Source organism: Calonectris borealis, chromosome 1 (genome assembly GCF_964195595.1).
Source record: "Calonectris borealis chromosome 1, bCalBor7.hap1.2, whole genome shotgun sequence".
Lineage (NCBI taxonomy): Eukaryota > Metazoa > Chordata > Aves > Procellariiformes > Procellariidae > Calonectris > Calonectris borealis.
In genome coordinates this window covers 110,924,500-110,996,588 of record NC_134312.1, presented here as the reverse complement: position 1 = coordinate 110,996,588, position 72,089 = coordinate 110,924,500, and positions in this window count along the sequence as shown.

The window sequence follows — 72,089 nt, the reverse complement described above, 5'->3', positions numbered from 1 at the left end:
ACGCCCAGTAAAAAAACAGAGGGTGTTAGGAGATACTATACACCTATTCAAATGGATTTACAATAATTTAAAGATTATATTTGAGCCTTGGAATTTCATATTTTCAAAATGAAGGAAGAATAATCTGTCGTGAAGGATTTCATTGGGTATAATCTTTTAGTTCAGACAGGAAAATAGAGTAATAGGAAATTGAATAGGAAGTGAACAATTAGATGTTGTTTTCTTTTTTGAACAGAGTGTAAAAACACCAATACACATCTGTGTTTTCTCACCTTTCTCCTTCTCTTTGCCCTTCTTGTGGTGGGATATTTGTTTCTTGTTATGTTTTACTCGTTTAAATTTCTCTCTCTTCAGTGTATGTGTCTTGCTGATAGATTCTTACTCACCTACATTGCTAAATAGATATATTGTTAAATCCTGAAGTAATAAAAAATATAAGGTTGATGTTTTCATTTCTAAGTACAGGGCAATGTAATTTAGCCCCAGAAATCAGAAACTGGATATATGCAAGTCATGACTTACGGCTTTCAAGACATACTGGGAAGTTGTTTATGGTATATAGGCCTCCTGGATTATTTTCAGGCATTTCAGCATTTTTTGTGCCATCCTGCACCATCAGACTGTTGTGCATACAGCAGCATATCTCTCCTCTACACAGCTGTGTTTATGTTCGTTCCTCAGAATGGCAATGAAAGGGACCCTAGAGAAATGTCAATTCCTTAACCAGCAATTGGGATTTCTTGGATTGGCATACATGACATCATGTCTAACAATTTCCTGATGAAATCAACACGATTGTGGTCCAAGTTTTGTCGCATATAACTATATGATATTGTATCATTTAAGCAATCTCATTAAACTTTAAATGATAATGATATTACTATTTAATTATTTTTTGGTGGTGAAAGGGGACAAAGAAGGTTAACGAGAAGTCCTCCAGTCTATTTATAACCCAAATGTTTCGTCCTAAAGGAAGTATGTTAGACAAATTAGGCATATTGTTTTTTAGCATAAAAAAGATAGGCTATTTCTTGAATCTTGGCTTTTTAAAAGTGATTGGTAATAACAGTCTTTGCCAGCAAAGATCTTAAATAATAAACATTTTACTATTATAGATTTTTTTTTCAGTTTACATTTGACTGTTTAGTGAGCCATCTGGAAGCAACAAGGTGGGTGCACATTGTCTAAAGTTGGGAATAGATATTCTCTAGATATACTCAAGATGTTCTTTGATATGAATTCTTTTTTTTTTCTTTTTTTCAAATAGGCACTGCTCTAAAGAAGAAATGAAGAAAATAACTTTGGTGGAGGTTTTTTTAATAAAGAGTTTGTGAAAGAGATCACTCTAGGTTGCAAATTAAAATTGTGCTTTTTTAATAAAAATATGCAAGCTTCATGCTGCATAAGATAAAAATATTTTCACTTCTCTAGCCATGGTCCTACGCAGAGTTTCTAGAGACATCATCACAAGTTGTACATACAGGGCCCCCAAAATATTGTTTTATCCTTATACTGCAGCACAGCCTGTTGTTATTTGGAAGTATTTTTCATTTCACCACAACTGACTAGAGGCAAGGTAGACATGAATTGGTCTTTCAGGTTTTTTTACTACCCTCTTCGCTCCAGTAGCACAACAAAAAAAGTTCCAATGTTGGGAATGGTCCATGTGAGTCAAGGTGATCTGTGCAGTCAGGGGTGTGAGGGTCTGGGAGGAAGAAAGAGAATTATAAATAGGGAAAATGAAAACATTCTCAGTAGAAGAGTGTGGAGGGAGACTTAATGCTTGCACAGAACTGAGTGGGAGATTAATTGGGATATAACAATTCACTATTAAATTGATTGGGGTATAACACTGATTTGTATTGTAGTATTTGACGTGACAGTTTGAGATTGTATTCTCAAATAACGGTGCAACATAATTATTCCAATGGACTGTGGGCTATGACCACAGATATTGTCAGGAAAGCACACTCTGATTATAGCAGAGTGGTTTTGCTATGCCAGTCAGGAAAGTAGTAGTTGTCAAGCTTTGCAAACATAAAATATTCAGCCTCAGACAATTAACAGAGATGGCTTAAATTATGCCAAATTATGAGTCAACTTTTGCCAAATTAGAGCACTATAGAAGACTAATGAAAACATACACGATAACATATAAGAGATATGTGTTTGGTTGCATATATATGTGTGCAGAATATGGATGACTGCACACATTCTCCTATGTGCAGTCAGCCCTACTTACTCGACACCCACCTCTGCAAGCTTGGGAATAAAAAGCAATAACCCCACTGAGGGCTAGTGTGCAAGAACTGTATTCCTATGTACTTCTTGTGTACTGTTGAACTACTGTGCTACTACTGTACCGCTGTGTACTACTTGTTCCCTTATGCTGAGGTGGTGGGTTTGTGCACTGTACACATATAGTACAAGAAGAATATAACACACAGAGAAACTTTTTGAGGGATATAAAGTTCTGAATGGATCCCACTGGGCCAACATAAAAGCCACTGCTACTCCCTGATCAAATTAAACACTACTTGATAAGTCACATGTACATATTAAATATATAAGGAAAATCAAATTAACATTGTATATTTCTGTACAAATGCCATTAAGTTATTTTCTTGTACTCTTTTTCACCCAATAAGACTCTACAGAAAGTAACAAGTATAGATGGGGAGCCACACAATGTTCATTCTCTTGCCTATTGAACAAATATTACTTGTATTTTTAAGTAATGTTATGTTTTACAGCATGAAATACTTGAAGAATTAAATTATGGCTTCAAGTCTGACATTACAAAGCACTTGGTATTTGTATCAGAACACAAATTTGTGTAAAAAGTCTAGATGTACCACATTTTATCAGCACTGTATAAAGCTGAATGTATTTTAGCATTACAATCTGTTAAAAAGGGTTATCTTTTCTCCTATCACAGCTACTGAGCAAGGGTAGAAGAGAAATTCTGACGCTGACTGGCTGTCTGCTGAGCTGAGAAACAGATCTATACACTCCTCAACTTCTGACTCCTATACTGCAATCAGTTAAGATGGGCAACAGGCCTTCAACTTTATATGTTGATTTCTACCTTCCATGTTCTCTTCACTGCCTTGCTTATGAGCTGTATCATCCCTCATGTATCTGAAAGGTCCTTTGATACCCCAGCTACCAAGACTTCTGTAGTACCTAGCTAAATCATTTTTTTTCCCACTGACTGTAAGTTATCTCCATGTTTATGCTAACTCAGAATATTCTTTAATTGTGTTCTTTTGAAAACACAAAATATTTAAATAAGTTTGATTCCTTTGAGATTTGATGCAGTACTCACCTAACTTGCCATTTTAGCAACTTGGGCACATCAGCGTCTGAGAAAACACAAAGACAATAATGACCTTCATCTTCACTGTATGTTAGAAAAAATAGTTTATTCTCCTTTTGTGCTTGCATATACCTATTGTCAGCAGAGGTCCAATAAGTGCACAACTAGCCTTTTTAATATACAGAGCATATGAAGAAGGCTCATCATTGATTGTTCAGCGAATTAGTATATAATATGTAATTCTCTGATCAACAAGGTTTTCTTTATACAATACATGACTAAGAACATGAAAAGTATTCACCTTGGTTCTGTTAAATCATCCTACTTTGTGAGTGGGTATAGTAAGGTTCAGATATTAATTATATGTTGCCATGCAGCAGTAATATTGATGTGAGCCTGAGTTCTGCTGACCTACTAAGATCATCTTTTTAAAGGTCCCAGTAGATTCAGGTTAGTACTATTGTGAAGGAGTCGGGGCCATTCTATCAAAGAGAATTGCTTAATATCATCTTGTGCAAACCACTGCAATAAAATAAAATATAATAATAAAACTGCAAGAGGCTTTTTAGATTTTATAGTTTAGACTTGTTCCCAATGGTGTCTCAGATTAGCTACTTTTTGGGTGAGATAATGAAGAATGCCACTCAGTATTTTCCCATGGAACAAATGACCTCAATTATTTTTGGTTGAGAACTGCTTCCTTTCTCTGCTCAGGTTTCTTTCTACCTTTCTTGGATTAAAAAAAAATTCACAGGCTTTCAAAGTCAATTTATATTTAATAAACCACGAAGAAAAACCTTTATAAATAAAGTTGTTACGAAGAGAAGGACCTTGATTTCAGCAGGTGGGTATTACCATTTCCCAAACTGTAAAAGTGATCATAACCAAAAGGGATTGGGATCTTTCCTGTTTACTAAACTTAAGACCCAAAGAATATCTTTATTTGGAATATACTTCAAGTAATATAGAGAGGTACAGTAGCTGTGTCCAACAATACAGTTAAGTACCTTTTATGTTTTCCTTTAATTTCTGTCATTGAATAAAACAACATGTATTATCAGCCAGGCAAAGAACATGGTTGAGCTCAGAAATTTGCTTGATGTGTATTTTGTAGCATAGTAGTAAGCGTAATTTGTTCTGTGGACTGATTCAGAAAGTGCATACCTAATGTGACTGGAAGAAAAAATAAAGATGAAGGACAAATAGTATGCGCTACAGCTACAGAAACAATGTAGCGAGCTGTCATAGTTTCACGTAAGGTAAAAACATATAGATGGATATTATCACTTGCCACTGATGAATGCTTAATGAGAGAACCAATGCTGAAAGATCTTGCACTTTTTGTCCTCTAATAACGATTCTGTTCCTGCAGTGGGTTCCCAGTGATAGTATGTTTTGGGTTTTTTGCTTCTGTTTTTGTTTCTTGTTTTAATTATTTCGTCTGGATAAGGTAGTAAAGAATTGAATATAAAGGCTATGTCCGATTGACATATCATATAGTAAAAGTTAATGGTGATTGGAGAGTTTAAGAGGTTTCTGCAATGTAAAGAAGAATTACCTCTTGTTAAAATTTGCACTCAAGCATGAGACTTGCAACAGAGATGATATGTGTAAACAAACTTGCAGAGTCTGGGCCCACTGGGGGTTGCAGATGCTCAGCATTTATCAGGATCAAGTCTTAAGCTGATTTTGGTTTTCTACTACTTTGAACTTTCATTCTCATACTCTAGGTATTTTCTGACCTTTCACATTCTCTCTCTATTTTGGATACTTTTTTTCTGTTTAACAACTTTTCTACTCATCCTTCTTCAGTTTTATTTGAAAGCTCAGTACACCTAAGAGTTGTTTCTTCACACCTTTTGACACACTAAACTGAATTTTCACCCCCACTTATCTCTAGTAAGCTATTCTCTGGTATGCTTTCACTCTGACTCTGGAGATTGACTCCCTCGTTTTCATTCATTTAGTGCTGGTGAAGAAGTCCATTTCTGAGTGCACATTGCCTTAAGCTGTTGTGAAATGGATAGAGCCAGCAAAATAGTCTCCATTTGTTGAAAATCATACCAGGTGATCCATCCTTTTCTTTTTTTCTTTTCTTTTTTTTTTTTTTTTCTTCCCAGGCAGGCAAAAAGTATATTTTTTTCCAAGGAAGAGGAGAGGAAAAGACACTTGATTTTTCTTAGAGTTTATTTTTAAAGTTGGTATGTAATAAAGGCCTGCTAGTCTGTCTTTCATTGTTGTTGAATATATTATTGTTAAATATAAAACCAGCCTTTAGTGCTGCTGTGTTTGTACCCTAGCTTCCCTTTGGCAGCAATAGCTGAATGTACCAGTCTAGCTTTTAGAAATCAAATTTAAAATGTTGTCACCCATTTAGAAGACTTATTTTTTCATCAGACCTTTAAGGCAGGAAAACAAAAACATACTGAATAAAAAAGTAGTACAGAATTCTACAGGAGAATATTGGTAGACCTCAACATCAGCAGAATGGCACTGCTATGCAAATAAATAATAAGAGTTGTAACTTATCAGACTAGGTATGATGAATTTAATTCATTGATATATTATGTCTATTTTGAGCTCTTTTATCAGTGTAAACCAACATAGGTTATACTAGCTGTGAATTACCAAATTAGTGTAAAAATCACAGCTTAATTCTGACTTTGAATGAATGATTTCAAAGCCATTTTACTATCGTGTCTGCTTACTGGCTAACGAGTGACAAAACACATCTTAAGTTTTAAACAATAAGTTAATTTCTATTTACACATCTGTTGTACCATCACCAGTTTTGTTGAGTAAATAACATTATGTCTGATATACTCTATATAAACAGAATTAGGCTCACTGTTTTCCTGTAATTCTATTTATCTACTTGTAGCATATGTAGCTGTAATACCTTTCCTACTAAAGCTTGTTTATAATATGCAGAGGACATTTTGGATTAAAATCTCACCATCATTATGTACTAAATTGTCTGTGTTGAATAAAGCAAATGGTTAGAGAATGTAATGCAAGAAAATAAATAAATGGCGGTTTTTTATTGCTTAGCCCTTCAATGTTCAAATAAACACTGAAAAATGTATAGTAGCATCAAGTTTATTCTCTATTTAAAATGGTTCCTGTATTTAATGCAAAAAAAAAAAAAAAAAAAAAAGTACAATCTTTTTTACTTCTTCCTGGGCTTAAACTCTCTTCCTACTCAACACGAAACAACAAGAGGTTATTCCACTGATGTAGGTGAGAAAAGCCAGAGTAATCTAGTCTGATCATCTGTATGCCACAAACAACAAATGGATTAATTCTTTTATTGTGCCCAATATCTTGTGATTAAATAGGGAGATATCTTTTAGAAAGAGGATAGGTCTTGATGTGAAGGTCTCAATGGAATACATGAGCTTATTCTTGGCTACTGCCTAGATGATATGATATTATTTTCTCTCCTTGATTACCTAAAATGCATTTGGTAGCTTGATAAGAGTTGTTGTTATCTTGTGGTTATTCAAATCTCAGTGACAGAAAAATATTCAAATTGTGCAAATATTTTTGCAGCAAAACTCATTTTTTCATGTGTGTATGTAGTTAGGAGAATCAAACGAGAACCAAATAGGTGATGTGAGATTTTATTACAACATGGCTATTACTCCAAGTAAATTTTCTGTCTTTACTCATTTTTAACAAGTAAGCTTAGCTAAATTCCTCACCATTGTCCTACTGCTCACAGGGTGAAAGAAGTGAAGGTAAAAGTTCGCTTCAGGAAGAAACTTGCTCCTTTTCTCCACCTCTGTGTGCCTTTTCAGATTAGCAGAACAGACTGGTGCTTTGGGTTCCACAAGTATGGGATAGACTCAGACCCTAATGTTTTTTCACTGCCCTCACCTCAAGGCTACCAGCTACTTTGAGGTAAGCTCCCTCCTCTCCTGGTAAAGGTATGCTACCTTTGAAAAACTTTTTTCAGCTAAACTAGTACATTTTCAAGGAAGTTTGGATTTTCTTGAAAATCAGTTCTTTCCACTAAAAAACTCCCACAAAACAAACAAAAACCCTTTTTTTTCTTTCTGTCCTGCTTTGCTGCACAGCCAGTAGCTGCAGCCCCAGTGGTATCTATCCCACAGTTTTAATTCCCACTCAGCAGGCAGTTCTTTGCTTTGTATACCTCCTTGGCTCATTCTCTCACCACTTTAGCCAATGCTGAAGTTGCTGTTTAACTCACTTCATTTATGGAGCATTTTTCAGTTAATTTCCCTGTCAACACTGTGCAGCTGGCATTAGTTCTCCTCATGCTCCCTTCTCATTCAGACCCATATCCTCTTTTGGACACTTACTCAGTGCCTTGTGGTGGTGCATTCCTCCCCCCCCCCCCCCCTTTTCCTCTGGGCTACAATATGATCTCAGAACCTTCTGTTAAGCTTTAGCCATTGTGTACGAGTTGGGCGGTTAAGCGTCCCTTGGCCAAGCACTCTTGCATGGCTAAGGTGGGGAACAACACTGATCGTACCAGGGACATGATCAAAGTAGGGAACAGAAACAAGAAATAATTCATCATCTCTGATGGCTCTGAAGCATTCCCTACCTGGATCGTAGCTCAAGTGGAACAATACCATAATTACTACCCTGGACCACCTTGGATAGCAGCCAAAATGGAAATTTACTGATGACTAAAGCCAATCATCTTGCAAACCTATAAACAGCAGTACCAAGTGAGACCCTTTGAGCTCTCCTGGACCACAGTGGGCTGCAGCCAGAATCTCCCTCTGAGTGGGACGCCTCTCAGAGTCTGCAAACTCCAATTTGCAATACTTGGAGGAACACCGAGATTTGGGCTGAAACACTCCTCGGGGCTCAACTTTTCGTCTGTTGAGAAATGCTAAAGCATTTGATGTGAGTGTTTCACGGGACTCGAGGGCAATTTTTAACAGGTATACCTTTATAAATTAGCTAACTCTAGGCCTTTCATTTAGCTTTGGTACCATATTCATATGCATAATCATATACGTATTGATTGATCTAGATCTTTTTGCGCGCTTATCTGTACAGTTACTAACAAGTATAATCTGTAGTTAAGTTGTTTTAGTATTTGTAGTAACTTGACTAATTCTTTGTATAGCTGCCAAATTGATTAATGCTTGAGTATTGTTGGACTCTAAGTTGCTGCTCAACACCCTTAACCCTTTAGTCATAAACCTTTGCCCAGGTCTGAGACTAAGGGTAGATCCAGCTGCACCTAGGTTCCTCTCTGAGAAGGAGTTTAGAAAGCAAGGGGGTCTACTCTGAACCTCATGACCCAACGGGAGGGCATTTCTTATCCCTTCTTGTGTTAGACACAAACCGTTGTCCAAATCTGAGACTAAGATTGGGTCCAGTCGGATCTTCTCTGAAGCTCGTGACTCAATGGGAGGGTCCCCCTTACCCTTTTATCCTCAATCTCTGTACAAATCATTCCAACACCATTCTGATACAATTTTCCCCTAGGTAGACTTAATTCATGTAATAAGTAATAGAGTGGACCTTGCCATCAAATTCTGTTAAGTCACGTTTTTATAAATTTCTATTAAAATCACCCTTTGCCAATACCTTTGCCAGTGATTCTTTATGCGGCCTTAAAACCACTCATTCATGACAGTGCCTTCACTAATTTCTTACTTCATATTCTCTACTCTCCTTCCTTCCTGTGTGCTAAGAAAGCTAGGATCTCTTTTCTGTCATTAACTATTATCCTCTACAAATACATTATCAGTTGTGTATTGCTTTTATAATCATGGGGATACTATTTTGCCTATAGCCATGTTGCCCATGATGACAGACCAGCTTACATCGACGCACTCTTCTTCACTTACTGCTTTCACAAACAACTAGTTTATATCTCATGCTCATTTCAGATTTGCCTCTCTTAGTCTCCCTGTTAACATTTCCAGAAATATGGAATATTTTGCTCTATTTTCTCGAGTTACGCACCAGTTCTTTCTGCAAAACGTACATCTTTTAACATTTCACCTGTAAACACCCCCTTCTCTAGCAGCCTCTTTGCATCTGTTGTTAAATCTCTCTTCTCCGTTGTCTATTGTACTATCATGCTTTCATATTTTAGCTCTACAGGAAATGTTCTTCTCTCATTCTGTATAAAGAATCATCCACAATAGCTTCTTTTGAGATATGTTTAATCACTGTGTCATATATAAACATATATATGTGTATATTAATTGTTTTGGACTAGTAAGTCTACAGAAAGTACAAATTCTACAGATATTAGATCAACTTTATACATCCAGGATGTAATCAACACATTTTTTCATTCCATCTAACAAGCTGATCACCCTGTATGGAAGCACATAGAAATACTGTTAATTAGTACAAAAATATTTTGCTTCTCTCTAATGTAACTAACCTTCCTCCTTTCTATAAAAGAAATGGCCTTTCTGGTCATTTCTGATTACAATGATCATTAATGAACTGTGTTCCATTAAGTAAAAGATTAATTTTGTTTAAACTCATTTTAATTGAAATATCTTAAAACAAGGATTTAGGGTGGTTTTGGGGTTGTTTTTTTTTGCATTGATTCAGTACAGCATGACCCATGTAAATATTCGGTGCATCTAAATATAATTGGCAGCTACATTAAAAATAGGCTCATAGTTCATGAATAGGAAATTAATCATCCATCTCTGTAAAAATATATATTTTGGTATTGTTCTGGATAAGGCCTGGATGGAATGCCTTTTCATGGTTTGAAAGTCCTCTAGCACTATTTTTGGTTATTCATTTATTGTATCTGGGTTTGCATCATAATGCACTGTTTTTTCATGCACTAAGCTTTCTGTGCCCTGGTGCTGGTACACCAAGCAAATGATTTTAAACCAGAAATATCTAGTCTGAGAAGTTGGCACCGTGCTGAATACAGCTGATGTCTTTGTAAAAAGGGACAGCAATATAAGATGTATTAAGATTGTCAGCTACTGCTTCCCACTATCTATTCTAGTTCATTCTGGTGTAAAAGCCAATGTCTCAGCTCTTACTACATGTAGTTTAAACTTACCTGTTGGACTTTCAACCTCCTGAACAGAGGAGCACTTTCTCAAAGGCCCTCATACCGGTGGAAGTATATCTAGCATAAGTGACTCTCCTCTGCAACGGATGACTTTTTGTGCAAACATTTCTTGCTGTGCTCCAACCATGGTGTAAAGCAACTTGCTTAACCCTCCTGTTCCTCTCCTATTACACTGGGGAGAGGAACGGAGCAGACACCATCTCCTGTGGGGACAATACGATGAGACATGGGCAGATGCATGGGAGTGACAGCGCTGAAAGGGATTTGGATGTGAAGACAAGAAACAAGAAAGATGCAACTGAACAGGAAAGCTAATGAAATGGAACGGGTTCACAATGGTATGGACGGAAATTTGACTTAAAAACTCTGATGCGAATCAACAGAAGAAGGATGTGGGTACAAAATAACTAGGAATCATATTTGCTAGAGCAGGTGATAATAACTTGGCAGAGTTAGAGAAAAAAAGATCTCACAAACATTGAAGGAAAAAAAGCAGTATGATTAATACATAATTTAGATGGCAGACATAGGATAAGAGAAAGGAGTTAAACAGCAACTCTTGATTCTGAACTAGAAACGTGATGTGGAAACTGGTGCTGACACCAACCACGTGCAGTGAGCAAAAGCGTGCTCAAACAGGACAAATTTTGATAATGTTACACCAACTAACTTCACGTGGCAGACTGAGAAGTTATTAAGGTCCTCTTTGCAGACTTATAAGCTCTCATGTATTTTGTCAGAATAGACCTTTGTATTAGGTCTTACTAGAAGACTGATTTACAATGGAAACATCCTTGCTGTTATCTGTTATGTTATCAACATATGTTATTCTTGAGCTTTCCAGTAACAGTGTTTAACTAAATTTCCTAAATCTAATTGCTAGCTTGACGTAATATTTCCTCTGGTGACTTGAAAAATGAATTGTTTCTCATAAAAAACATTATTGGTTTTTTTCTTGTTTATATTAATGGTTATTTAATTGTATTGTATCTTTCATTTGAAAATGATAAGTACATTAAAAACTGAATGACAAAAATAAAACTCTAAGAACGGTGTATAAGAATAGAAGTGATTGATGGTGATGATGATGATAGTGTTTGTGAGACTACAACACTAGCTCATTTGGGTACAATTTAAAAACCATATTCCCCGAATGAGCATAAGATGATAGATTTTCTCAGTTAAGTGTCAGTTTTGTGTCTGAAAAAAATAACCTTTCATTTCATGGATACAATAAAAATAGAATGTGAAGCTAAAATACATTATTCTTTGAAAGGAACTAGTCTTTCTTCTCTGTTTTTGCTTTTGGATTTTTTTGTCTCCAGCAATGCGATTTCATATACTTATAAATTTAGTATTTGAAAATCTAAAGGAAACACTAAAGTTTTCATAACACTGAAAACAAAAGTAGAATCATCACATCCCAAATCTGAGTTGTCTGGACTAACATCTGCACTTGTCAAGCCTACAATGAAGCAAACAAAAGCTAACAAAAATAGCCATAAAAATTGCTTGCTTAGGGAACCACTGTGGATTACTACAGGTAGTGTTTCTGCCGCAGTACTGCACATTTTCATGTCACCAGGGCTCTGAGTAACTTCCTGTCATCTTTTAGAACAGAATTTGAAGTATCATTCTACCATCTTCAAATACAAACTTTTGGAAAGTTAGTTGGAATTTGTTTTTTCTAAATTTCTTATGCTTCTGTTCTTGTGTTACTATAAATTCCATTTTGCCATGTTTTCATCTACTGCTGACATAAAGCCTAAGCTTTTACCACCTCCTTTCTCGACCCGCAATTACACGAGGCCATCAGGTTTCTATTCAGAGCCATATGACTTTGATGGCAATGATTTCAAAGCATATGTTTAAAATAAAGAATGCACTTAAGCCATGTTCTGATTAGTGATGGTTCATAAACTCAGCTTTGGGGTAGTTATCCTCTGCCAGATCTGTGACCCTGTAATTCCCTCTAGGTTAGTTGTCTCTTTCTTTTTATTCTTCATTTTTCAGGCACCAAATCTCCAACTTTCTGGATTATGCCTTTTTTTAAGTTTACTGCATTTCACTTTGCAGACCACCCAGAGGGAAGCAGGCATAGGAATAATATACTGCAGCAAAATGTTGTTGCCTGCTCTGAAGCGATCACCAGTCGCTTTAGAATTACATCTAAAAGAAGTTTTACATGTAATTCTTTATTGGTATTTTCAGATGTATGTATAAGGATGACACGTATTCATACCTTATGAATGCTGCACATATTGTAAACTTTACAGTGTGAACAATACTAAAAACATGTACAAGTTCTTACAGAAAGGTGCATAGTTTGCACCTGTTTGTCAAAATATCTGTGTGTTCATGTATAATCTGGGGGCTTTACAAAAGAATTCTTTTCTATTTGGACAATCTCAAGCAAATTCGTACTGTTCTGCAAAACAGCTGAAACAGGCAATTTTGAATATTCAAATTTAGCTGTGACTTTAAAGTCACTGCAGTCATGATGCTGTCTTACCTCTTTCTGGTTATGAAATTAATTTTTAAGTATTAAGCTGAAACAAATGAGAAATTAATAGTTTTAAAAGTTTTGACTGAAGTCAAATCAATGATGTGAGAAGGGATCTTTCAGGCATAGTATTGCCATTGAACCCAAAATCAATCAGCTCAGTGTTAGTCATGTGATTGACCTTAAAATATCGCACCAACACTCATCCTGAGGAAGGAGATAGGAGATCTATGTAAGACAAATTGTTCTTGTGACACTTCCACTGTGGTCTAAATCAGAGAGTCTTGAAAGTCAAATCATAGTTAAATAGGCATATATTCACCTGAATCAGCCAATCATTATTTAAATTATTCAATCACTAATTTGATACCAACTGAAAGATTTGCATAGACAATAAATAATTTAATAAATAGTAGTTGCTTAATAAGTCAGACCTACAACTGGTAAAAAATATAAGTCCTCAAACTGACTGTTATCTGACCAACTTAACTGTTTTGAAAAAATGATATTCACAAATTTTTCAGAGTGGTTTGGAAGATTAAATTCATTGAATACCATAGAGATAAGTAAAACATCTGAATCAAAACCAGGATTTATTTTCCAAATTAGATAAAGTTATTGAAATACTTGGTCATTAAAGCTTTTAATTTACTCTTGACACCATTTCAGGTTCCATTTTTTTGGTTTAAACGATGACTGTCTTACTGCTGGACATCCTTATACCATTTTTTCCTATGATATTCATATAGATACTTTCCACAGAGATCATTTAAATAATGTACAGGAACTTTACTTCCTAATGCCTTGGAGCTCAGCACATCAATTATTAGCATGCAGCTTTTAACCAGATATTTTACAAATTTGTGTAGCCAAAGAATTATTCTCTATTGATATCTGACTTCTAAACAAATCAGTTAATTTATCCATGATCTTAAAATACATTGGGGATATTGGCAGGTGAGACATATTAGAAGGTCAGCATAGTATTCTTCAGCTAGTGTTAAAATACAAAGCTTCAGTACCGTGGCTCCATATGTTCTGAATCACGGGAACTTATTCTAAATAAATATGTGCAATAAGTACATTAAAGAATTTGACAAAGCATTCTGTGATTTATAATCTTATGTTGATAAGAGTGATGAGCCAATTTTCAGATTAATTTTTCTCAGGTTATTTCAAAGCCCTGTAGCAATGCAAATCTGTTCAGTGCTTCATAATATATTAAGAATATGACATTTTTAATCTTCACTTTAGGGAGTCATCAAAATTTAGGACTTAGTTAATCTGACAGGATTTGTATTGCCATTATGAAAGTATTCAAGACCAAATGTAATTATGCCTCTTCATGATATTTACCAAAGCACATACACACACACACAAACTACTCTCAGCTCTTTTAGCAAAACAAATTGTGTTTTTCTACCAATTGGTACTGTTTTCCACCAGAAGCTGTTGTTCATGTAAGATAATACAAGTAAACAAAACATTTTAAATTATTATTTTGATTTATTTACCGGTGAGAGGGTTATAATAATATTAAAAGAAGAAATATATAATAACGTACTAGAGATGGTTCAAAGTAAATTGAAGTCCAATTAGTATAGGAAATTACTGTTCTACCGGTCTACTCTCTGAAATGGGGTAAACCAATAAAACGGTATAACAATAAAAAAGGTACATTAAGTGCAAACTATTTTCTTTTCCCAAAACTAGACCTATTATTATAAATCAGACAAAAGAACTAACAAATGAAGAAACAACAACTGAAGAAAAATGCATTTCTAGTGCACAATGCAGATTTTGTTTTGATTTCACAAGAATAATTTAAAACACATTTATTTCCTGCACCTTGTTCTGCAGGAGCAAAGTCTTGATTTCATGTACAACCAGGTTTAGCTCCTGCACCTAGAGATTTCCTTCACAGCCCGCTCTGAAGGATCAGAGCTCTCACCAAAGTCTACCAAAGCTTTAAAACTTACGGGGCTCCCTGGGTGCCTTCCACTCAAGTTTTGGCAATGTAATTTGCAGCTCTGATAGATGAGCAGGAGTAGAATAGGATTGGATCAGAGCATTTGCTTCATGCTAAACCAATGTGAAATCTAGTGTCCAAATCATTCATTGCTCCAGGAAGCAATAATATATAAGGGCTCCTAATTAATTTCAACTATTGTATCTAGGAAGCAAAATTAACTAACAGCTACAGTGGTAATAGCTTCTTGGTTGTAAGAGGGAATTTAAGCCCTCCTAACTTGTTCCAAAAAAAGAGTGAAGTGGAAGAGAGGTTTGGAATTTGCTCCTTGAGTTCTTAACTCAGACACAAATATTACAACTGGTTTCCAAAATCTAACCAAAAGGTCCAGACGGAATTCATCAGAACCTCCTCTAGTCAAAATCACAAAAACTGAGGAAGATTAAACGTATCAAGAGAGTGTGCTGGCACTGGGATAGATTACATTTTAACAGCATATTTTAATCTCTCTTCTCATGTGTTTAAATGGTGACTGAATTATTCAGGTCATACAAAATAAAAGCAAATGAAGCGGCTACCTCATATTTTTACAACCAAGCTTCATTAGGTGTCATGTAGAGAATTTTAAACTATTTTACTGGGACTGGGACTGGGACTATTCACTGTTGCAACATGCTGTCTTAGTAAAACTACTCAGTCATTGAAGAGAAAGAATAATCAAAACCAATGTCCAGAGAAGGGCAACGAAGCTGGTGAAGGGCCTGGAGCACAAGTCTTATGAGGAGCAGCTGAGGGAACTGGGGTTGTTTAGCCTGGAGAAGAGGAGGCTGAGGGGAGACCTCATCGCGCTCTACAACTACCTGAAAGGAGGTTGTAGCGAGGTGGGTGTTGGTCTCTTCTCCCAAGAAACTAGCGATAGGACAAGAGGAAATGGCCTCAAGTTGCACCAAGGGAGGTTTAGATTGAACATTAGGAGAAATTTCTTTACTGAAAGAGTGGTCAGGCCTTGGAACAGGCTGCCGAGGGAAGTGGTGGAGTCACCATCCCTGGAGGTATTTAAAAGACGTATAGATGAGGCCCTTAGGGACATGGTGTAGTGGGCATGGTGTGTTGGGTTGACGGTTGTACACGATGATCTTAGAGGTCTTTTCCAACCTGTATGATTCTATGATTCTATGATTCAATAGATTGTAGAAACATCTTCAGAATAAAGGTATCTTAAATTGAAATAGTACATTATTCTGGAGCTAAGACCGAAGCAGCTTTGCCAGACTTTCTTAAGAGATGAAATCTGCTATCCTAAGAAAATAAACTCTGAAGAGCAAATTGTTAAGAACATATAAATCATTTGGAAGCCTCTACTTGTGGACTAAATAACAACAATAAATGAAATCCTAGGAAAGATTTTTTCCAAGAAATATTCTCTTGTTTGGAGCTCAGAAAATGTGAATATCCTGCTTAGCTCAAATTATGTTTTCAATTATTTTTAGCATTTCCATCACTACAATAAACTCAGTAAATTACTTCATCTTCCAAGAGTACTAAATTTGTTGTTTCCTCCTATTGGAGTTATATTTCATTTCATTATGAGCTTTTTTCTCTCATTAAGAAAGAGGCTTTCAGAGTATTGACACCTAAACTGATCTATTTTCCCCCTAAAACTTCTTTAGATCTCCTCCTTTGTACGTAGAACTAGAGTTCTGTAATCTCGGTTGTTCTATAATCTGTGTTGTTATTGTTTCTGAGTATTATGGAAAAGTTAACTTACCTCAAAAGATAGTTTAGGTACTTAATGCTTCAATCATCATTATTATTCATATATCTACAAAGTTTTGTCCTTATCATTTGTATTTACATATTCTTATTTACACAACAGTTGTAATTTATTTGTTACAGGATATTTCTCCTTGTGATAAATATTTCTGGATTTATTTCCTAATGTATAGTAATGATAGTTCACTGCAATCTACTTTAATATAATAAAATATTTATTCGGTATCAGATCTGAAGTAATATTTTTGGAGAAAGGAGGTGAAAGGCTAATTTGGTCATTTTAATGGGATCAAAAAATCATACTTAAAATATTTACTATAAAACTTGAGGTATACTTTTAGTCTCTATTATGATAACAAGGAACTCTGTAGATTTCCATATTTTAATAGTTAATGTTTTATGCATAAGTGAGACACGTTTGTTTATAAAAGGCAGTTTTCATAGGCATTTTATATTAAAGCAGCCAGATGACTAAAAATTTTTTATACTAACAAAAGAGGCAAGGAAGAAATATTGAATTTTGATGTTGATGATGAATGAATAAATGACAACAAATGTTTCATTCAGTGGACTGAATTGCCATTGTAAACATAGTTATTTATCTTTGAAATATTTATTCATGAAAGATTTATTATTAAAAGGATAACTATTTATGAGTTTAGACTGATTTTAGAAACAATTTCAAATGAAATAAAATGAAAAGAAGGAAATGGGATTTTTGTTTTTCTGTGGACTAGTAAACGGCTGTTCAACTGATTAGCAGTGTCGTTTTTCAGTGTAGTTTATTCTCCATTGTTTGCAGTGAAACTGGAAGAAAGATTGTGTGATTTTATTCTGCATTCCAGCCTGGCTATGATTACAATTTAGTGTATCCATTTTCAATCTGAATATTCATATTTTCAGACAATGGCAAGACAGGTGTGTAATGTGCACCCACCCTGACGAAAGACCAGGGGCATTAAGGCCGCAGTGTCCTCACTTTTTGCACCCTTACTTTCGTGCCTTTAGGGTGGCACGTGCAAACCGTCACGTACACACTTTGGTCGCATGTGCACCTTGGCTGAAAAGTGGCGATGTTAAGGCCCTCAGCCAGTCAGAGTTGACCACAGTCAGATTCGACTGGGTATAAATGGAGCCCTGATGGAGGGCAGGCGGAGTCGGTCCTCCTTGGAGCAGTGGATCTGCAGTCGGGAACTCTCCCCTTGGGTCGAGACACCACCCAAGGAAACTCCTTGAGGTTGAGAGCCCTCATCTTATATAGGTGAGTGATTATGCACATTTTGGATCCTCATTTCTAGAGACAGGCATGTAGTATTAATTCCTCGTACACCATCCTGAACCTGTGTTTATTGATGTTGTAGGAGTGTTCAATGATTTTGATGAGCTTCATTTCTAGTTAGTTTTCTGCTAAACAATTTTGGTTTAAATAAAGTTTATTTTTCTATTATCTGCCTATTTGATTTTATGACCCTCCACGACAACAGGATAAAATGTAAATCCATCAGAGGACAGAAGTCAAACTGAAAATTATCCAGGCAAATGGAAAGTCATTCTAGGGAAAAATAGGTTGTAAAGCATATTTATATTTCCTCATTTTAGTAGAAATAATAAATTACAGGAATGACAGACTAATAGCTAATAAAAATAAAGTCATTACAGTGGACACACGTCAGTTATTCCATACGCTCCCCAAATATGCCAAATTCCTTCTGGGACATGTAAATAAGCTTGTCATACAGGAAAAGAAAAAAAAAACCCACAAAAAAACAAACAAACAAAAAAAAACCCAAACTAAAAAACCACTTCATTAGTAGTCTCAGTTGCCTGAGATATCAATAAAATAAAGTTGCTGAAAAATGGTGTAATTTAGTCTAAATATGAGAAGACTTAGGAATCATTAATAACAATGTAATAGTTGCAAGAGGTAATATATATAAGAATATCTAAAGTAATGATAAAAATTATTTTAAGTCTAGAAAAAAAATCATTTTGGCCTAAATAAGACAATCTTTTATAGGATGAAAAAGAGCAGCATTTTCTTTATTAAGCCAGAAGTAATTTATATTAAAAAATAATTAAAATATATGTTCCCACATCACATAAGGTTAGGTTTGAAAGTATTAGATTAATTACTGGAGCTTCTATTGGTATTTGAGGAACTGTTATGACTCTTTGGCGATTTTTTGTTTTGTTTTTTGCAACTAAACAAAATAAATGCTTGCATATTTCTACATGCCTTTTGTTTGAATAGTCAGTTGTCTTTCTCTAGTAAGAGAAAATTTTGAAAACTTGCTTTATACTGTGTATGTGTTCCTACTTTTCATATAAGATTTCGTATTAGTGACAGGTGAATTGAATGAATTTACCACTTAATGATTTAATGCCATTTTCTGTCATGCATCCCTATCTGTTGCTCTTCCTGAAGATTTATTAATTTACTGTTTTCCTTTTTGATGATAGTAGTGCTTTGGTGCTCTGATCACGAACTGTTGTATTAAGTGTAATATAAATCGAGAGCAAAAAATATCTCCTGTCCCAAGGACTCACAGTCTATATATAATTGTAAGACTTTCACACATTATCCACTCCTCTTTTTTATTGTTTTTCATTCTGTCTTTTCTTTTTCACTTATCTATCCCAAATACTGAATGTATTCTTGGGGGGTGGGGTGGGAGAGGGGAAGATTATTATAAGGGTTTTTTTTATTCAGTTTGCACATAAAGTTTTTCTCTTGTTTGATTTATAGAAAGGGAATAAACCAGTCATGAATACTGTGACAACAGACCTTAACATTGTTTAAACACTGGCAGTAAGAGCCAAATAGAAGAGCTTTATTATTTCAAAAACTAAATTCACAGGAAAACTAAGGTAACCCTCAGGACACTAACTAAGCAGTTTTGACTTCTGGTGCAGTAAAGGCTTGGGTTTTCAAACCTGACTTATCTAATAGCTCTATTACCACTAACTAGGACTACTATAATAAGATCACATGCAATGTGGTAAACTCCTCAAATGTCGGGGAACTCATTACAGCTTGACAACACTTAATTTCTTGTTAAATGTTTTCATTGAGTGGATTTTTCTTTGGAAGAAACAGAAGTTGGTCACCATCAGGCATCTAATTGCTTTTAGTATCTGCACAAACAGTTTCACCAGACAGGGTATGTGTATGAACCTAAGCTGTTCCAGCTGATTTGAAAAAAAAACCTGGTACCTCACTATTTTAGCAGAAAGTAAATAAAATAGTTCCTTAAAATAGTTGCAATTTTATCCCAGTGCAATAATTTTCTTATATTTATTTATATTTACTTTCCTCAGGCACAAGAATTATCCTGAGTTTTTTAAAATTCACTGAAGAATAATCAATGTCTAAAATTAATTCCAATTAGCTGCTGGTATTTTGAACTTTTTCTACAGTGATATTAAAAGTACTGTTGTGATCGTCATTTGTAACTGGTACATTTTCAGTTTCTTAATGATGCATTATACTTCCAAGGACACAAAAATTAGAATTTTTGAATTTTTAAGAAGTGTCCACTCCACATTTCCTGTTATTTGTACCAAAGTGAAATGTAATCTAAAAAATAACATAGAAGATAGAAAACAACAAAATATAATGTAATGTTAATTTGTCCTAGTCTTCAGGAACATTTTTAAAATCTGATAGCCATGAAAAAGAGTTTTAAGGAAGTCTGTAGGTGATATTGAAGTATATGACATTAGCAACAGGAAAAGTTTTACTGTTTCATGTCCTAGCTTCAAAAGAAAAAAAAAATTTACTTTTATAAAATAAAAATAAACATTAGTAAAACCAGTGGATTAATCTGAATTCATTTTGTATAAGAGGCTAACAGAAGAGCACAGGAAGTTTTTAAATTGAAATGCAATGAAAACAAAATGAGAGGATGAAATTCCCCACGCTCTTCTATTTGTAAAGTCCAGAAGCAGAGGAAAGACACAGTTCATTCACAGTAATATAAACCTCAAAAAAAAAAAAAAAAGGTTTTCCAAATACTGGAAACATAAGATCATCTTGGAAATAACAATATATTAAAATATAGTAAGGGTTTTCTTCATAACTCTAATGCTTAGAGATCACAGGAGAAAACAACCTTCATACAAAACCTGCCTCTCAGGAAAAAAGTCTTTCTTTAATCTGTTTTAGTTTTCAGCTATATAGTCTATGTCAATGATATTATTCAACTTTAAAGTAAAATTTTTAAACATCTTCCTGCAAAATAGGAATTATCATTCTCTGGATGAATCTCAGCAATTACTATTTATATACTAATTTAATTCCAACTCTTTGAAATGAAATCTTTCACATACTTTAAAGTATTTTTCTACTGAGAATTTTTAGGATGATTAAGATACCGTTCCAGACTAAATCATAACATACATCACAAAATCCCCCCCAGGTATGTCGACTGATGGGCTTTTAATACTACCTTTCTTAACAAGAATAAGACCCTATTTGATAATGCTGGTGACTGCAAAGAACATGGGACCCATTCTGATTGTAAAGACTTTTCTGGGGGAGCTTTAAAGGGATGAAATGATCCTTTGAAAACTGAGTAAATGGATGAATCTTTGACGCTTGCCTACAGGGCTCTTGCTAATTTCTGAGACAAATGAGCGTCCATTTCCGAAGTCAGCCCTGACTGAATAGGATGGGTTAGAAAGAACAGGTGGATCTTAGAAAAAAGTTCAGTACTGCTGAGGGGTGCTTGAGGAGGCTGGGTCAAGAGGAAAAATAATTAGGATGATCATCAGAAAGATAGCACATAGATATGACATAGATACTGGTTGAATTGCCAGTTCTGCGGCAATTTATTTCAATACTTGATAAAAACACCTTCCTAGGCTCACCATCCCATTTCTCCATTTCAGAACAAGGTCAGTAAAGACTTGGTTTCTTTCTCACTGCCCTCATCTTCTGACCTGTAGGCATGATCCAGCATGTTGAGAAGATCTGCATGAAAGAAACCGTTAGAGTTTTTAGTTTCTCTTTCATCTGTTATTAGCTTTGCAAATTCACTTCAATTCAATCCCTAGAGCTCATCCTGTCACCATTTCCTTTTAATTTACACACACGCTTGTCATCCTTATGAAAGCTGAAGGGAATGAGAAACTTGAGTACAAAAATTAAATAATTGTAATAATGCTTATCTGATCTGGAATTTTCTAGTATTCAATGAATATATTTTTTTCCTTTTTTTCATTATAAAATATGTCTTTTACTTCTTACAGTCTTACATTAGCCATTAATGATGATGTAAAAATCCTTTTTCTTCTTCCTCTTCTGGAGTTTTTTCCTGTTCTTAATACCTCAACCATAACATGGTGGTGTTGTATTAATATATACCATATATAATCTAAATTTTATAATCTGGCTCACTGATAGCAAAAGTAGGCCTTCTTTGAAGTATACCTATATTTGGTCTGGAGTGAAATCACATTTTAAATTAAAAGCTTTCAGCATTCATTTTCTAATAATAAATCACACCAGCTGTTGAATATTTTTTAAAGATGATAGCTCAGATTGTTTAAAAAAATCAACATCTACTGCTTCCTTCCAAAATTAATTTGTTTTCCCACAAAGGGTAACAGATGCAAAATAAAACCTTTAATTCACCTGGCAATGATGTATATCAGTATAGGGATGCAGACTTCCAGGTAGAAAGAAGTTTTGTTTTCCACAAAAACAGAATGACTCTAAATGGATGATTACAAATATGTCAGCAATTTCCTCAATTATATCTTCACTTTTAGCCTGCCAGGCACTTTCCCTTTTCTCACTCTACTTTCTGTGTTCCCCATTATCTTGTTGGATTAACTTGTTTAGATACAACATAAGATATGTCTACATTAAAGAATTGCATAGAAGGATTAATTCAGCTTAGATTCCAGACTCCTTAATTACTCCCCGTTCAAGATCTTGAACACCGTCTGTTTCCCAGATCTGTCTCCCTGCCAATTGCAGAGAGAGCCTAGTTGGCTAGTTTAGGCTATATAGTGAAGAATCAAGTGAGAAGCAGACATGCATTTACACGTGCATTACCAACACTGTATTGAAAAGGTCTTCAAGTCTGGCATAAGTTGACAGACAGGATGGTATTCTGGCTGTTCTACAAGGTCATTCTTTCCTGACACTTTCTAGAACTACAAGGATGTCCTGCCTTGTATTAATAACTGATGGTAGAGAAAGTAGAGTAAGATCAAGGAATATTTGCTATTTGTGCAGGAGGAATGCAAGCTACGAACCGATGCATACCATAAAATGCAAGCCTGGTCTCCAAACCTGCCTGTTTTGCAACTGGCAGGAGAACCTCTCTGGATTTGAGAGAAACACCGAGCTCTGCTGCTCCTGAAGAGGGAACTCTGTCTTAAGAGGTAGCTAGCATGTCAGCAAAGATGACATCATGGCACTAGCTACCCTCCAGCTTCCTCAGTTCATGTCAATAATCCTGAAGGACTGAAATATACTCTTTTAAATCTGAGATAGCATGGCCTCTATTTATACGGGTAAATTCTGTTGCTCTGCAAAACAAGGTTGTTACATCTGAACTGTCCATCAGGAACAAGGCTGACCAACGCTGTCTCCCACACCTGCCTTGGCACAGTTTGTGAGACTGTCAGTCTCCGACCGAGGGCTGCGCTATCAGTCCAACAGTAGTCATGAAGCAGTGCTGAAACTTATGTCTTTCCCCACACCCTTGTTTTCTTTTTTCACTCATATAGGTATAGCCAGAGAGGCCAGTAGCCTTCTACTCAGATTCTGCTTCCCATTAGCAATTTTTTTACTTCCCTATCATTTTTTTCCAGTTCACTGTATTAGCAGACAGCTGCAGCCCTGCACTTCAGCTGTTAAAACTGTAGTCTGATACCACCAGGTAAGACTTCTAAAATTGTTCTGATTATAGCACTTGGAAGTGTGAGCGGGATAAAGTTTGTGCTCAATGCATATACATATATGAGCCGGGCAGTGATAAATGCATATCTTTGATAGCGTGCCCAGTTTTGAAGAGTTTCATGAAATGTTACAGAGTAGCTTTTTTCTTGGTTTCTTTCTTTTTACATGAAAAAAAGAAAAAAGCAAACCAAGAGTCTTGGATGCTACAAGTACCTCAGCCATAATAACACATTACAATTAAAATTTAATACTGGACTATTTATTTAACTGCCAAAATAACTAAAGAAAACCAAAACATACAGTATGAGTGTCGTGGTTTAACCTGGCAGGCAGCCAAATACAAATTTTATTTTTCTATTATTTTGCCAAGAAATATAGTTGAAAAGATAGTCCTCTAATTTATTTGCACCTTTCCATTTCACTAAGTCATTGCAGGGCATATGTTGTAAATATATATCAATGATATTCTTTAAACTGCACATCAAGCTTTGGCTCAAGCACATAAAAAAAGGAACAAACACTTCAAATTCTAAATTTTGTGGGTTTCAGTCAAGTTGAATTCTCACAGACTTGAGTGAGAATGTTCTTAATTACAGGCTGCAAAATTTGGGTTCAGAAGAGGGAGAAAGGGATGTTCCACAAATGTTAATACTGAGCAAGGGTTATAAGTACTCAGTCCCTCTTGATACCCTTTCCATTAAATGATAATGAGAGGGATCCTTTGAGAGGGTAAAGAGTTTAGATCTTGCCCCACTAAACCTTAAGAGTTTAAGCCACTGAGATTAGAGATCTGTACTTCTGCTAGTGATGAAAATACCCCCTCAGATCAATATTATTTTAAAATATTCATGCTGAAGCCCACCAAAAGGGAAGTGCTGTAGCATTAACATAAAAAAATTGTACTATAGGATCAGACTTATTCATGGTAAAACCCAGAGAACAGGTTCTGGGGAAAGAATGCTCCAGAAGGGTCTCTCACAAGTTCCTTCCTAACTTCCTGGTGGAAATGAGATGTGGTCAAAGGGAAAGCAGCTCTGAAAGCAGTAACAAGCTGGTGTGCATTTTATTTTGAAATACTTCTTAAAGAACATTCTGACTGTATTTTCTGGTTTGCAACAGAAATACATCCTCTACTGGAGAGAAGCCACATCACTTGTGATCAGCTTGGGTATCAAAGAAGCATTGGCCTCTGATATCTCTTGTCAACCCCAGTTTATAGAGGACAGACATTATAGGTCAGGCGATCTTTGTGGGAAAAGAAGACAAATGTTGTTGCCATTGACACATACATATAAAATACGTTACATATGAGTAAAATATGGTTATTTAATTACAAAAAAAAGCAGAAGTATTATGTTAAGTTTTCCTTATTTGGTTTTTCAATACACTTCAGCCATTTTGTGTTTCTTTTCATAGAGAGTCAACTGCTTTTTAGACTGTGTTTAGTAATTTTCTCATGAATGAAAATCAATTTAACCTTCCCTCAAGGAAATTTCCAAACAAAGCACAATAGAAGCACACGTGGTGTCCTGTGTGACGTACATAAAACATAAAAAGAATTGAAAACTTAAACTGAATTAACTTGAAACATCCCACATTATAAAATAAAAGTCAGAACTCTTGTGTCTTATCTTGGCTTTTCATGCTTTTCTTCTGAAATGATGACAAATGTTGTGTGATGTTTACTTATCATTTATTTTAAAAGACCAGAAAAGTATTTTCTCTGTGAAAACAGAAAATAGAATACAACATCAATAAAACATAAAGCATCAAATCCTGTATCAAGACAGGTATTAAAAAATCTCAACAGTATGATATTTCTTTAGAGTGCCATATTTACATCTTTTTTAATGTCTTTAATAATGAAATTAAATTCAGTCACAGATTTGAAGCTTAAGATTTTTATCCAAAAAGTTTGTAATCTGCTGTCTTGTTATTTAGTTCTCCATTTTTCCTCTTACCAGATTCTGCTGCTTTTCCTTGATGTTGTCCTTTTGTCTCATGAACCAGGATTGGCTGTTCCTCATTCCCAATGGCCTTCTCTCCCCAGGTGTCTCTTGCAAGTTGTTCTATTAACTTCTTCCTTGCTCTGGCACTTCCCCAGTTCAGAGGTGCCCCAGCAAACACTACTGCCCTCAAGGCAGCATAAGATATGGGATTAGAAAAAAAGCAGGCAAGTTCTCTCTTCTTACTTGCTTGCTTGATTTTAATATGGTAGAGATACTTTAAAGTAGCAGAGTTTTACTTCTTATCATATACTAAAATGACTTAAAGATAGGTCAACTATCTAATCCACTAAATACAGATTCTAAAAAAAAATCAGCTGTCACATAGTGTTTCTGTTTATAAACTCTTTGAGCATTCATTGAATAAATCAAGATTCAAAACTAGGCAGCAGGTATTGAGAAATAGTAATTGAACTAGAACAGGCTCAGATAAAGAGAATTCATTTAAATTCCACTCAGTACACATTCCATGATCAAAAATATAATTCAAAGGACAAGTTAAAATATGACACACCATAGACTAGAGAAAATGTTATGAAAATATACAAGCTTGAAAATCTTTACCTCCATGTAATAAAAAAATAAATAAATAATAAACTTTGCAGATAAAATAACCTTATCTGCCATCAAATAAATAGGAACAAGTTTATCTTTGAGTGCTTTTATTATGTGCTGATGAATGTATACTTATGATAAAACAATCTGAAAAATCTTTGCAATAGTTATCTGATTCCCATCTTCTGGTTTCCAAGACCATCAAGCAAGGATTCATCTTTCTTACTTTCATCTAGTTTCACCATCTCTTTTAACTCTTTTTCAAGAGGGGACTCCACAGACTTTAACAGAGACCTAATAGAAAATAGATAATTCATATCAGTCTATGGACTAAACCCAGGTTATACATAAGAAGATGCAGTTGTGCTGATTCATTTAATCTGCCAATTACTGAGTGATGACACTTTGTTGATTTAGTTTAATCCTCCCTTTGATTTTTAGATGGGTAATTTTCCAACTAAATACTCCCTGCTGCACTACTTTAATTTTACAGAATTGTAGATTTCAGGTACCTCATGCTCTAGCATGTATATATTCAGGTTGACCGATCTATTGCTGATCTTTTAATCTTCAATTTTGGCTTTCATCAGAAAAACAATGTTCAAGGAAAACATCCTGAAATTGTTGTTACATAGATTTTTCAATATGTTATAAAGCTAATTTCCTTATAAAAGCTCAAAAAAAATTTTGCTGATGCTGATATTTCATCAAATTCAGAAAAAAAGACTGAAAAAAAACCAAAATGAAACAAACCAAGTAAAGTAAGTTATTTCTTTATAAGGTGTGTGATCTTCTCTAAATTAGAACTGCAATATAGCAAGGCCTTGTTAGTACAAGTACATCAGGGTAATACTTGTGTTATACTGATGCTGTATTACATTCCATAAGCTCCTATCCACAAATAAATACAGCTATGTTTTTTCTCCTTATAGCATTGTGTATGTTATAGTAACATCAAAAAACAACTACAGAAGAACATTAGTTTTCTGTCATGGAGTTGTCTGGGATTCAAATTTTGCCTTAATAATTCTGTGGCTAGAGTATGGATTAGTGTATCCAAACTGGTCCTATCAGGCAAAGACAGAAACTAAAGTGTTGAACCCTGCCTGTTAAATAGTTGACCAGAACATCTATTGCTCCAAATTTGATACTTTCTACATTAAGAGAAAGAAAAAATAATTGATTTGTCCTCTATCAGAGGATTCATAGGGAGATTAATTATATGATTGTATAAAACACGCCAAACACATGCTTTAGTCTTATGTTTGTGTATGGATTTGGGTATATATAAAGCTTGTACCCTTTTTGCTATGTGTGTATGTATATATAGATATACATACATACATATATATGCATACATACATATACATCTTAGCAATACCTTTAGCAATATTTTATGTTCATGTCTCTGAAGAAATTGAAAGGTATTCTTAATTTCTTCTTACTACACCAGAAGTGCAAGGGTCTTTTATGTCACAAGTAAAAATTAATTTAGGCAAGCCATGATAAGAATGCTATTCAAATTATTTTTCTACTTTATCTTCTGTCTCAAAGAATACCTGATAATCTGAATATAACCCAAGAATTAGTTTTATATTTGTGGAAGCATTCCCTAGCTTTTTCCAAAACATTGATTTTAAAATGATCTTTGTGTTTGTTTTTGTAAAGTGCTCAGTGCTATACAGCATACAAAGGAAAATGTGATCTTGTCATAAGCAGTCAAAATAAATGGCACAAATCAGATACAAGCTGCACCAGATGACCTGTAGACCTCTATAAAGAGCCGTATCCTTTTATTCTTTCTCATTTTAATTTAATGGATGAGTGACTATTTTCGATGAATTTTCTAGGAGATTTTTGTAGAGAGTGCAGTTGAGTAGATCAGTTTATTTTGCATAGGACATCAAATACAGTTGGGGTTTCACAGTTCAAAGTATGTCAGTATGACAGAAGTAGGTAGGTTCAGGAAGGGGAGTAGAAGCCTTATGTCGTTGACCGTCTCATGGGACATTGAGCAAAACGATCAAAAACAGATGATCCAGAGAGGATTTTTAAAAACAACATTGAGAAATGAAAGTGTGAACATGAAGCATGTAATACCCTTGAGGTTTTGTATGTGGTTTGAACATATGACTGTTATGTTTCTAAAGCTAATAAATACCCCTTTTAAAGTTGAGGTTATCTCTGTTACTGTAAATAAAATGTCCCAAAACTCTGAGACTATCATCTGTTGTATAATACCGAAAACAAAATAAGGTAGTTCAGGACTCCCTAAATAAGAGGTGTTTGTCTGTTTTTTGATAGCTAGTCGTTGACCAAAGTACTCACCTTTGATCTTTTTTTAATTATTATTGTTTATAGTTGTTTCTAATGAAAATACTGTGATTTTGATTTATTAGGTAGGAGGAACATCCCATGTTTTCAACAACACATACTTTTCCATAAAATAGCTATCTGGAATACATTGATTAGCTTAAAAGAGTGCCGAATACAAGCAATTTTTCATGCTGAGTTTACATCAAAACAGAACCTATACCCATCCCATCCTTTTTTTTCATTATAAGTACAGTAATAATCTGACTGTTTTGGAATATTCTACTTTCTTCAAAAGTTTTCTTACTGTAACTTATGTACTATTTCATATGAAACCTTAAACTGACAAGCATAATATTTCAGCCTAGCCTATCTAACTCCTTTTAGGCTATGGCAATGCTGCCCAGCAAAGGAACCCCAGGGCTCACAGTAGATGCAGCCCCTAGTTGTTCCAGACCAGGGGATACATATTTGAGCACAGGACAGCTCTTTACCTACCTACATAGATGAAAATGACATGACAAGGGCATACACATGTGATGGAGAACTGCATAGCAGACCATGGAGTATACCTGTTTTACAGTATAAACAGTATAATGCTTTCATCATTTTGTTTCTCAGTGCTCATCACCAATTACACATACAAGAGAATAAAAGTCTGTTTCTCATACCAGAAGTTCAAACCCAATCCAAACTAAACTTTTTCAACAAGGTATTTGAATATTTCTTCGCTATAACCTCATTTTTATTCAGGTCTGTATTTTCTCATTTCCAGCAGTATCCTAAACCAGAACTGACAAGCAAATATACAAAAAGTTTTGTATTTCACATCATATTTGATCAGAAGAAAGATATGACACACATAGCATGTTCTCATTCTGTACAAATCTTGTGATGGAGAAATAGCTGTCGATTCTTCGTGTGACAGAGTCTGGCCTTTTGCAAAACCTGCAGAAACAGACAGAAACAGGCCTGAAAATCTCACCTAATTATACAGAGCTACCCTCTATGAAGAGGGTAGTTATGGATGAACAGGTAGATAAATAGCTTGTAAAAGGGGAGAAAATATACTAAGGGTTCTTAACAATTGGGCTGTGCTTTTTATCACTTAAGGGCATGTTAACTTTCTCTTTAAGCAAAACTTTTCCCCTTGGATAACTTCCATTCTGCAAAATGAGAACAATCATATTTGTATATATCTGGGGAGGCATACTATAAATATCAACTATTTAATGAAGCCAATGTCCTTTCAACAAAGTACATACAAAAGTGTTGAAGTAGACCTTTAACATAATATTTATTTGTTTGTTTTAAAAAGTTCCTATTTAAAAAGTGATCTATTTCCTCCCTTTCTGCTGTTATCTGTATTGTTAAACCTAGCCTTACTGTTCTTCACCAGTTTTATTCTATTATCTTCAATACTATACAATGACCTGGAATGTAATCTCCATACTCATATGATATTTTAACTAATAAACCTGTTTTTCAGAGACTTCTTCAAGCTTCAAACTTGTGCTAATGCTGAAGGGTCTATATCTTAAATGATTTCTATAGTGAAGACTGATAATGAGTGTTTAGAAGTCTAACTGAATAGCCTACTGTTCTTATCAGAAAAAATAAGCCAGAAACGCGCGTAGTTCTACCAAAGTCAGTTAAAGTACATGACTTTATAGTAGCTGTGACTGACGGTAAGATTCAAGCATCAGAGTATGAAACAAAGCACTGGAGTCAACCAAGAGGGCGGCTGAAAGATAAGTCTATTTTGAAGTACAAACAAGCTTTAACACTATCAGGCCTCACTTACCCACCCTTCTTACTGTTGTACTTCACCTGAAAAGAGAAACACATGTTTTACTTCTACAGCCTTTATCAAAGATGTGGATCTCATGGATGAAAAAAAAGAGTTAAAAATTAAATTGTTCCTAGCAGGGAGACACATTCATTTGCATGTGTTGCATCTGAATGTATATACATATATGTACCAGGGAATTTGAAATTGCTGTCACGGGAATGTCTTGGAGACTGCCAAAACTGTAAAACTTTATTAAGTTCATTTGTTAACAGCACTTTACTTGCTAGTTGTCAATGCTACATGTTATTAACCATCATCATTATCTGTACAAAATTGTTTGCCTTTAACACTTACATCTTAAATTAGCTGTGTAGACACACCACCATGATGCCATACGGTTAGCACTGATGAGAGGGGTTCTTGGTGGTTCTTAGTTGCCAAGGTCGATTTTTTGGGACAAAACCTAGGTGGGCTTGTCTTCTCGGATTTTCCTTGCTGCTATCTGGTGTTTTATATTATCAAAAGAGGGGATGTCATCTGCTCCCCGCACTGTTTATCTTCTATTCTTCTGTGTTGCCAGTCATTCTTTGCTTTCAGCAGCATGCCCTGCCTATTTGCAGTCCCTTGTGCTTATCTTCTTCTTTATCTTGCAACTTTCAGTTACTTGGATGCCTCATATGTGCCACTACACCCATCTTTCTTTGCCCCCTTGGTGATCACATTGCTCACATGCTTATGCAACACACATTCATAAGCGTTGTCATTCTATGTCTGGCTATGCTATCACAGCGGTAGAAAATGCTTACATATTGTCGTTTGTTATATTTCCTCAGTATATTTATATTTGGGTTCAAAGCAAGCTGTCCTGATGAGTATATTTATAATTTTTAGGTATCATAGGCCTCTGTTTTGGATACATATATGCTGTAAAGAAGTACCCTACATTCAAACACCATACTGAAGAATCTTTTTTGATGTTTTCAGATTTATTTGAAATTACTTTCGGTAACTTTGTCCAATGATTACGGTGATATGAAAGAGGTAAATATTCTAGAAATGTGCTTCACTCTTTCTTCCTCTTGCTCTCACCAACAAAAAGTTTTCAAATGCTTGTACATGCTGATGAACTCCCAGTTTCAGAATTCAGACCACATTCAGTTATAAGGCGCTTTGTATTCAGCCAGTGCTATTAAAGAAGTGTATTTTAAATCACTCGTACCTTATCAAGGCAATTTATATTGCCCTCCTACAAGTGTAGAAATGATTTACAGTAAGTGTCTTTACCTCGTAAAATAGCTAAATGAGTTTTCTGCTTCAAAAGTGCTTAAATCATGCTACTTTCTCCATTTCTGAAACAATTTATGTTTTCAGACACACAAGCATAATGACATCAAAATCTGTTAATTGTGGTATCTCTTTTTACATGCTCTTTATTTATATCCCTGTTTGGTTTAATCTCTTTTTATTGTCTTGCAAAACTCTTCTTCACATTATAGTTGTATTTATTGTAGGGAGTCTTATCTACATCACCATTATTGTTAATTACTTGTGAATTGCATGGTTTGCTATGCCTTTTAAGAGTTTCCTTTCTAACTACTGACCTTTCAGGCAGAAACATTAGTGCAAATTGTGGCATATTTTTAACTAGTGTTTGTAACAGCAGCTTTACTTCTTACATTAAAAAGTGGGTGGCTTTATACTTCTTTACTTGAGTGATAATTAAATTATTGTAGCATTGGTGGGATACAGCCAAGGACACAATCTTCTTGTATTTGTTCAACTGCAAATATTAATTAACAAATATTAATCAGTTTCTACCCCAGAATGCAGACAAGGATGGAAGAAATAAAGTCAATTTCTTTTCTTCCTTCATTCTGAAGGTGGAAAACTAGAGCAGAAACCTACTAAGTGACTTCCCCAAGGTCATGTATTAAGGCTATGACAGCATTGGCTCTGCTGAGTCACACTTTGCTGATTTATCCAGACCACCCTCTGGTTTTGGATGCTTTACCTGTAATATCTGACTTGTTGACTTTACCATGGAAAAACTTGTTATCTCTTCAAACACGAAACGTGTTGTGTGGCTCTAGAATACAAGTCTCAAGCACAGTGCTCTCTAACACTCCTGCCCATTTTTCTGTATGCTTATGCTCAGCATTCCTACATAGAGGCAAGCAGTCTTGTCAAATCAAATGTTTTAAGCCATATGTCTTAATCTATGTCACATATTGAACAATGTTTAGAAACACATTAACTAATAAGGTTTTGCAAGCTTACTGTATATATACAAATATATTATATATATGTAGGCAGCACAAACAACTGTATGAGCTCCATTATCTCAGTGGTAAGGAAAAAGTAAAAATGTTCTCTGCAAGGCACCTATATCAAATGATCCTAGGGCTTATAAAATATTACTTGATAATGTTTATATACTATAATCATAATTTAATTAAGGAGGGTCATAAATTTTGTTGTGGTTTATAGAGTATAAGGTAAATTTTTCTACTTCTGAATAAAGTCATACTTGTCAGTACTCTTTCATGATTTGTAAATGTATGATAAACATTATTACAACAATGTCAGTTAGTCTCAATGTTATTTTAGAATTTTTTATACCTTTTTTCACAGAGGAAAGATTTATATATTTATTTAAAATCACCGACATGACTAAGAACAGATGTGTTTTGTGTGGATTTAAAATAATTTCTCAGATTGGTGGTGTTGGGGCAGAGTTAGTAATTTGTGAATTTTCATACTGGTTTTGGGCATACACTAAGGCAAAGAGGAAAGGAGAAGGTAGCTATTACTAAATCATAATGTATGATACTGCATTTCAAGCAAATGAAATTATGTCAGTACCTTTATATTAACAGTAAATATAAGTTTGATAACAACCAACAGAGAAAATTGACCAGCAATGGATGAAATCAGCTCAACCAAGAACAAGTATACTACATACCAGTCAATACTACCTGAGAGAGCAATTTAAAGAATGGTTAAAAGCACATTCTTGTGCTGCTCATTTTAAAAAAGTAAACATTATTCGCAGATTACTAAACTGCCTTTGCAGTATTCACCTTAATAAGAGAATCCTGGCCTTACAGAAATGGCTTTATTTACCCTTTGAGACTGAAAGAGGATGGACTCAGAACATCTTTGTCCAACGTGCAAAGGTTTGACAGTTTCAGGACACAGTCCTTCAAAACACTTGGGAGTTGTTCTAGAGAACTGGATACTGGATGAAACTTCATTGGCATCAGTGATGTAAGGCCAACTTTTGGTCTATACTGCAAGTAAAAGAGGGAAATGTTGGCACACTGTGCCTAGTAAAAGGAGAGAGGATGTTTTTCCATGGAAACACTAGTGTTTTCCCTTGAATGTTTATTTACAATATGTACATTTACACATACGTGAAATAGCATGCCATTCTGTTTGGAGGACATCTGTTGCTTAGACAGTCCTAATCTAGGGAACGACAGTACCTTTTTACTGACTGATGTTATCAACATTGGGAGGCTATGGAAAAACTTTAAGGACGCGGTAATAGATATCAAAATGTAATACACTTGCAGAAATCGGTACATTAATGCAGATCATCAATGATTTAAAAAATATCTGGAATCTTCTATTTATATATGTTGACTGAAAGTACATTGGGTAACCTTTGCAAATGCAAACCTGTGAGCATTGCAGTTTACAAGCATGCTGAATGCGTAATGCTCCGCTGGCTTTGTCACTTGCTTCGTACAAACCAGACCTGCCTGGGAGTTTTGACAAGTAATATTTTGTACTGGTCCTAGATAAAGAAACTAACAAAAGGTCCACCATTCCAAGAGTTATACAAGGAGACTTAAGTTCCTGCTATTCCTTCCATTCAGGAAAAAAAATTGAGGGGGAAAATGTCATTAATTGTATATATGTTATTTGACCAAATGTACACACCGCTACCACAAGGCAGATCACCTCCTTGTTATACAGTAAGAGCGCATATGTTTCCACTATGCTTGGCAGTCACATATACACATTTTACTATAATGCCTGCATCTGCAGCTACCACATACCTAACACATGCTCTCCTTTCATTGTGTGATGAATGCACAGCCAGTTAAATATTTGGATGTACATGTTTGTGCACATGTGTATGAGTGTTCCTGTCCCTTGGTCAAATATGTGCTCTTCCCATGGCATGGGAGACTGCACTTGCTTGTCTGGTTGTTTTAGACCTTATCAAGATAAACAGGAGGTGTTTGTGTGGGACTTTTCAGGTAGAGATTGGCTAAGTCAATTGCTAGAAAAAGTAATCTGACTTACTACTACTTCTCTAAAAAGCAAAGATGCCTTTTATGAAGAGCACCAGGTAATGCAGCACAGACAGGATGGGTTGTACTGAAGGTCATCTGCGGCCCACAGGGCAGAGGTTTAGCATAGTCACCTTGTTGTTACAAAGAGATGATGTTGCAGGGGTTCAGGTGTAGTGGGTCTCTCTTGTCACTACTCCTAACCTGTAGAACGAGCTCCAACAAGTTTGTAAGAGTACTGGAGAGGCATAACACCCATAACATATCCGACATGCTGGCAGACTTGTGTGAGGATGTTTTCATCACTGCCACTTCTTTCTATAGAGTGTGAAATATACTCTTGAAAGCAACTTCACAGTAGACGGATACTAGAGGAATTCTGCAGGAAGAGATTCAAAAACATTTCATCTTGGAATTTCTGAATGTAAACAAGCATTTCTTCTTTCAGTCCCCCCAGTATGATACGTGTAGGTGTGGGCATTGTTACAGTAGTGACACAACTAGGGGCCAGGGGAGGAGAAGAGGAGGGGGAGACAGAGACCTTAAGCACACTTAATAACTCAATTATTAATGAGTCTAATACACTGAAATCTTGGTATTGTCTCATTACCATGTTGTCACTCTAGATACCTTTCCAGGATGTGAATGACGTTAAGGACTCGTATGCCTGAAAGCAAGATTGGTACCTCACCCTTTGTATTTATGACAGAGATGAAATGGTTAAGTTTTGAGAAACATCATAGCCAAACTTTTCAAAAAGATTTGATGTTTTGTCAATATTGATTCAGGCTTCTCAGTGTCAGCAGAGTAAAAAATAATAAAGTTCTATTGCTGCAGGGACATGAAGAAAAGATGTTTGATTGATTCTTCCATTATCCAATGACAGCTATTATAGAGCAGGGAGTAAAAATGGCAATAATATTCTTGCTTTATAGAGGAAAAAGAAGGAAAAAGAAACTGTTCTAAGATTTACAGAATTGACATATGAGAGCTGAAATATGCCAGATACAGGAACTGTAATGATTGGTCTCACAACCCTATTTCCAGAAGCACAGATATTTAGCCATAATATTTGTATTCAGCAATTAAAACTAATATGAAGTGGTGTTTAGTTATATTGAACAAATAAGTGCATCCAAAACCAGTAGGCACATTAGGAAATGGTATAGTTGTATACCCATTAACGTACAAAGTAGATTTAAAGAGATGAAAAAGCCTGCAGATAGTTTTTTAATGTTTCCTTTTTGCTTAGATTAAATTTAATCACAATAAAATGTTTTCCAAACACTTAAACACAGTATAAGGTACTGCTTATTTTTGTACCTGCAGATAATAGTTGTGCAGACAGTGCTGCTTTTTTGTTTTTTCAGTACTTTCCCTTATTCTCACACCCTTATATTTCAGAGACAGAAAACACATTTGTGCAAAACTTATTTTTCAATCTGAGAGAAAAAAACTGCTCTCGATTTTTTAAACTCTGATATTAATTTTAATAAACATAACACTCATTACATCAGATTGCATTTTATTTTGAGAAAAAAAAGAAATAATTTATGATGTTTGTGGTTTTAGACATAAAAACCACAATAATACATACATCTTTAATTTGGAACAACCCCCCTCTTCCAACTCTGCAATAAAAACAATTAAACAATGTGGTACTTTTTTCTTTTCTTTTTCTTTTTCTTTTTTTTTAAGACAGCCTCCAGATATGCAGTGGAAAATAGAAGTAAGAATATGTTAGATGTTCTTGTTTCTTGAGACAAAGCGAAATTATTTTGTCAAATTGTTCTTTTAATTCTATTAGAACATCACCTACAGCTGCAATTCTACCAAGAAGGTTTGTCTATTTTGGCATTCCAGTGACAGAATTAATTTTTTATTTGCTTGTCTTTGTTTTAGTTGGTCTAATTTTATTTGTATATAAATGCAATGTTGAAAACAATTCCTTAATATAGTTTTGTTGATTACACAATCTATGTCAATAAAAGATAAATTACATAAATTGCTCTTTATTTCTCCAGTGATCTAGCTGAAGACAATAGCAATGTTAAGTATTGCTCAAGCTGAAGGACAAGTTAGAGAAGAAAAACTGCTTGTTATTAGTGACCATTCAATTGACGTCTGTTTTCATAAATCATAGAATCATAGAATCATAGAATCATACAGGTTGGAAAAGACCTCTAAGATCATCGTGTCCAACCGTCAACCCAACACCACCATGCCCACTACACCATGTCCCTAAGGGCCTCATCTACACGTCTTTTAAATACCTCCAGGGATGGTGACTCCACCACTTCCCTGGGCAGCCTGTTCCAAGGCCTGACCACTCTTTCAGTAAAGAAATTTTTCCTAATGTTCAACCTAAACCTCCCTTGGCACAACTTGAGGCCATTTCCTCTTGTCCTATCGCTAGTTACTTGGCAGAAGAGACCAACACCCACCTCGCTACACCCTCCTTTCAGGTAGTTGTAGAGCGCGATGAGGTCTCCCCTCAGCCTCCTCTTCTCCAGGCTAAACAACCCCAGTTCCCTCAGCCGCTCCTCATAAGACTTGTGCTCCAGGCCCTTCACCAGCTTCGTTGCCCTCCTCTGGACACGCTCCAGCACCTCCATGTCCTTCTTGTAGTGAGGGGCCCAAAACTGAACACAGTATTCGAGGTGCGGCCTCACCAGTGCCGAGTACAGGGGCACGATCACCTCCCTATTCCTGCTGGCCACACTATTTCTGATACAGGCCAGGATGCCGTTGGCCTTCTTGGCCACCTGAGCACACTGCCGGCTCATGTTCAGCCGGCTGTCAACCAGTACCCCCAGGTCCTTTTCCTCTGGGCAGCTTTCCAGCCACTCTTCCCCAAGCCTGTAGCGTTGCCTGGGGTTGTTGTGGCCGAAGTGCAGGACCCGGCACTTGGCCTTGTTGAATCTCATACAGTTGGCCTCGGCCCATCGATCCAGCCTGTCCAGGTCCCTCTGCAGAGCCTTCCTACCCTCCAGCAGATCAACACTCCCGCCCAACTTGGTGTTGTCTGCAAACTTACTGAGGGAGCACTCGATCCCCTCGTCCAGATCATTGATGAAGATATTGAACAGGACCGGCCCCAGTACTGAGCCCTGGGGAACACCGCTCGTGACCGGCCGCCAACTGGATTTAACTCCGTTCACCACAACTCTCTGGGCTCGGCCGTCCAGCCAGTTTTTTACCCAGCGAAGAGTGTACCTGTCTAGGCCGTGAGCCGCCAGCTTCTCTAGGAGAATGCTGTGGGAGACAGTGTCAAAGGCCTTACTGAAGTCCAGGTAGACCACATCCACTGCCTTTCCCTCATCCACTAGGCGGGTCACCTGGTCATAGAAGGAGATCAGGTTGGTCAAGCAGGACCTGCCTTCCATGAACCCGTGCTGGCTGGGCCTGATCCCCTGGTTGTCCCGGACATGGCTCGTGAGCACCCTCAAAACCAACCGCTCCATGATCTTCCCCGGCACCGAGGTCAGGCTGACCGGCCTGTAGTTCCCCGGATCCTCCTTCCGGCCCTTCTTGTAGATGGGAGTCACATTGGCGAGCCTCCAGTCGTCCGGGACTTCCCCAGTTAACCAGGACTTCTGGTAAATGATGGAGAGCGGCTCGGCAAGCTCCTCCGCCAGCTCCCTCAGAACCCTCGGGTGGATCCCATCCGGCCCCATAGACTTGTGAACATCCAGGTGGCATAGCAGGTCATGAACTTCATCCTCTTGAATTATGGGGGGTTTATCCTGCTTGTCGTCCCTGTCTTCCAGCTCAGGGGGCTGAGTACCCTGAGGATAACCATTCTGACTACTAAAGACTGAGGCAAAGAAGGCGTTGAGTACCTCAGCCTTTTCCTCATCCTTGGCAGATCATATCTGCCTTTGTGCAACAGTGCAATTTCTACTCTTTTGGGTAGCTCTTTGCTACTTTTCGTAATCTACAATGTCTGCTGTTATAATTTGCATTAAATATTTTCCCAGGTGGATAACAGAAACTCTCTCATCTGGTAAAACCTCACCCTTCCACCATGCTAAAAAAGTTCTCTCAGAATGATTTTTCAGAGTCTTAGATATCTGTCTCTACTTTATTGTCAGCAAATGCTACCCTTCCAGCTTCTCACCAGGCTCACAATTCACCCCCTCCCTTTGGCTCCACTTCTCTTTGCGTGGTGGTTAAGTCACAGATGTATGGTCTATGTCAACTTGACCACATCCGAGTGCGTACATGTTCTGACTGGAAATGCATAGTCAAATGTTATCCCACAGTGTCTCTCGTTGATCTTGCACATAGTACTTCCAAAAGCCAAATTAACATCATAGCACTATCTAAGCCTTTACCTTAATTGCAGAAATGAAATTCCTCTTTAAATGGTAGTTGTCTTTGTTTGTTCTCAGGGAAATATACTTCCCTGAAGAATTTTAGACTTCTTTTTCGTGGTTGAATTGTCTGTTGACCTTCCTCAGACTAGTGATGACTGGTGATGCTGCAGTGGCAGATAGGCACTTAACCTTATTTTCTGGTGAAAGAGCTAAACAATATGCTGCACTGTTTAACTGGAATATTGTAACTAGACTAGGAAGACTTGAGGAAAAAGAGGAAGCACGCTTCTGATTTCTAGCATAAGCAGTCAAAAGGTTTTTATTTCAGACAGCAAATTATAGCAGCTGGCATGTATGCTACACCTTTTACTAGGACCCTATCAACAATCTAACATGATAAATAATTCTGCAGTGTGAACAGTAATTCATTACATTTTATCGAGTTGAATGTGTTATGTCCTATAGCTTCAGAAAAGGAAAATAAAAGTGAAGATAGACATCAGTCAATAATGTAACAATAGAAAAGAGTAAACAACTAGTTCTACAAAATATTCTGTCAAGGAAATGCATAGTAATTGTCATTTTGCAATAGGTAACATAGTCTAATATCTGATCTCTAGCAGTAAACAACACTAAATACTATGAGAAAAATGAGTATGTATGAATGGCACAACAATTTTTGGAATGGGCATTTTTTTCCTAAATTTTCTCAGTGATATCCCCTAGCATATTTCCTTATTTTATCAAAATGGGAAAAATATTTATTTTAGGTCAATTTTTGCCATTATAATTAGAAGCTCCCAACCACCTATAATAAAAACTGAATAAAATTATATTTATTTGAATTCTATATTAGCTAGTAGCTGACCAATCCCCTGTCAAACTTTTAATAATATTTTCTTTATGGGATGGGAGAAATGTAATTATCTTCTAAGGTGATTTTTGCCAGGATCTTGTAATGTCTTTCATTACACAGACAATCCTTTTCGGCGTATGTTAGAACTATTAAAAAGCGTTTTTCTTCTATTCCCTTCTTTTGACCCCAAATTTGAAACATATAAAACTATCTGGTGGGTTTTTTTTGCTTTTCTTGCCCCACTTTTCAGGAATATGAACCTGTAGGGTTTTGGTTTTTTTCATAAAGTACCTGGGACAGAATATACTACAAAGATATGAAATATTTTGAAGCTAAGCTGCTAACAAGAAAAGAAACAAAATCAGGTCCTTTTCAGAACAGAAAATCACTTTTGTTCATTCTTATCTAGTACTGCTTTAAATTATTAATGAGTTATAACTATATGATTACCTTCAATTCATTAGTAGAGTAACTAATTACTTCAACCCCTTGTAAATACTATACTACAGTGTGATAAAATGATGACTCTATCGTCAAAACCAAAAGCCCAGAATGATGGATTGAAACCTCAAAAACCTGGGGTGGTGACTCGTCCCAGAATCACTAGTCACCATGTGTGTAATTTACTGACCACAGCCACCAGAGTCTGTTGGTGAAGGAAGCAAGAACCATGCTTGAAAGCTGTTTTCAATTTGTTTCCGAACAAATTGTTTAACTTGCCCATGCAAATCATGTTCAGTGCACTACTGTGAAAGCATGTTTCACATCTTAATAATTGTATATGTTTTCTGGATCAGGTCCTGAGCCATTTCAATCTCTTTTATAAGTAAGACTTAGGGATTTCCCACTCCATGTATCAAGCCAGGAGACCTGAGAGCAGACATGAACCCTCACATCTGCCTCCAGCTTTCAGGTATTATCTAATGAGAGGAGAAGGAAGGCTCAGTTCAGGAGGGCATTATAGCACGACTGCTGCAGGACTGCTGAAAATCTGAGTGCAGCGCAGCGGTGCGGTCATGTCAGTTTGTCCTGATAGTGAGTATTTGTCAGAGCTCCCAGGAAAGGTGGAGCATGGCTAGTGACTGATAAAGGGATGTAAGAGAAGGAGTTAGGAGTGTTTGCTAGTAAAGACCCCATTTCACATGTAAGCAGGTGATTACTGGGTATGAAAGCATATATGGCGTGAATCTTTGTCTCCCTGGTCTTTACTGTAACACAGGACAGCTACTTGCAAAACGTAGGCAGCAAAAACACTCTCTGAATAAATTCTTACAACACTGTGCTCTGAAAAGGCTCCGTCCCTCTTGTCGCCATGCAGCTGGTGAAAGACGTCCTCTTTTATCGATGGGAAAAAACTACAAAGAAAGAACAAAGGGGAGTATTACAAGCATTTTTTTTCAGTAGCTAGCTCTTATCCTTTATATATGCCTGCTGAAAAGTTTTCCATGCATTCCCTGGCCACTGTCTATATACAAATTAAATCTACATGCAAATTAGTATTTGCAAGGTATTTTTCATTAATTTTAAAAATGAAAATTGGCTTTTTTAAAATCATAAATATATTAAAGGACTTGAATCTTTCACTAAAAAAACTTTAAATTAAGTAATATAAATAAACTTTCCCCCATTTTTGTAGTGTTTGAATGGATATACCATTTCCTGAGCAAATCTGATAATAGTTCCACTTATTTTTTTTCTAACTAGTTTAGTGGAGAATTTGTCTTCACATGCTCTGTGCAGTAGTGCAATTTTTCTATGAGTTTTGCAAGAAAATGCATGGTCTTCCTTGTTCTCATGCCTGGCGTAGCATCTAAAGTGGTCATATTCCTGAATGTTGTCTCTCTCCTTCTGTGCATTAATGTACCCAGTCCTTGTGGACTGAGCACGTCTCTCAGTGTTTCCACCTGCCAGAATGTGACTGAAGGAATCAGAATGAGTGACAGATGACCAAAATGTGGGACAGCAGTTATTGATATCAGTTTTTGCTATAGCTGATGGGTTTTAATGCTTTAAAACTACAGTATCGCTTTTCAAAATAAACCTTCTCACTGTGCATGTTCAATGAAATCTAAAAATAAAACCTGAAACAAATAGAATCACAATTAAAAGAGACTCTTGCAATACTTACCATCAGGGTCTGATCCTGGATCTATGGCATGAATGTTCAGACATTTCTGTCACTAGAAGTACAGTAGGTGTTATTTATTTCTGTTCGACTGTTGTTAGATGGGGGTGGCATGGCGAGAAGGGGCCAATCTGCTTGATAGAGAGCAATAGCAGATTTCAAATAAGAAGCCATCAATTCTATCGGAGGACATAGGAAAGGTACGTGTCCCGCCGCTACAGGTAAGACAAGCAAACCCACAGTCTTCAATGACCCTTGTGGAATGCAGAGCAACCGCAGGGGGGAAAATTCAGATCACAGAAGATGAAGCAGATCAAGAAGATGAACTTTTTGTGGTTTATGATTGCCACCATCATTGACTGTCTACTTAATTTTAAGCACTTATTTTAAACAAAAATTGTAAAAAAAGTCAGTGTGTTACTAGTATTAGTGAGTGAAAAAATGAGCCTTGGACTCATGGTATGATGTTTTCACCTAAGAGCACTTATCACTATGCAAAAAGCATATTTTGATATGTAATGGGGAAAGCAGCAGGATATATCTTATCTTTGTCTTTTCAGTAAGCAATTTTTAAATAGTATGTTGAAGTAAGATGCCATGACAGCTCGTCTTCAATACAAATAGAAACTTCTGCACTGCAGATAGCAAACTAGCAATAACCATCCTGAACAAAACTCAGATCAGAAAAGGTAATTATTTAATACATTTATAAGTAATTTTAATGGAAAATGTTAGATTACAAACCCAGGACGATTGATATTCCTTTCTTCTGGCACTTTGTAAGATGAAAATTATCATATTCTATGCACTGTTACTTTACTAGTTTCATAGTAATGTTTAGAGTTTCACATTTTAGAGTTCAGCAAAACTATTCAAGAAGAGAAAAATTACTCTAACATTTACATAGAACATGATGTAAAACAACAAAAGCTGCAATCTTTATCTAGTCATCTTTTTTTTCAAAAGCTGTCTACTGCACACTGCTGAAGAAAAATACAAAGGTATAACATTAAGAAAAGAAGCAAACCTGCAATTAGCAGGAAACACTGCCTGATGAGATGAATATATCTGTCTGTTATGAGTTATGCCTATTTTCTTCAGCTGAGGCTCTGACCTCTGAATCTTTACACTGTTGGGTGATTCATCGTAGAAATATCTGTAGGAGCATATTCCTTATTTCCTTATTTTTCCACTAACATCTTCCTAAACACAGTCATTAAGGATAATAAATAAGTGTTTCATATGTTCCAGGAAGATATTTTCATTACAATATATGATTTTATTGCCAACTCTCTGCCAGATCAGTGACAGCATGTTTGCCATCACCTTAATTGATTAGTCATTGTGGAAGGTTATAACTTAAAAAATTTTTTACAAATCTTATGATTCTTTTATTGTTTGCTACATAGAGCCCTTTATGAAGTTTAGTGTTATTAATGTGTGTTAAGAAAGAAACTTAGGAAAATTCTAGTCTAATGCCCATGGCATTACGTGCACGGTCTTATCAAATTTAGAAATGCAAACATGTTCGTGGCTTTGTGATGGTTCTTTTCTATGTGAAAGTTTCAGAAGGAGAAAAATGTCTGGGGGTGTGAAAAAACATGGGGCCATTGTGAGGCTTGTTTTGATATTTTTGTAGGTTGCCTTGTAAGGCAGATGGAACTGGTCCAGTGAATTAATGGAGTCAACAGGACATCTGCAGCGCATAAGGGATGCTCATGTCGTTAGAGCGGCAGAGGGTCATGGAACTGATTGAATGCCACATTGTCACCAGGAGATAGCAATAAGAAGTGCTGAGAGCTGCAGCAATGAATTCAACACAAACATTCATTTCAAGAACATCATAGCTGTAGGTCACACGAGAATATAAAGGTAAGCAATTTGCATAGACTTGCCTATAACTAAAGCTTCACTGGGTTATTAGTTAAAGAATAAGAAAACACAGATTTAAGAGACAAGCTACCTGGCAAAATTTGTCCTTTTTGTTTCAAGTTAGCTAATGACCACTGGGAAGAAACTGACCTTTGCAAGTCATCTAGTGTAGAGGCAGACACAGGTGTTGTTTTTCATGATTGCTGTGCATTAAATGACAGATACAAATCAGCCATAACTGTTGTTGAAAGCACAGGTGTCCTTAAGTTTAGCCTTGGATTAAGCAATATTCCACCGTGCCCAATGTGAGCTGGAACAGACTCAAGAAAGACTCATTGACATTAATCAAGCACTCTTTGGACTAATGAATGCAGAGCGTTGTCCTGCTTGCACCTTTCTCAAGTGCATCATTATTACTGGACCCTCTAGGGAGAACATAAAATCATATTCCTATGGTGAAGTGCTGCTCGAGGTGCCTAGCTTCCCTCAGGGACCCTAGGGAGGTTATCTAAGTGGGTTGGCTTCTTCAAGGCATATCCTTTTCCCTCCTGACCCCTCACACAGAAAGCATTCATTACAGGTGAAATTTAGTTATGTATGAAAGCCCTGCTGGAAAATACCCCTGCACCATTAAATTTCACAGCTGTGTTGGGGAAGGAGCAGCAGAAAGGAAACTGTAAGTGCCTACACATCTCAAACTGTACAAGTTGTCATGGTCCTCTGAGGTGGGAGTGGGCTAGGATGAAGGCTATGTGAATGACTTACATTGGTCTCTGTCTCTACCGTGTTTCTTCTCTTTTTAAAGTCACAACAGAATATTTTGGAAAGGAGGGAAGGCAGGAAAAAAAAATATTTTGTATTAGTATTGAATGATTTCTTTATCTTGTCAAAATGATCATTTAAGAGCCCACATAAAAATATTTCATGCAAAAGAAAACGATCCATTTCATCCTCCATGACATTTTCTTTTTTTACTATTAGTATTTCTTTTACTTCAAATGTCAGTAAAATCTGAAGTAGAATATTTCAACATGAAAGATTCGAAAATTTTATTTTAATGTTTTCCTCACCCTTCAATAAAATTAGTCAGTGAATTTGACAAAAATTTGGAAGTTGCTTGGGCCAGTCCGAAGTTACCCTAATGGTGAGAGAAAAAATAGATTAAGAAGAATTCCATGTCTATATAGCATTTTTCAGTCCTCATTTAGAGACATTTGTCGTACCATTAATGTTTGTAAAGCAGCACATCCCCTCATGCCAGAAGAATCCAATATTGGTGCATTTACCTGTCTAATACACAGAAAAACAAGAAGTGTCACTTTGTTTTTGGAAGATACTACCAAAAGCAATGAAAAATGACAACTTATAAATTGCCTTGTTAGCCTCTTGTACTGAGCCAGGATGGGATCTCACCGCTTGCCAGCAAACAAGCCTTCGTGCCCAGCCGGTCCCCCATGTCCCCAGTTTCCCCTGCGAGAGGTGTGCTGGGGGGCTGCTTGTGCGCACGCTCCTCTGCATGCCCGCTGAGGCATACGGACCTGCACGCCTGCCCTAGCCACTGCCAGCCAGCCCACGGGAGGCATAGCATTTCAGACAGAAGATGAGAGATTGTTTACAATAGAAAGTGCTTTCATTTCTGTTTTATTTCATTGTTGCTGGAATGGGAAAAATACATGGATCTCAAAGACCAGTTCATGTTGTATTTACTTCTGTTACAGGGGCAAAAAGTACTGATAAGCCACAAAGCTATTATTTGTTCTGATCTAATATCCTGCAAACTACAAGAAATAGGATTTTTTTTTTCTACCCTGTGAGGGTGAAATTCTTAGCTTTAAACATTTTTTTTTTATGTCAGAAGGACTTGAGATTAGACCTTAAGATAAGTGTATTATGATTTCTGTCTGGTTTATTACCCTTTCTCTTCTTTCTTGGACATGATTTGGGAATAAGCTGGTTCAAAAAACAACGGTAGAAACCAGTTAGACTTAGAAAACCAGCACAGACTGAAGGTGCATTACCTTGTAAAGTAGAGAAGCCCATTTTAATGCCACAAGTAAGCTTGGAATTTCAGGTTTCAGGTTACATAAAATATTAACCTTTCACTCCAGTGTTCATGAGATATTGGCTGTTAAAATGAATGTGGGAAAAGCTTGTAAGGTGGTTTCGTTTGTAGGCCAGTATAAATGCTTTCAAGATCAATATGCTTTTCCAAATATTGCTCCCAGACTACTGATCAGACAGGGGGAAACAGTGTCCCTGTGTAATAGACCATGTAGCCATAGAAATCTGTGGGGGGTGATTCTTCTTGAGGATCATGCCTTACCTTCTCAGCTTACTTTCTCCAGAAACACACAAATGTGCATGTGCGTGTACACACACACTCACTCTCTTCCAGGATGGAAACTGTCCTCTCCCACCCTTCTTTAGCTGACTGAAGAGCCAAGAGAAAAAGTTCATTGACCCTCTATACAATCCAGCTACATGCTGTGTTTTCCTGATTCCAACCCTTATCTTACCTTTCAGAGAAGGGAACTACATTAATTACACACACACTTTTTCCCGAGACACACAGGAGCTCAGTTATCTTATGATGCCTTTTGCTATGTCTACAACAAACTAAGGTAGCAGAGGAGAGTCAAGTAGATGCTTTCTCAGTCCTTGAAAATCTCTGTGTAATGTAAAGATGATTTTTCAGCTAGCATTCTACGGGGTGCATAATACTGACAATAATTTGACTTTGAATGAGTGATTTTATTTTAACATATTAATTTTAATATTTTTTTAAAATTAAGGAGCATTTGTGTATTTCTGACAATAAAATATTTTTTAATCTACAAATTCTTTTATCTTGAACTAGATATTTTATACATATGCATCATCCATAATGAATTTTTATAGATACGTGATTATGTTTTTTCAGGTCTAGACAGTAAAGAAGTTTTCTTGTGATGTCACTTACCTCTGTAAAAAATGGTTTGAGATGTTTAAGCTGCTTCATATTTATTCACTAGGTTATAGCTATGGTACCAGCTGAGGAAGTAGACAACTTCATAACCTAATGTACTTGTCTCCATGTTCATAAAAATTGAAAAAATTTTATGATTAGAAAACAAAACAAAATGGTATAGACATTTCTGAGATCAATTACCTTTTCCATAAAACTAATTCATAAAACACAACAAAAGAAATTAACCAGAAATTCACAATATATTACCTATCAGCATTGTTTATTATTTCATCTATGGTTGATTTACCTCCTATCTGGGTGCTGACAATGATATAAGTAAAATGAAAAACAGTTTTTAATCTCCTTTTCAAAGAATGAAGAATGTAATTCTTTTAGTAGTCTGTTCCTGCAGATCTTAAGTGATGGTGTTTGATTGCACTTGTGGATAGTACAGCAAATGCAGCCTCTGATTTTGAAGTAGCCATACACTTTTTTTTTGACCTTGCCTGAAATATATTATTCTTTCAGATTTTTTTTTTTTTTTTTTTTGCAAGGCATTCTTGTTCTGAAGTAGCAGCAAGGCAGACCTTAGAAAGTTTCAGAGGCAAAAGAAAACAGAATGAATGGAAAAAAAAATCGAATTAGTTTTGTGTTTAGATATAAAACTATCACAAATAAACTGATGGGTTAGCTTGTGTTAAGGACTGCTGATTTTGGTCACTGTTGACTAAATGGTACATGATTTGGTCAGAAAATTATTTAAAAGCTCTTTAAATATCAAGCAGTTCATTGTAGGATGCAGCCTTTGTCTGGAACTTTAGGTTCTTGAATAGTTTTGTAAAATCTCTGCAAAAGGAATCTATGGTGAATTAGTCTTTGCCTAAAATGTAAGTGAATATTGGAAGCTTGAGTCCTTCTAAACTTCCTTTGTGGAGAGCAGTCTAACAATGCTAGAGAAGGAAAAAGTGAAATGTGCTGTTTCATGTTATGGCTGAATGAAACTACAACTCAAAGCAAACTAATAACCTACTACTGAGGAAAAAGGGAAAGGCTCATTTCCTTTCTCCTCTCTCTTTTTCTCCAGCCATCCTTCCCTTCCCTTCCCTTCCCTTCCCTTCCCTTCCCTTCCCTTCCCTTCCCTTCCCTTCCCTTCCCTTCCCTTCCCTTCCCTTCCCTTCCCTTCCCTTCCCTTCCCTTCCCTTCCCTTCCCTTCCCTTCCCTTCCCTTCCCTTCCCTTCCCTTCCCTTCCCTTCCCTTCCCTTCCCTTTTCCTCTTCCCTTCCCTTCCCTTCCCTTCCCTTCCCTTCCCTTCCCTTCCCTTCCCTTCCCTTCCCTTCCCTTCCCATGTTCCAGGTTTGATGATTATTTGTTTATCATTTAATTCATTTTGCTAACATGGCAACAGATATTTTTTTTTATTTTCTTCCCAACTCAGTTTTCTTGCCATTTAGTAACTGAAAGGAGTTTGCCATCTGATCGCTTGGGTGCTAGAGTCAGCATAAAAGAAATGACTGAAAACACAGAGAAAGGTAAAGGGGAGACCTCTCCCTTTTGATGGCAGCAAGCCGCTGTACCAGCTGAGTCCAGCTGTACCAGCATAATGCCAGAGGTGGTGAGGTGGCATCCTGAGACCATGCTCACAGCTGGAGGACACCACTATGGGGCAGTACCAGGAGGAGGTTCCTGAGTCATCTCTTGCCGTGCAGATGGAAACATGATATTGATTATTTTCGGTTATCAATTATTTTTGGCACAGCACATGTGCCCTGGAGCACATGAACACAGACTGGCCTTGTGGAGGTCAGCACCTTCTAAGAGACTGAGTATAGTGTTACACTTCAGGTGCCCATTTAGCTACAGTGTAGAACCTTTCTTACTATATCATCTTTAAAGCTGTTCCCTTCTGAGCAGCTAGGTAAGGACAAAAGGATAGACAGTTTCTTTGCTCTTAAGCTCAATATCTCAGGGATTCTCCTAAGCAACAGAAACTAGAGTACAACTCTTTGATGCCAGTAAATATAGGCAAATAACTTCACGACAAGAGAGTGGAAGAGACCCATCTCAGAAGAACTATGGGCTGGGCAGTCATGACCACTAGTGAGGGTTCAAGTGCTGAACTGAAACAAGAATAGAAATGGGCTTTCACACAGGTTCTGCTTTTCAGGTGACTGTCTCAACCACAGTTTTGGAAGTGTCCATCTTTCTTGTCCATCTTCATCTTTCAAAAACTAGAGGGTATGAATACAATTTCCAGCTCAATTGTACTCAAGATCTCCAAGCTCTTGAGTTTTTGCTGAGATTCTGCAATGCCTCATCTACTGTCATTTAAATATATATGGGAATCCATTTCTTCATACCTTTCTAAACAGATATGAATTGCTTTATCCTCACCTTAGAAACAAAATTACTAATATTTATGTAAAAAGATAATAAAATATAACAAAGGACTTGAAGCTATCTGTCTGAGGGATAATTTAAACTCCACTTAGTCTTCAATAAAAACAAAATAGCATACCATAACCATTTACTGCATGTACTTTAACACAATTAGCAGTCTGAGTGCTCTGAAGAGCTTCTGGAATGTCTTAACATGGAAGCTGAATTTCATTTTACAGAGGAACAGTGATCTTTCCAATATTTTTGGGGCCACTGCAAGAGATTTAATATTACTTTTTTGTGCATTTATAAAAGTATCGTTTTGGTTATTAGTAAGAGCTAAAATTCTACGCCTCGCTGTTACTTCTTTTTTACATTAAATATGTTGAATTAAATACAGCAATCTTTTAGCTGATGTATATCTATATTTAGGTATATATAAATACATTTATCCAATTAAAATGTGTTTGAGTCAATTATGGAGGACAAAATTTGCACTATGTAAAAATCATATCATGACAATGGGTTTACAGTAAAGCAGAATATATTCAGACTTTATAAATTTACGTACACTTTTGGGTGTTCAGTCTAGAGGTTTTTAATACCTTTTCCTTTAACAGAAAATATGAAATGGTTCAGCTTTATAACACTAGAACAGGTTAGAAAACTGCAAGGCATTCATTCCTTCTTTCTGAGATGAGATCGTAAACCCCTTGTCCAAGCACATATGAGTAATATCAGAGAAAAAGTTAAATAGAAAACTACAATGATGAGGAAGACAAACAGAAGCTAAATACCTTCTTACATCTTGCCTCAGTTCTTTGTACCAAACCCTAGTTGATGAATGGTCTTAAATCACTATTATTAAAAAAAGAAAGTAAAGTCCCATTTATAAAAATACTCCATTTTAAAGACAAAAAAAAGTGTCTTAAGCATCTCTAGTAACATCAGCAATAACATAGTTTATGTTGCTGTTACTTTCAAAGAAGAAAGCTAGCTGCTTCTATTCAAGGACAGAAAATGCTTTAATAAGGTATAAACACATGTGTGTATAAAATTTGATGGACTAATCGCAATAGATATTTATGTGCTTATATTGGGCCAAACTCCTTGCTCGAGGCAATAGGTACAACCCTGATGGCTTCGATAGAATTGTGAATGCTCTACCCATGGACATATCTTTTTTGGGAACAAGGATAATCTTCAAAGATTAATCTTCAAAAAATCGGGTCAAGAGTAGGTGATGAGTGATGCAAATATCCATATCAGTTGCATTCTTCTTCTAGGAAGTTCCCGAAGTGGGGTTCTTTTTGGGGGTGGGGGCTCTTTTCACCTTTACAGAGATAAAGATTGTAGTAATCAGCATATGTTGGCTTAGAATTTATCAACAGCTCTTTTGCAAACATATACAGCATAAAGATATAGTAAAATCATGTATTATAAAGTTAAAAGGAGTTAACAGCTGTCCTTGTTTCTTTTTCATTCTGACATTTTGGAATATTGTTTAAAAAAGTATTATTCCAAGAAAAAATAACATAACTATGTACAGATCCAAATTTGTTTTTTTCCAAAATAATCAATCAATTTATTTTCTGAATCAAGTAATACTACAGCCAGCTTTATTGTGTAAGAAGAATTAAATCTGTGATGGCCAAAAGGCAGATGCTGTGCCAGCCTCGGGGAGGAGGAGGAGGAAGAGAACTCCTTTCTGCATGAGGTTGGGAGAAGCAACCTTCTGGCTTCCAGGAGTCACAGAAAAGTCCTGGGGGCTTGGGGAAATGCTGTGTGGGTGAGTAGGACTGAGGGAATATGATTCTTTTGGGCAGTCTGCCTGAAAGAATTGAGTAGCAGTGAAGTTTGGCCTCTTGCTGTCCCTTCTTCTCCATCCCCAGAGGCCCAGGAGCTGAACAACCTCCCTTTTCTGATGCAACTTCATACGAGAGTAAATAGCCTCTCTATTCCCCCTACTCACATATTCCTTATTAATCCCATTTTATCCTTATTTCTGGCTACTGGGAAAGAGAAGGATGATGAGGAACAGGCCAGGTCTTGGTTCTTAAGCAGCAAGGAGAGGGCTAGGGCGGAGAGAGAAGACCTTCACTGCAGGGAGGGATCAGCTGCTGAAGAGGTGGATGTGTAGGAAAGCAGCAGGAGTTGGGTCAGTCTATTCCCACCTCCTCTGGCATAGGCAAAGGTTTTTCTCTCCTGTGCTTTGGCCAAATTCTACCAAATATCTGTTCTCAGCAATGATGAAAAACTAAGGAGCATAAGTTCTGGTTTTGTAGTTTCTTGGAGGGGAAGAGAGTGATAGAGCTTTTTAATGACTTTAGCCTTCTACATTTGAAAAATTAATTTCTTATGTTTGCTTATCTAGTATTTTCATTGTTTGAAATTTTAAGAAACAAAAGAAAATTACACCTACAAAAGAAAAAAAGTCATTATGCACTTTCTGTTTATAATTTCTTTCCACTTACAAAATATTCTAGTAGATTTATTTCATAGGAAAAAAAGATAACCTTTTTCAATACTTTGCAGAATGGAAAAAAGAAATTAAAATGTGCGATGATTTGCTCAAGGCCACAAAAAGGCCTCTGTCAACTACACGATTAGCAGTGAAAATTATTCATGAAAGCAAAGTGTTCAACACTCGAGAATGTCTGTGGTCTCAATGTGTGCAGATATTTGCAGACATTGACTAGTGAAAAAGAAAACCCTGCCCAACATGGTTATACAATGTGTCACAATTAGAGAACTGTTACTGTAAAACAATAGTACATCAATGGTTTTTGAATAATCACAAAAAAGAGAATTTCAGTTTCCATGTATTAGTAAGACTAGACCTGAAACAGATGTCCAATCACAAGCTACTCCAAGAATTTACAGGTAATTTTTTTTATTTTTTAGAAGTTGTAACCATGGTTACTAATGACTTTTCTACTACAAAGCAGATACTTGTGTAAACAGCATTCTTTTGTAATAAATCGCATATTTAGAAGAGCTCCGTTTTCTGTGGTTTCTGTGAGATAATATATCAAGTTCAGACACATCAATAAAACTGACTAGTACCCAAGAAAAAAAACTGAAACAGCTGCTTGTTTTCAGCTCTTGCCAGTGACTCATAAATAACAATAGAGCCACAGATATGCCATCAGTAAAATTACTGTATTATCTTCTGAATAGTCTTCATATCAGCAAATAAATTACTAGTTTAAATTCTCCTTATTTCATCATTTTTAGAAACTATGGAGGTAAAAACAAATTTTAAAATTGTGTTGCAACTGAAATGTTTGTACTTCTAATGCCATGTAGACTGTGCCTTTCCAAATATTTTTTTAATATTACAATTATAAGAATGTGTGAGTATTCGTTTAATGAAGAGATATTTGCTACAGCTCTGTGACAGAGTAGATGTTAGATTTCTCCTGATGGTCTCTGTCAGTAAAGGTAGCGATCAAGCCCTGAGCATGATGTCCTCCCTCCTTGGGGTTCTTACCCAGCACAATTTCCTCCTCATTCAGCATAGCAGTCAGGACACCACCTTCAAGAAGGAAAACTAAAAAAAAAAAAAAAAAAAAAGGCAATGAGAAACAGCAAAGCAGTACCATCACATTAGTATTTCTTGCGCAGCACTGTCTCCTGAGGAACTTTGGGAGAAATATTCATTAATTTAATGGATAGAAGTAATGAATTTTAATAACTTTGGAGCAATGGCAGAAAAATCGTCTCCCCTAGATACTCTAAGGTAGAGCCAAAGTTTTAGTTTAAGATGAGCGGATGTCTACAGGCAGTACTCCAGGCATTGCTTTGTACTGTGAGAAACAAAACCAGACCTGTATCAAGGTCAGACCACGTGAAAAAGCATCTTGAAAAAAACCTGAGCCCTGAGAAGGTAAAGCTACAAAGTAACTGTTAGCAAAGAAATTGTCAGAAGTGCTTTCCACTGTCACATTTTGCTTCTTCTCATGGCTCACCCATTCTTTACGCATGCTTCGCAGGGAAACAAGAACAAATACTGCTCCTGGGAGATGCAGATTTGCATAAGGTTTGAGAACTACATCAGTTTTAGCATTGACATAGTATGTATTTGAGGACCTAATTCTTCTTGCAGATAAGTTGAATGTTAAGTCTAACATTGCCATAATTAGGCTTCTCAGACTTTTTTCTTGTGAAAGAAAAGCAGAGAACCATGGAAAATATGCTTTTCTTGAAAAGAGATCAAAAAGGAAATTTCAGTATAGGAAAATGAAGGAAAGAAAACAAGGAGAAGCAGTTGAGACAGACTTTAAATTGGGAAGTGTCAGGTAATGGCAAATAGGCGAGGAGTCATTTGAATACATAAAGCATTTAATCATACGATTAGTGGTTGGAAACTAAGGCAAAAAGGAAAAATCAGTGCCAAGTTTGCTGAGATAGCAATGAGTGATGGCAAAACACACAGGAAAGGAGCTATAGCAACAGTAGCAAGATAATTGTTTCCATTCCTTAATAAACAATAATTCCTCCCATTGCCCTCATCTCATTTCTTACAAAGTATGGAGTAGGCATAATTCTCATTCTTACAATAAAAACAAAGTCTGCCTTTGAAGGTGAGGAAATACATGAGGGAAATGTGATGAAATACAAAATCAGGCAATCATATCCCACTTCTTTTTTTCTCAAAAGGCAAATCAGTACTTGGCTGACTTGTACTCACCACTGTCTGGTCAAATGGATCCAGTAGTAGACTTGGTTGTACATGTATTTACTTTGTGATTATTGTACTATGTATAGTCATATATAATCACAATTATCATAATTGTTATTGCAATAACTCTTAATTTTTTATGGGAAAAGCCAGCTGAAGGTAGAGTTCTGATTACTTTTCTGTGTAAGAACTGCACTTGAGAAGGAGGAAACCAGGAGTTTCTATTGCTATTCTTGTCACAAATAATACATAGTCTGACAAAACACAGCTCTAATGTCTAAGTGACCGTGGTTTTGAATTAAATAAGAGATTTGACTCCAGGCTTGTAAGGGCTATACCTGCTACAGCTGTCTTGGAAAATGGATGTTAGAAGCGGTATAGAAGTCGTCTCTTACAAGCTGCTGTAAGAACAAGTACATTGGACCCCCTCCCACACTTTGTGGAACAATCATCATCTGAAAAGCACAGTCAGTTTACTGTGTTTGGCTTTTACAACTCTGTTGTCTCCCAAAGAGATACTGCGTGATAAATTGCATCCTTGACCTTTCCATGGCAAAGCATCCTCCTATGTCATAGGAATATTAAAAGCAAAGCAGATTCTACAGTTGGTACAGGAGAATACATAACTGGGTATTTATGCTCAGTCTTATCGAAGTATTTCATGCGTACTTTCAAAGTTATTCCTGTTTCTTCACTACCTGTGTGTATTTAGAGAGTGGCATGAGCACCTGTATATGTAAACCTTTGCATGTGCGTGTCTATTTATATAAGTTATTGTGTAAATAACTGATCTTTTAAATTATAAATATTTCAGACCTAATTTTAAATTTATTGGATTGCATTTTTTACTGGTTTTGTTCTGTGGCTGTTGGCATTACTACACAACATTACTGACTAAGCAGGTTTTTTTCAAAGTATTTGACACTGTTCAGTATTATTCATACACTCATTGAGTTGATTTGGATCCAGGAGCACTGTATTGCTTACATGTTTTCAGGACCCTTAAGTTACGGTTGCTGTCTGAAGGAAAAGACGAAACTCCTCTCAAACAGGTATTTTAAAGGCTGGATTTTTTTCTTTTTTTTAGTGAGGCTCAAAGAAACTCTATGCAAGAACAATCAAAGAGCATTTTTTAGCTCTCAAAAGCAATTGTTCTGTGTCTATCAGTTAGCACCTTTGAGATTCTTAGACATTTAAGTTTAGTACATTTGTGTCTTCTGAGATTTTTTGTATTTTGGAGGGTCTCAATATTTACAATGGTTTGGGTTTGTGTAGGGCTGTGGTATTGTGGGGGAGAGGGGAGAATGAAGGTGTCTATATATCTGATTACAAAACCCAGGTGTTTAAAATGCAGTATTTCCCCACTTAGGTATGAATAATTTTAGGGAAATGTATTTTTTTCTGATGAGTCAAGAAACTCTCTTGAAAACAGAAACAAAGCAAACCAATGAACAACATATGATGATTTAGACTGTCAATTTCTTACCTTCACTTGTCAACAAATAAATTGACAACCATGTTACCACTGAGTTTACAGTCAACCTCTCACAGTTCTCTCAAAAGTAAAATCAAGTCTTGACATTTTTCTTTCACTGAATGACAAATTTCAGCAGGATATCTTTTTTAATATTGCATCTGAGAACAAATCAAAATTAAAGACTTCTTGTAGGTACAAATCTGCAGGAACTTTCCACATAAATATCAATTCCAAGCAGAATAATTGAGTAATAACTTTTCCTGTATACTGTAGAGTTTGCTTTTATATACATCTAACTCCTTTCTCCTCATTTTGTACTATTAAGCAAAACTATTCTTTAATATGAAATGTCGACCTCTCTTAAAAGTTTCGTTGCCCTTGGTATCGTTCATAACTGAATTGTGTAACTGAAAAGTACAAAGCTCATCTGTGATGCAAAGAAGTTATGTATTAATGCAAATAAATAATTTAGAATATTTACAGGGAGTTTAAAATAACTGCATAAAATGCATCTATCACAACACATCTAAGTGCAGAAAAGAATGAGAAAAAATAATGTTAAAAATATAGAGCTAGAGAATATAGGTCAGAAATCTCTTACACAACAGTAAAATGCAATGCAAATCAAATACTGTCTCAACAAGTGGATTGTATGTGAGCATGAAACCCCACCAGAATTTAAATACGTTCATCTCTATCCTCAGGCTACTTATTTCTATTATCCTTCCTTTCATTTTCTTTCCTTTTGGACTCTTATCTTTCAGTTTCAAGTGTTCTTCATTCTTCTCTCACAACACTTCTTTTTCTCTTTTTATATATAAGTTGGTTTATGAATGTTATCAATAATATTTTGTATAGCTTTATTCTACCATGGAAAATTTAACAAGGCTAACTCATTATTTCACAAATAAAGGCTTGCCAAACTGAGACGATACACATCAGTAGAGCAGAAGATCAAAACATGTGGTCAGAATAGAAGATCCTTTGAGAAAGGAAGTGTTAAAAAATGTATATGCAGGAAGTATAAAGGTCAAGATAATTAGCAGAAACATAAGATGGTGGTGATTCAACAAAGATACATAGACAAAACCAAACAGAAACCTAAAGCCATAACAGCAAAACACAGGAAAAAAATCAGCAAGTAAGACAATTTCATGTAATAATCCTCTTGCTTCTGACTAATATAAAGTTTACTCTAATGAAATAACCAAAGAGAAAACTCTTTTTCTCTTTTCCAGTTCTCTAAAATAAAAGAAAAATTAAAGCTTCTTTTTTGTTGTTTTGAAACTACAGATTCAAGAACAAAACCATATTGTATTAGGAAGTACTGATTGACCTCAAATACACAATGTCACCCCAGTTAGGAAATCATTAAAGTCAACTGACCACCGCCTCAACTCTAGCAGTTAATACATCAATATTTCTAAACAACTTCAGTCATTTAGGAAACTGTATTTGAATACAGATGGGATTCTTATATGATATTGCAAATTTCTGAGATTATTTAAAGTAGTTCATGTTTGCATTTTCAATTTATTTTATGATGTTATCTGACTTCATTTGGATTTACTATGGATTACAGCTAGATACAATTTCTCTTCACTTATAGCCATTTTTAAAGCTCTATTTTACACATGTATGTTTCATTGTAAGGTATTAGGCAATAAAGGACTTCCGTATCTCTTAAGGCTAAAGAAATTTACTGACCCATCAGAGACCATTGGAAAACAGAAGTGCTAGAGTACTATTTTCTTGTAAAACTTCAACTACTTATATTTCCTCAGAAAAAAAATTCTAGTGTGTCAAGCTCTTTGACAACAAGCAAAAGGGCTATTTCCGTGTGTTTTACACCTTGTACAACTGCTAGGGAATTGTACTACCCACTGGTGCCAAAAAAAGATCATAGCCAGGTCACTCCTTGTTTCATGTGCTTGTAATAATGTTGGTATTAAGCATTATAAAATTTATTTTGGATATATTGAAATAAAAGTTGTAAATAATTGCATCAAATCCTGTGATTACTGATCTTTGAGATAATATTGACCAACATACTAAAGCTGCTATATCGTCTGGTAAAAAATGAGAAAATACTTTTTTTCTAGGGGAGCGCTTTAAATGAAACAATAAAAAAGTTTTCTAGAATAAAGCACCTTAAGAATAAAGTTTACAGTTAAGCTTTAGATGTGATTTAATCTTTGGCAAACAGTTTTTAAATGTACTCTGACCAGTGATGCAAAGAGAAGATAGGTGTAGTTATTGCTAGGTAGGAGACGGAGGCCAGGTAGGCCATGTGGACCCTGACTGAGTTGCTTATTAACTGTCAGGAAAGATCCATCCCACAAAAATATCATACCTGTTATATATCATAAATGGTTTTGCCCTTTTGTCTTTGTACAATCCCCTTAGCTTCCTTTGTTTATGTTGCTAGATTTTGCTAGCTCATTAGAAGAAGTCTTAGGCAGAAGGTTAACAGTCATGGAAGAAGCAGAGACAAATACTAACTTTTAGAAGTAATTGCCTGCAGCTGCATCCCCACTGAGATTTCACAAGACAAAGAGGTGCTGTCAGCAGGTGGATATGAATGCTCTGAAGAAAACCTGGTTTAAGGACTTTTGAGCGGAAGACTAACTTCCAGAACTTGTTTTCCTTTTTTTTTTTTTTCATAAGTTACAAAATTTCTTTTAGAACTCCAAATTGTGCAAACATGAAAGTGGCAGGTATTTCTCCAGCATGGGTGAAATGAATCAAGCTGCTGAAAAGAAAATAAATACTCAGAGTCTTCTTCTGACTTAGTTTCAGTCTAATGTAGAAAAATTGTACTACACGAGAATAGTAGTCATATAATTAGTTGTGCTAGGTGCTCAGAAACTAGGTGAAGGAAGGGATGCAAGAATTTTGTAAAGTAGAATGGAGAAAAGAGCTGATTAACAGGAAGAACATGTGATTGAGAATGATAAAGGTTATGAACAGAAGATCATTAGATGAGCATGATTACCACTTTTAAAATGTATTTTGAAAATAATTATGTTAATATACTTTGTATTTAGTATTGCTTGCAGGTAGAGATGATGTTAAGTGCTGGAGGAACGTAAAGGACCAATATGGATTTTGTCTGTACTCCACAAAATGTTGAGACCTTATATTTTTAATGGATAGAGACTGCTTATCATGACACAACTTCACATCACATGTATTACTGTCTCTTAATATTTCTTTCTGTATCTTGTGCTTAACTACCTTTTTTGATAGAATTATACCAAGCCTTCTGAAAATTTATGTAGGAAGGAAATGTTATGACTGGTCTCGGTAAACTCCTACCTAGCTTAGAAATTCATGTCTTGCAGAAAGTTCTGTGATGCTAAAAAAGGAACAATCTCATAGTGCTGTCTTTTGTTCAGTCATGAAATAAAGGGGTTTGTCTGCTCTCTTCAGTAGCCTATTTCCATTAAATTTGTAGGAATGGTATTCTCTGGTCAAATGGTCAAATCTGTGTGACATAGATTAGTAGTAAGTTCAGAAATTAAAAAGGAAGGAAAGACAGAAGCATTTATATGTATATACATAAAATTTATTTCTTCTTAGAGAAATAGACTAAGATGTCTTTCAACTAAAAAATAATAATACCTTTTTTCCCTGCAGAAATTATGTTGTACTTACACCAAATTGAAATCTGAATTTCCTGCATTTCCTAGATTTGCTTTTGTTTAAACTGGGAAAGAAAATTGAAGTATCTAGTACTTTACATTGAGACATCCATAACACTTTGTTTCAGAACTGATTAAATGATTTGCTTCAGAGCTTTTAACCCAAATAACACGAATATGAAATTGTGAATACGGGCATTTCACTGTAGTTTGTTTGATCTACCATGGCTCAAATCACCTGTAAATGGCATTTCCCTCTGGTAGCATATTGGTCCATGCTGTACTTTAGTCAGCTGATGGCCTTTTTTTTTTAATTGTTTGTTTTCCTTCTGATTATATTCTCCAGCTGGACTACTGCATCTGTTATTCACTACATGGTTAGATAGGAAAAGAGATTGTATGGTATATTTTGGTGTCAGTCAGTGGGTTTATGATACATGCCATTGTAAATGTTGTAAAAAAAAATGATTCTTCATTTAGATGAGAAAAAATAACATTAAACATTACAGTTCTCTCAGCTGAAGGTATTAGGTATGCTTTGTGTATATTTATTGCTTTTTGTTGACCAGGGAACAATAGCAAAGAATAATTTTAATATAGCCAGTGCAATTTTCTTAAGGAAGAAAAAAAAGAGATTTCATTTAAGGAACAGTGCTCCTACTGACAAAAAAGAAAACAAGCAAACAATTAACATAGAGAAAGGATTGAAAATGGATATATACTTTAAGTATGCACTGTAATATATTGAAACAGAAAATCTATTTGGTTTTATTTTAATGAACAGAAAAATCTTATACTTTATCAGACTAGTAATTCCCATAATCCAATATCTTCCTGCAATATTTGGGCAGAAACGGATGATTGAGAAGATGACTATTGAAAAGATTTACAGGATAATTTAGGGGAACTGATCCCATAATTCCTGTCTATTGATGACTGACTTCAATATATCCTTTATTTTAGTCTAATTCCTCACCTTTGCTTGGTTTCAGGAATCTTCTTGCCACAAGACATGATGTACACTGAATTCCACAATCTGATATCCAAATAGATGTATTTTCTGATATCAGATTTACAGCCGTTGATTTTCTTTCCTATTATCATTCATAAAATAAAAAAGTATGTTAAAGAACAGAAAGATTTAGAAAACCTTTTTTTATTTTTTCAAGAGCAATTATTAGTAAAATGTAGGAAAGTATTTTGTCTCTCAGTATGGAAATCAGCACCTATTTTTTTAATGTGGCATTTGACAAATAACTAGGATATGTAATTATATGCATTAAAAGCAGAATGTAGCTGTAAAAAGTGATATAAATGTTATTTTTCAAAAACGTAAGGAAGGTTTAGTTACAGGCAATATATAATCTTACTTGGTAATTCAAGTACGATGTTGTTTACCTTGTATTGGAATTTTTTTTTTGCACCTAAATTGACATATCAGAAATTTTGTTTTCCTAATTATATACATAATTTGGGGGAAAAAAACCCAACACATTAATATAGTCTACTTTCTGCAAGCGAATTTGGTCAAGAAAAACTTTTTTATGAGGATAGCATGACTTTTTAATTTTTTTTTTTAATGAAGTTCCTATCATAACACAAAGTGTTCTTGATTTCCTTTTAAATCATTGTTCTAGTCTACTACCAATTAGGCTAGTGTTGAACATTTTCCAGATCCAGATTATGTCTGCCTGAGAACTGTAGGTATTTGATAAAGAGTAAGTCAGAAGGCAATCTGCTGTGGATTCAGATCCCATTCACTTATCTTAAAATCTTGCCATGAGTAGTTTTCCTAATGAACCAAATAAAAGAAAGTTTTGTAATATTGCAGTACTCCATGAAACCCTTTTTTGGAATAACATAGTATGACGCCTACAATTTTAGACCTGTTTACGCATGCAAAATCTTGAGAAAATGAGCTCTGTTCCATTCCAAAAAGCACTTATGAAAATGCTGTAGGTAATATCACAAAATAATGGATTAAAAACTTAGGTTTTCATAGCATATTTTGATTTCATTCCATGCCTCACACCCCACCAGGGCCAGATTGTGAGTGGATTTGCTTGGGTATGATGGGTTGAAAGGTGCTATTAAGCAGGTGCTATTAAGCTATTATCTTATATTGTCTGTCTTTTCTATGGATGTTATCCCCTTGCTCGTTTGGTTTGTAATCTTAGTAATAGCTTGCTACTACTTACGCTACTGCTTCAATAATTGTTTAATTTTCTTTCTTATTGTTGTGAATTAGATAGGATTAATTCACGTGATAATTTGAACAAGACAGGTCTGTGCCTAATAGTTTTCCTGAAGGGTCCCTAATGGTGTGTCTTGTTTTATTTTTCACTTTTTTGTAAGTCAGTTCAGTCAAAACAAAACTTATTGCCACTAATGAAGATGTACTTGAATTTGCAATCTGATTGAATGATGTGTTATGCTCTTAATGATAGCTGAGTGTAAACAGTATAATAGTAGGTCAATTTATCAGGCAAGAGGATGCGAAAAACTGCAGTTACCACTCCATAACCATTTTGAGTCGCAGGTGCTGTCTTTGGCAAAGCCAAAGGGCTGAGACATGCTCCATAGGATCAGCCGTAGTCCAAGGCTGCAGCACATCTAAGAGAGGTTCCTGCTGTTTTTACTTGCCTGGTTCTTTTGAGACCAACTTCATCTCTGACTGCACAGGTGATGTGACTCAACCACCTGCATCCCCTTCCCCTCTGAGCGCCGGGGCTGGTGTGAGGGAAGGGCTGTGGTGCGAGAAGGAAGGAAGAAGAGAGCAGGATCCCTCAGGTGAGCTAGGACAGGTTAGTTTTTGTGTATGACTGTACTAGTTAAATTAGAAAAGCATCTCTTGTCTCAGTGATTTGCTGTCCCTTGATCACTCATTGCTGCTTTCTCCCCGGCAGGGAGAGGTCACACGCACTGAGCCTGTGTTTGAGGCCATACCTTCTTCTCCCTTTGGTGGAGTATGTTAGCTTTTATGGACAGTTCTCTTTTCAAGACTTTCAGGCAATCCAGACAGATTTAATATTTCCCCTGTATTATATCCTTATCCAGAAGACAGCGTGTGGATATTTTTCTTAATTACAGCGACCTTTCAATTTTTCACTTCCGAGATATGCAAATATTTCTTTACAAGATAAGATACCATCACTTGTATTTGCTGGTTAACCCACAATTCATTGTCCAAAAATTCCATTTTCCCCATTGGACTGTATATTTTCTTCTAATCTGCATGTTAACAAATGTACATGACACATCTAAAAGGAACATATGGATGTAGATTATTACTGGCTCTAGATTTTTTAACAGATATGTAAATGTTAATCATTTGTGCTGACTGATTATTACCTAGATCTAGTCTAGATATAGTGTAACACATAGTTCAATTACACATTAAAAATGCCTCTGTGTTCTAGTATTAGCATAATGTGGAAGTTTCTCCGTCCCCTGAAGGATGTATAAAGAATAGGTTGATTTCAAAATTATGCTATTTTAATTTTTTTCCTTTAGAAAAAGGTTATGAAATACTCTGAGATCTTGTGAAAATATGTATGGTCATGAGAAACAGTTTCAAATATTTTTTTTTTTTTTATTTCTGGATATTTTTTGAAAAAGAGATATTCATTTTGGTTTGTTCTTTTTTAATTTTCAGGTTTTGAGTTTTCATCCTTCTCTTTTACTCTGTCACTTGAGTAAAAACATGTTTTATTTATCTTTTTCAAGTTCCTAAATATTTTAAATTGGGATTTCTTTTTTCTTATTTTTGCCTTTTCCTCCTTCACCATTTCAAAACTTGCTTATAGCACAGTAAGTGACAGCTAGACAAAATTGAAGGAAAAAATTGATAAAATTGTGCTAAAGTATTTCAAATAAAAATTAAAGCAGGAAATATTACAACTGCAAAAATATATTTATATTACTGTAGTTATAGATTTGAAAAAGGTATGCAAGTTGTGCTTTTAAGTGTTTCACTGCTTTTGTTAATAGATTTTCTTCTGCAGACATCTGATTCTAAACTTTGGCACAGATTTGCCAAAAATTTGAACTCATGATAATGTTCTTCCACTAAAAGATTAGATTTTTCTTTTAAAATTGTTGCATCATTATCTGACAATAATTTTTATGTATATATATTACCTGCATTATTCACTACTTCTGTCTTCGGAAAAGTGACTTTTTCACTCATCTATATTAATTTTACTGAAGAAAAACAGGATAAATTGATTTAAAAATATTTCATAGCAATGACTATATCTACTATTATTTGTTACATATACTGCTCAAATTCAGTTGGGAGGTTTTGGCATGGTTTTAACCTGGTTTTACTTTTAGGTCCCTTCTCACTCAATACTATATAAGAATACAAGTGACATAAGGTACTTAATAAGATGGTTGTGTGGTAGTTTTCCATAGGCAAGTTGTGCCGATGATTAACTCCTGTGTAATATTTACAGATAAAGTATTCTAGCAGAATTTTAATGTCAATATGTAACTTTATCTGCATATTATTTTTTTTCTCCTCCTCTGAACCACAGTGATCGTTGCAGGTTGTTGATCACCTTTGCTTGTACATCTATCCATTCTTGTTTACTTATTATAATTTCATCCCTTCTCATTTAGCTCTTTACAAATTGGTCTTAAAATTGCATGCTACTTTTCAACAGCAGCACTGAGATCCATCACAGCTAGATCCACTCATAATAAATGTAAGGATTTTTAGAATGGATTCCTACAAATCCTTTGAAATACTACTTTGTTTATGTCACAACACTAATTTTCCTGGTTGTGTAAATTTATACATTTGTATTTCATCCTCAGCCATTATTGCTGAGCTTTAACTCACCATGTTTTGAGCTAGTGAGGTTGTACCATGTTTTTGTCAACTCTCCTACATCATTTTTCTGTGTTAGTCACAGCTTCCAATTTCTCCTTGTTTGTCCTTCATGCTTCTTGTGTTAGCATGCAGGTATTTTATTATATTTGATCTATGCTTGAAGGCTCTCTGGGATTGACGTACCGGCATCCTTGTGAACTATTTGAAGGTTCTTCTTACTTGTCTACTGTTAAAGAGCCTTTCTCTTTTCTCCTCCTTATTGTACTGAAGAATAATATTTACTTAATAAGTGTAATTTATCGCACCACTAAATTAGTGGCCTGAAACAACTAATTGATCTGAACTTATTCTGATCAATTGTCAGCTCTTCTCACTGCTTAGAGACAGCAAAACACAAACGTATACCTCACTTAAGAAAAAAAAAAGAAAGAGTGAAAGAAGAGTAAGAGAGATTGAGAGGGATTTAGGAATCAGAAGAGTAAAAGTGAGAAAACTCGTGGGTTGAGATAAAGACAGTTTAATAGGTAAAGCAAAAGCCGTGCACGCAAGCAAAGCAAAACAAGGAATTCATTCACTGCTTCCCAGGGGCAGGCAGGTGTTCAACCATCTCCAGGAAAGCAGGGCTCCATCACGCGTAAACATTGCTTGGGAAGTCAAACGCCATCACTCCAAATGTCCCCCCTTCCTTCTTCTTTCCCCAGCTTTATATGTTGAGCGTGACGTCATATGGTGTAGAATATCCCTCTGGTCAGTTGGGGTCAGCTCTCCCGGCTGTGTCCCCTCCCAGCTTCTTGTGCTCCCCCAACCTACTCGCGGGTGGGGTGGTGTGAGGAGCAGAAAAGGCCTTGACTCTGTATAAGCACTGCTCAGCAATAACGAAAACATCCCTGAATTATCAATACTGTTTCCAGCACAAATCCAAAACATAGCCCCATTCTAGCTTCTATGAAGAAAATTTCCTCTATCTCAGCCAAAACCAGCACACATACCAAGCCTGTAACTGCTCTACCCTATAACATGAAGTTAAAGATTTGCATGGCTTTGTTAAATGCTTAATTCTTCAAAGAATAACTATATTCGCTTGGCTTCTTGGACCAGAGTTTTTGTTTGCTGTAAACATGCATCACTCCACTAATTCTACTGCAGTTGTGAAGATTCACACAGCCTGTGGGTCTGTTTTGGGAGAAAGAAAATTCTTTGAATGCATGTTAGAAACCCTTGTTTTGTATAGTTCTTTTCTAATTTTTCCTCTTCCTTTCCCTATATTTGCTTTTCTTTATACGCACAGCAAGATTTAATATCAATTTTGATTCTAAAAAAAGTAAGTTGTCTTTTCTCCTTTATTTTGTGACCCTTAATCTACCTGATAATATTTGGTAGATTAGGGAACAGTTAGAATAGTCTGAAGCAGCACCTTTCTACACTGTTCTACAACTTACTGGAAAAAAGGAATTTGTATGATTCTTCTCAAATATCTATCCAATCAGAAGCCAGATAAGTGAGTTCTTGCAAGTGTTTGAGTTATAGCAGAAATTTGATCAAGAAAAAAAAAAAAGGGCAATCCTGTGTATATGTGAAATTAGGAAAATCCAAGTTTCGGAAATTATTGCATTTACTAGGCAGTAAACTTGAATCCCTAATATTTCTGGCAATTGTATTCTAATCCTCCTGTCCTTACCTATAGTTTTCCCAGAGACTCGGTGTTATACTATGGCATATATAAGCAGGTTGTGTTCACCATCCCATCAGTGGGGCAAATGATGTGATATCTCTGCTGAGGCACAAAGAATATGCATGTATTTTATTTTATTTGCTGTAGTTTAGTGAAAGAACTTGTTATCTGCAATTCAGAGAAATTAATGTTTTGCTATTAACAATGTTGATGTTTCTACATTTATCTGACGCTATTTTCACAAAATATATTTATCAAAACTTGGTGAGTAGGTACATTTGGTAAAATAACAACAGAAAAGAAGTAATCACTTTAGTATTTTAATTAATTTGTTATTTTTATTATTTAAGTATTTAAGTACTTCAATTATCTGGTATATTAATTGCTTCAAAAATTCAGATAGACTGGAGCTTTCTGAAACTGTAATCCAAGAGGGAAGACACAAAGTCAAGGAAGAATGAGGGCAACATCTAAAGAAAAAGATAATGAAGGATGGTCAGGATCCTACTGATTAGGAGGCTCAGGTAGGATTCGGAAAAGAGAAAGTCAGGTGAAAGCAGAGAGTTATTTAAAACTCTAGTCACTTCAGGAAGCATGAAAAAAAACCACATTGGTAGGTGATTTCTACAGAATGAAGAAAGCCACATGTTGAATTACTGTAAGAGGCAAAACCATCTTTTTATTCTTAGTTTGCACGGTACCTGACACAACGATGTCCTTGACCTCTGGTAGGAATCAATGACACAGGGGTAACAAATCAAAAATATGGGTCATGAAACCAGGAACTACTGTGCTTGTCGATCTTGTTTCATAGACATAGAAGTGTTAGGCTGCAGTTTGACAACAGATCTGGCTCCAAGGCTCCTTCTTTAAGAACCTGGCAGAACACTCCCTTTCTATATAATCACCTCGCAGCTCGAAGATGTCAATAGTATTTTGATGCCATTCTTTTACCATCAAGCACCATAAAAAAAACCAAAGTCATCTGGTGTTCTATAAGAGGTGTACAACTAGGAAAACAACCCCGGAAATCTAGCCTAAACTCTGAAGTGCACTCTGATGTAATGAGGTTAACTGATAAAAATGGACTTGCATGTCTATGTCCGATTCCAATCGGATCTTTGGTACTGAGAGATCCTAAGGCACATAGACCTGGTACTAATGATGATGGGAGCCATAGCCTGGTTATGGGACAGAAACTGAATTCTGTTTCCAGTTAAGTCTGCACCTTTACACCTCAAAGAGCAACTCAAACTTCAGAAACCTGAACGCAACCTTGACAATGAAAGAACATCTGCTGATTAAAAAAAAATAAAAAGCAACGACATTAACAAAACACCTCTTCTCAACATCTGAAAGCAATATAACCATTCCACCTGTGTTTCAGGTAAAGAACATTTTCAAAGAATACTTGCTTTTTGATTGTGAAGTAGTGCAATGTATATGTGAGTGTGCACGAGTGGATGAGCAGGTGAGTGTGAGAGCACATCTGTGAGAGGAAGAGATAGGGATTATGAAACTCAAATTCTAATACAGTGTCAGAATATTGGACTACTCTATGAATTTTTCAGATTCTGAGGCTTGACAGGAGCCATTTGCGAGGCCATTATGTGGGATAACTATACCTGCAGTTAGCAGGACTTTTCTGGCAATAAAAGATTCTTTTATTTGAATTTTATTTAAAAGGTTTTACTGTAGTATTTTTTCACAATGTTACTAATGACATTCCTTGCTTGAATCCTGATGATTACAGGTTGGGAACTGACTGACAGAAGCAAAACAACTATGAAAAATATTTCAATAAAAGGATATTGTATCATTTTAATCCCAAATGCAAATTCTAAATGCAGCTAAGATACCTCTGTGAAATCAACATCTAAGGCCAAGCTCTGCTCTCAGTTTCGCCCACGAGTCCTCTTTTGTGCTGAATGAGAAAATACGTTAAAAATATGTAAGAGAGATGTATTTTTAAAGTGAGACCAAAAAGAGATAACAGGAGGTTTCTGTGCTTGCATTTTATTTTTACAGTATAACATGTTTATTAAATGGGTGTGGTCATTCTAAATCAGGGAAGTCAAATCAGGAACATATGAGGACTCATTTTTGTGAGAATTAAAAAATATGTATAATCATTTAGAATAATGTAGGTCACTCTGCTTAGTAGTCACCTGTTTTTCTTTCAGGTTCTGAATATTTACTTCCAAGACGAAGTTTTAGCAAAGCATAACCTCACGTGCCGAAATACACAGCAACGTTTCAGTCTCCAGAATTTCACAATCGGGAGTGGTCTTTTGATGCTGTGAACAATATCCAAGGCACCAGAAATGGCTTATACTTTTCACTGGTCACCTGTGAGTGAGTGAGGGTGAGGAACAAGGTTTAGAATTTTTCTTAAGAGGTGTCAGAAATATTCCTACTGGACTGACTCTGAGATATAAAAATTCCTATCAAGTGCTGAGTGTTCTCAGTAGAATAAGAATCAGCTGGCTTCTTCAACTTGGCCAAAAGGAAGAATATCCTTTTAGATATTCTGTTTTTTTATTATAAACTAGTGCTTAATAATTTAGTTAACATAGTTCCAAAGTCGAGCAAAGGTATTACACAAACACTTGGTCTACAAAATGCACTTCAGTCCTTATTACATTCAGCTTTGTAAAATGCATTTTTAGCAAATTTTTGTACCATACTGAAACAGACATCTGTTAACTAGTTAATGAATTAAAACATGTCTAAAACTTCATGGGAGTATATAGGCTTTGTATACAGCCTGTCTCTTGAACCTAAGCTTAATCCTTAGATATCATGACAAATGTTATAGCATGGCTTGCTAAAACTGTACTGAAGTTTTGCACTGAGTGTGTATGCTGACATTAAATGAAACTTCTAAACTGAAACACTGATATATTTTCAAAGCTAATTTAACTGGAGAGTCACATTTTCTCCACCAGCCTTAAAAGTCTTAAAAGTCATATCTGGACATCTGTTTTCGCCACTGTCCTCCTTTTGTATACAATAGTAAGGCACTCTGGGAGCAGTCTGGCTTGCACCTGGATTCACTGTTTCTTTGTTGTCATGTTACAGTTTTCCCTCCTGTTTTCACAGTGCATCAGATGGGCAACATATCCTTTTTAGTGGTTTAGGGAAGAAGAAAAAAGAAAAAAAAAGAATGAACAATGTCTTAAGGCCATCTGATATAAAGTAAGGAAAGAAAAAAGAAAACCCATAGGAATTGGAAACACTTGATTTCATTCATATCAAATGTAGGTTTTTACAATGACACTGATAAAATGATAGGTATAAGAAAACCCTGAAAAAAACCAGCAGTAATTCAATAATACAACAAAAATTTCAAACAGATAAATAATTGTAATTTCTTAAAATATTTATTGTAATTTGCATAATATTAAAGTTACAAGCAATGCTGACTTAAAAGAGTTGAGTCTGAATCATTAAATACACATTTCTTTTTTAATCAAACACCAGCCATATCATTTATTTAGCTTGTCCTATTCCCTCTTCCCTTCATTAGCTGTTTTTGGCATGGAGTTCAGCTATTCTACTGAAAAAAAGTTTTGTAAATATTTTCCATTGATGTGCTAGTGTATACTAGCCAAAAATGAAAGCTGTCAACCTGTTCTGTGCCTCCAGCATTAAAACTAGCTTTAAAGTACTTGTGATAAGAGACAAATTTCCTAATTTTACAGCCATTTCAGAATAGTACTGATCTTATTAACAGAAAAATAATTGATGTTATATAAAATGCAGTGGAATTGTCCTGTGTTTATTTTCACACATAATTATTTGGGCATTTGTCCAGTACACCCAATAAAAAGCTACTCTATATCTTTTATTCACACAGACAATGTATATATTATATATGGAGACTCAACATCCATATTTTGTTTGTTTTCTAATGCTCTCTCCAGATGATATTTTATTGTTGTATTTTATAATTTCATACAAAGGACAGTTAATAATTACTACGCCTGACAGATACTGATTAGATATTGGAGTCTTACCATCAACAATGGGAAAGCTTAGCAGAAAAACATCGTATAACGCAAGATCATACATATGAAATGGATCAGCACTGAAAACCTGAAAATGTATGATCTGTTTTTATCCTATGAGAATGGCTAATGTTAGCCGTATATGATGTATTATACATATATGTATATCACATTTTAATTTTATTTATAATGTTTGTATATATCTTTCTACTAATATGCAATTTGTAAATCTTTTATGGGTTTAGTTATAAATTCTGTTTTAAACTGCTTTCTCTTTGTAGTAAATAGTAGGATGTTTGAGTGTTTTTTCCAGCAAAGTTATTCTTTTCAAGAGACTTCTCAAATTTCTTTCATGAAAACAGAAGCTAGAAAATTGTAGAGTTATAACATTTTGTGCTGAAAAAATATATGGAGACTACAGGGAGCTTTTTTTTTCCCCCTTCACTTTTTGAGATTGTTTTTTTCCCCCAATTGCTTCTAACAATGTACAAAGAGTGAAATAACTTTTACCATTTCTTTTAGTACCTGCAGCTAGAACCTCAGGACACATGGCACCATCCCACATCCAGTTTTTCACACCGGCATCAAACAAGTAGTGGAAGATTTGCTTAACAATTATGCAACATAGAACTAAAAGTGCTTTCCCACCTCCCTAGTTCTTCAGGATCTTGCCTGCCTTAAGTATGTAAGAAAAGGATGGATTTGTTTTTTAAAATGAATATGACCATTTTTCATTTTTCCATGAGAGGAGAAGTGACACCAATTAGACTATACATTTAAATTAATCTTTAAAAAGTACAATATTGAAATCTTTAAATGGCTGAAACATTCAGGAAAAGCAAAGATAAAACTTTTTACCCTTATTTTGGCAGCAGCTGTAAAATCTTTGCAGTTAAAAGTCTATAATGATTTATACGTCTGACATGTGCTACAGAGTTGACCAAAAGATGAACCATAGGAGAAAAATACAAAAGACATGAAAAAATATCATTTTTAGAGTATCTACATTATTACATGGCTTAGAAACATTCAAGTATTTTGTTAGATATGCATTTTTGTTGATATTTATTAAATCAATAGCACAAATATGAACTACTTCCTGAGATGAAGGTATTAAATCAATAGCACAAATATGAACTACTTTCTGAGATGAAGGAAAAAAGCTAATGATTTTCAATGTCTTTTGGTAATTTGGGGGTAAATTCTATTTCAATTTTTCTTTATGGCTTTCAATTATAACCAGCCTGCAACATGACATTAGCAAGCATATTTTGTTGAGTTTGTAAGAAATTATTTAATGACTAACATAACTGTACCTTTCTTTGCAGTGAGGTAGATAAAGTTAACACAGGCGCTAGATCGGATGAATCCTGAATAGATAGGTTTTATTACCCATATCATAGTGAGGTTATTACTGAAATACAACATCTTTTTCTGATGGACACAATACAAAACACATTAGTAGGGTGCTCAGGCTTTAAAAGTAATTGTATAAGAGTGACTTGAATTTTTAAAACCTGCTTATAGTTAGAAATCTTAGCTGAATCTATACTTAAAACGTGCAAGAAAAGGTAATGTGACTTGATCTTAGCATACAACTATTTATCCATGAAAAAATATTAAGAAGTGGATTTTTACTTCAGCAGGTAAAGGCAAGCTCATACTAGAAGCTAGATACACTAATAACAAGAACAATTCAGCTACCCCACTAACTGCCAAGGAATAGACGCCTTCCCTGTTAAGTGAAGAAAGCAAAATTAGATGACTTCCAGAAGGCCCTGTAGCACAGGTTCCTGAAGGAAAGCGGAAGTTCAGGGTGGGCAGGTCACATCTGTGCCACACAGGACAGCCCAGCTCCATCCTTAAGCCCCACGTAATGTAAAAATAAAAGGTGAATGCTACAGAGAGCAAGAGAAAATGGTTTGACCCCAATAATTTTCCCCCAAGGCTGATGTCTCTCCGTCTGTCTGTCAGCCACCTCCCCCACGGGCAGGTGGGGGTGAATGCCCACCCCTGCAAACCGTGTGGACGAGCGGTGCCTTCCTCGCCCTGTGCCTATCTTTCCCCACTCCTCCTTGCACGCTGCCACGGCTGGTGCTTCCCTCTGGACCGCCTGTGACAGCCTTTCCCCTTGGAGCCTGGCATCCCTGAAGCACCGCAAGCTGCTACCCCCCTCACTGCCCCGCCACTGGCAAGGGGTATAGAAAGGCATCTGAGACAACAGGGGTCCATTAGTGGTGGCAGCCACCAGCAGGACCGTGACTGCTGTGGGAAAGGCAGGCTGGTGCCTACAGCCAGAGCTCCAAAACAGGACGGGTAAGTGGGGCTGGGGCCAGTATCCAGCCCCTTCCCAGGCACCAGCAGGAGAGGCAGCTACCTGGGAGTGGGATGCCAGAGAGCATCCCGGGGACTTGGTGTCGCAAGAAGCCACGGAGGAAATAGGAAAATTGGTTCTGAGGAGCACAGACTCAAGGGTCAACTCCTTCAACCCTTTCACTAAGGTATCTTCTTACACTTCTTTGAAAAAGAACAAAGGAGTGACAGAACCTTTATGCAAGTAAGGTATCCCTAATTCCACATCCACAATATAAATCTAACCTTGATTAACCTTATTTAATCTTTACTTTTTTTTTCATGGTCTGTTTTTCCTTTTCATTTTACTCAGTTCCAAAAAGCTGCCTATTTCCCTTATTCTCCCATAAGATAAACAATAAAATGGACAAAAGATAAACAATGAAAAAGAACAAATTGTGCAGTGCTGGCAAAATGTTCTCCTTAGGAA